Raw genomic sequence first — 72,089 nt, 5'->3', positions numbered from 1 at the left:
TGGATAAGACTAATGAATCAGATCCCCAGAAAGGATAATCTCCTTAAAGATTAAAAATCAGCTTTTAAGACTGATATTACTCAATCCTAGAGATTGACCTTAAAGATTGAGAATTCAAACTCATGGAATTCAATGATATCTAAACTCGAGCTTAAACGAGAAAATATTTTGATCAAAATTATAAACAGATTTGTTTTCTGAAAACCCATTTTCAATGCGTTCATTACCATTGAACGTAAAATCCTAGGAATTCACCTGGAATTCATTAGGTCACCTGAACTAAATCGGGTGTCAACCGTAAGAACGGTGGTTGCATAGTGGTCAAAGACAGGACCTTGTGCCATACCGAAAAATCATAAGGGTGAACTTTACTATTGCTCCTACCAAGGATAGTAATTGCGTCCGACACGTTATAGACCATAATTAAAAGCATGTCAGGGGACATTGCCTTAACAGTTGCTTGTTCAACGCTTTCCTTTACAACCGGACGGTAGTTTACCGAAAGGTAATATACGGGACAAGTAAACTGGACGTGTTGCTTTCCAAATACAAGGTTAGCAAGTGGGTGACACAAAACCGCAAGTTTTGAGCTAAAATTTTCAAATCTGAAACCCACCAAACCCACAAAATATTTTGCAAACACCGGTAAAGGGTTATCCCTGAAAACTTATCTAGGGTAAAAACTAGATTTAATTTTCAAAAGATCAAATGTTTTCATAAAGATCCAATTTCCTTAATGGATCTAAATTTTTATAGTCATGTGGGACTGTAAACCATATCGTTACTACCATTGTTTATACCGCCATATAGAAATCACTGATATACAAAGTGTGAAGAATAAAGAAGTGATTCTAGTATTTCAAGACGATATTGCTTGAGGACAAGCAACGCTCAAGTGTGGGAATATTTGATAATGCTAAAAACGAACATATATTTCATAGCATTATTCCTCAAGAAAGACAAGCTTTTAGTTGCAATTGTTCTATTTACAAGTTATATTCGTTTAAATAATAAAAGGTGAAGACAAAAGACAGATTCGACGAATTGAAGACGCAAACGACCAAAAAGCTCAAAAGTACAAAAGACAATCAAAGAGGTTCCAATTATTGATAAGAAACGTCTCGAAATTACAAGAGTACAAGATTCAAAACGCAAAGTACAAAATATAAAATTGTACGCAAGGACGTTCGAAAATCCGGAACCGGGACCAGAGTCAACTCTCAACGCTCGACGCAACGGACTAAAAATTACAAGTCAACTATGCACATAAATATAATATAATATTTAAATAATTCTTATAATTATTTATATATTATAATAAATAATAAAAACCGTCGGCAAGAAAGACTCCAAAGGGACTGAGCTGTAATTTCATTCTCCGCGACTCGCGGAGTTTGAAGGCAAAAATGCCGCGAGTCGCGGAGCCCCAAAAGTCGACTTTTCCTATAAAAGCAACCGAATTCTGATCGCAAATCATCATCTTTTTCTTCTTCTCCTCATACGTAAAATATATATATATTTATAATTTATATTTTAATTTTAATTATAATTCTAATAATAAGGGTATGTTAGCAAATGTTGTAAGGGTGTAAGTCGAAATTCTGTCCGTGTAACGCTACGCTATTTTTAATCATTGTAAGTTATGTTCAACCTTTTTATATTAATGTCTCGTAGCTAAGTTATTATTATGCTTATTTAAAACGAAGTAATCATGATGTTGGGCTAATTACTAAAATTGGGTAATTGGGCTTTGTACCATAATTGGGGTTTGGACAAAAGAACGACACTTGTGGAAATTAGACTTTGAGCTATTAATGGGCTTTATATTTGTTTAACTAAATGATAGTTTGTTAATGTTAATATAAAGATTTACAATTGGGCGTCCCTATAAATTACCATATACACTCAATCGGACACGATGGGCGGGGTATTTATATGTACGAATAATCGTTCATTTAACCGGACACGGGAATGGATTAATAGCCACTAGAATAATTAAAACAGGGGTGAAATTATGTACAAAGTACACTTGGTATAATTGATAACAAAATATTAAAACCTTGGGTTACACTCAGTCGACATCCTGGTGTAATTATTAAACAAAGTATTAAAATCTTGTTACAGTTTAAGTCCCCAATTAGTTGGAATATTTAACTTCGGGTATAAGGATAATTTGACGAGGACACTCGCACTTTATATTTATGACTGATGGACTGTTATGGACAAAAACCAGACGGACATATTAAATAATCCAGGACAAAGGTCAATTAACCCATGGGCATAAAACTAAAATCAACACGTCAAACATCATGATTACGGAAGTTTAAATAAGCATAATTCTTTTATTTCATATTTAATTTCCTTTATTTTATATTTAATTGCACTTTTAATTATCGCATTTTTATTGTTATTGTATTTAGTCGCACTTTTAATTATCGTACTTTTTAATTATCGCAAGTTTATTTTATCGCACTTTTATTATTCGCAATTTCATTTATCGTTATTTACTTCATGCTTTAATTTAAGTCTTGTATTTATTTTTAATATTTTACATTTGGTTTTAACTGCGACTAAAGTTTTAAAATCGACAAACCGGTCATTAAACGGTAAAAACCCCCCTTTATAATAATAATATTACTTATATATATATTTGTATTTTTATAAAAGTAAACTAATATAGCGTTGAGCTTTGTTTAAAAAAGATTCCCTGTGGAACGAACCGGACTTACTAAAAACTACACTACTGTACGATTAGGTACACTGCCTATAAGTGTTGTAGCAAGGTTTAAGTATATCCATTCTATAAATAAATAAATATCTTGTGTAAAATTGTATCGTATTTAATAGTGTTTCGTTGTAAAATTTAATAGTATTATATACCACTCCGCTACCACATCAGACGCGAATCCTAAAGATAGATCTATGGGCTTCGACACGCCCAGTCAGAGAATTTGAACTGCTTTAGTACTTCGATGTTTATATGTTTGGGGATATTTTAGATGCATCTTATTAATGTCGGTTACCAGGTGTTCAATCCATATGAATGAATTTTAAACACTTGCGAGTGTATGATTATTGAATAAATGAAATCTTGTGGTCTATTAAAATTATGGAAATGATTGATTACGATAAACTAATAAACTCACCAACCTTTTGGTTGACACTTTAAAGCATGTTTATTCTCAGGTATTAAAGAAATCTTCCGCTGTGCATTAGCTCATTTTAAGGATATTACTTGAAGTCATTCATGGCATATTTCGAAATACGTTGCATTCGAGTCGTTGAGTTCATCAAGATTATTATTAAGTCAATTATAGTTGGATGTATTATGAAATGGTATGCATGCTGTCAACTTACGATGTAAAGAAAAATTGTCTTTTAAAAATGAATGCAATGTTTGTAAAATGTATCATATAGAGGTCAAATACCTCGCGATGTAATCAACTATTGTGAATCATTTATAATGTATATGAACGGGGCATTTCAGTTGGTATCAGAGCGGTGGTCTTAGCGAACCAGGTCTGCATTAGTGTGTCTAACTGATAGTCATTAGGATGCATTAGTGAGTCTGGACTTCGACCGTGTTTGCATGTCAAAAGTTGTGCTTATCATTTTTGTCGGAAATTGCCTGCTTATCACTCTTAGTCTAGACACATCTTATTGCATTGATTGCATGAATAGTGTTTAGAAAAAAATCATATCTTAGAGTATCTGCTAATTCATATCTTAGCGTATCTGTTACTGTAAACTTTGGCTGACATATTCCGTAAATTCCTCCGTAATCTACGAAATCTTTTGCTATATATATATATATATATATATATATATATATATATATATATATATATATATATATATATATATCCTATGTAATTAGAATACCACCCGATAGCCGAAAAATTATTTCATATCGAAAAATCCTTTATTCAATCGTACGAAATGGAATTCGTCATTAGTTCAAGTCCCTCGAATTCCGAAATGGATTTCCACTCAAGCTCCGAAAGCAGTGTGACTGGAATGGATCAACCAATTAGCCATCATCTATTCTGGATGAATTGGGGATGGGTTCGTAGCCTCCTTAATCATTGGAGATAAGAATAAGGCGATCCTTTCCATCCACCACATTGTCCTCTTGGCGAAGAACCTAAAGCACTTACCGGCGAACCTGTCTGAAACACCATTTTCTCTCTCATTTCCAGAGTATCTCGTCATGATTATATACTACATCAAATTCTAGATTTTATTTATCCACTCGTCCGAACCGACAATCACCCCGGTGTAATAGAAGAAGTCAACGAGCTTCACGCTCGAGTAGTGGCTTTGGAAAATATGGTGCAAAGGTTACAAACACCAGCAGTAGCAGCACCAGCAGCATAACCAGTATCACCATCAGCAACACCAACAGTACCATCACCACCACCAACAGTAACATCCGCATCCCACACTTCAACATCACAACCTATATCCCATGAGCACCAATGTCATACGCTCTGTAGATACCAAGGAATACCAACAACAACAACAAACGATAAATTATTGATTCATAACTTCATTGGAGAAACACTCCGCAAGGATTATATAGTCTCTAAAGTCTTAGAGATTATCTATTCTAGCCCTAAACATAAATCAGATGAGTGAACCAAAAGGATAGAAGGAAGAATAGAAATTCTGACAAGAATGGTGCGTGATTTACAAGCTAGACTTGTTTTACCAACAGCATCAACAGTACCATTAGCATCACCAGCACGATCAGTGCCATCAGCATCGTCAGAATCAGCAGCACCTATAACATCACAAACTCCGCCAGTTCAAGAATCACCGTGGACATCATCACTAATCAACAACACGTATATTGTATCAACGAGTTATGAAGTATTAACCCATTCCTCTGAAGGATTTATATGCATATCTTATATATACAAATTTTGAAACCATAATAAATCTTTCCGTACTAAGCTATTATGTGTGAATCTTAACTACTCGGTTGATTCATATTATTAATATGCAATGATGTATGCCCTTCGTCCGCAACTTAACCATCGTTAACTACAATCTCTGTCTAAATTCAATAAATTCCAATTCATAATAAATCAAGTGTATTATTCAAATATATGTTTGATTTTACACTTTCATCAGCGATGTACTCGAAACTTTTCAAATAACATCATTCGTACCTTGCGAAGTTCATAAGAATTCCACGAACACCAACATCATTCACTGAGTAAATATCAATGAAAATGAATAATGAAGTATTGATTCATAATTTCATTTACGTTGAAGTGATAATCTACGAAGATTACGAAATTTCTAAAGTTTTTGGGATTATTCATTTCTAGTTCTAGCTGAAAATCAAATGAGCTTAATATGATATTAACTCATTAAATCTGTAATACATCTGAAGAAAATATACACATATTTTCATAAGGGCTGTAATAAAATTCTCTATACAAAACATTACTTGTGAATTTTTTTAACGGGTAGGTAATACCCGAGAAATATATAAGTTCACAAATAATATGATACATTCTTCGAATCTGATTCAGCAAATCATCCATTATACTCCCTACTTTTACAAAAATATACATTGTTTCATAAAAATCAAAACGACCATACTCATTCAACTTCAATTACATATTTTGATTTTGAAATCGCAGAATTCAATTCAAGATATAACCGGTATCATCACTCTTAGATTCCTATATCTTTCAAAGCTATACTTTGACTTCAAGACTGTGCTAGAACATCATATGTATATTAACGGCTTCAATCTGTGTTCAAACCCTCCGAAATTCCTGAAGACACTTCAAATAATGAACAATCGAGATGATGATCCAACCACATATTACCCACAGCTATGTATCTGAAAAATCCTCGAAACCAAAGTCATAGTTTAACACGTATCCGTGTCAGACCCTTTGGCATTTACTAGCTAAAATAACTTTTCAATTCCTCTCCAAAGTAGTCAGCTTTGTCACAGCTCCAGCAAGTCAACTTCGACTTTTCAGTTGAAACAGTTTTATTATAAACTCGATATATAGGTTGCCCTTTCGCCATTGTTACCAGGGAGCCGTTTATGTTCCACCACATTAGCAATAAACTTATTAACAACTTCACTAATCTTTGATTTTCCGAAAAATTATTTACTCATCTGCATCTTGTAACGAGAATTGCCATACGAATCATTGGAAATTAGCAATCAGTATTTTGAAATCTCGCAGCATGTCAACGCCAACAATTATACATATAACGTCTATCTCCTGGACTTACATACTGCGAATATGAAGTTTCTGAAAAACACCCTAAACTGCGAACTAGTCCTCGAAATTTAGAAAAATGCTGATGAAGCAGCAAAAACTGTAAACGACCTTAACAGTAAAAAGTTGATGATAAAGAATAGTGTATTGGCAAAGCTCAGAAAAAGAGAAGTTTTGGAACTGGAAAATGAATAGAGCAAAGTATGAAGGAGGCTGTGGACAAATCACAAAGGCTGAACCTGCCTTCAAAGAATCCAAATGATTCAGTATCTGCTGAAGTCATTAACGAATACCTTGCTCCTGACTTTAAACCCCTGTGAACAATATTCTTCATCATCCTCTGATATTAGAAATTCTAAGATATCATCGTATCTTTCATTATAAATATCCTCCATATTTCTGAAGATATTTTCATAATTATTCTATCTGAAATCATTTACCTCTTCGCGCTATCTGTATTACATCATAAAAGAAACAATTTTAGTTTTTAAATTCTGAAACCTTCGAGTTCAAAATAGGAATGTTTTTTGAAGAAGTGTTGGGAACTGAAGAATGAATTAGTATAATATAATGACACTTGATCAACGTGATTATATTACAGTAAGTCATTCTGACTTTCTAAATGGAACGTGATGATTCACAGATCATAACGTCATCATGTGCTATATTACACGACTCTTGTATTCTATTTAACCTCTAAAAATATCAAGAAAATATTTTCTTGATGATTCGGTTTTTTCCGAGGTATTCTGGTAATTTGACAAATCAAGATCGTGCCATTACAATTTTCTTCTTAGAACATTAGCCATGTTCATTCGAAACTCCATAACTACGAATTCTGGACCATTACTTGCTGTGTTTAATAAATAGAAGAGAAAATAGAGCATGAAGATCCAAAATAGAAATTGAAGTATAAATCGCAGCAAATAGAAGAGAGCATTAACTGGGGATGACAATGATTATAGAAGACAGAAGCAGGAACTTCGAAATATAAAGGAGGATATAAAGCACAACGACAACTCAGAAATTATAAACCATATATATCGATGCATATAGCAATATAAAGACACGGGAGAACTAAAAACACTATAAAACCAAGAGTATAGTAGAAGTAAATAGATTCTTCCGACGGTAAATGAAAAAGAAGAATGACAGATATGAAAGTAAGAAATATATCAAGAAGCAGAACTGGATGAAGCATATTGAAGAATGCTTTAAAGTATGAATTGAGAGAGAAAGAATAGAAGGTGTGAGTTGTGGAAATAAGGAAACAAAGGGGGTGGATATATAGTAAAATATCCGACAGAGCAATCAAAACAGATTATCGCATTTAATCAAAGCGGATCCTAATTTCCTTAATTACCGAAGAACCAAATCTTATTACGAAGATTTTTTTCTAAATTCCTTGAATTTCGGAAATCAACCGTGACTACGTCACCGGTTAAGTCAAACCTACATTTATTCATTTTCATTTTTTCTCGCGATAGCTTCACTCGTAATCTTCACATAAATGAATTGTTTATTCCATACTACTCACTGATGATAAAACTCTAATTTCCAACTCGTATGCGTCATGAAAACATACTTATTGTCATCCATGACCATTCCACTCAAATTTCAGGACGAAATTTCTTTAACGGGTAGGTACTGTGACAATCCTGAAATTTCCGACCAAATTTAAACTTAATCTTTATATTATTTCGACACGATAAGCAAAGTCTGTAATGTTGAGTCTCAAAAAGTTTTGGAACTATATTCATGTAATCAATTACCCTTTGACTGTGCTCGACGATTCACGAACATTTATGTGTATATAGATATGTATATATAATATATAGTTATATTAATTGAAAATGTTAACAAAGTATTAGATGTATAATACTTTACATGAACGTATTTGTTTCAATATATGTTTAATATATTTATCGATGGAATTAAAAGATAATATCAAATTATTGAATTATCAGATACATTGTGATATGATTACGGGTCTATGTTATGAGATCCACTGTGATTTAAGAAATCTATTCTTTTTGATAACATTCGGAAAATGGTAAAGTGATTTATAAGTAAGAACAAATATGTCAATTAACGGAAACTAGACAAGGGTTAGTAGAGATTCCTGTTTAATTTGTAATTCATGTTTTATAATATTTTCCTCGCGACTTTGATAAGATAACTATGTTAACTTTCATTTTATTTAATATGGAAGTAAGAACATTGAGTGTAAATAACTTAGATGTTGGATATCGATAAGTTAAGTAACTCGACATTTTTCATTAAGATGATTTCATACGTTTATTTAACCTTTGGACTTTATCTCATGCTTTACCAACAGACTATAATTTAAAAACTTGAAACCTATTATGAATATATATAATTCTACTTTTCTAAAACGTCTTATGATATAACGATTTCCATTATTTTAACCTTTTAACAAAATGATTCTTAAATATATTTAGTTTTGGAAAACAAAATTATCATATTTATTTTATTTTGTTTTAGACGTACAAAAACGTTTTCAGTTTAAAAAGAACTTATTTATTATTAAAACGTATATAACTTTTATACATATCTAGAACCACTTTTACAACTCATTACTTATCCAGTATGATAAAGATAACTATATTTATATTTTATTTTATTAAATATATATAACGAATTAAATTAATATTATATATATTTATACGCGTATTATACGTACATAGTTTTATACTTTTACTATACTTTAACTTTACCTTTACTTTACTTTTACTTTACTTTAACTTTAATAATTCACTTTAATAATTCATACTTTAATAATTCACTTTAATAATACTTTAATAATTCATTTTAATAATACTTTAATAATTCAATTTAATAATTCATACTTTAATAATTCAATTTAATAATTCATACTTTAATAATTCACTTTAATAATTTAAAAATCTATTATAAATAGAATTCAATAGGTTTCATTATATCATAGAAACTTGAAAATATATTTCTCTAAACTCTCTCAATTGATTTATATATATATATATATATATATATATATATATATATATATATATATATATATATATATATATATATATATATATATATATATATATATATTTATTTATTTACTCTGTATTATTTCAAGATATTATTAGTATAAATAAAATACTACGACGAGGTTCTGCTCGCATGTTTTCAAAATGGGTTTTGCGAGCGGGATAGGGCTAAGGAAATTATGGGTTATAGCTACGGAGGTTATGAATAATGTTCGGGAGTATGCTCATGAGGTCAAACTAGTGTTTATCATCTTCGTTGCGTCTACATACTTTCCTGCAATATTGAATCACAATATTGATACGTGAGCACTCATAACTTAACTTTTATATATTAGTAATGTATCCATGACTAGTGCTCAAGTATATATAATTTATGCATGCTTGTATGTTTAATTTCGTCATTAAATAGTTTATGATAGATCATGAGTTTAATACACATACTATTGAGATAAGGTATATGATATGCATGTCATTGGAAAGCTGGCGAAAAATCAATAACTTTTCATTTAGATATCGAATAGTTTCGATGAACGGATTAAAAGATGTAGTCAATTGAATTATCTATAATTCTAAGTATTATTATTAAAATAAATATTATTATTACTATCGTCGTTATTATCGTCGTTATTATTATTATCTAAATAATAATAATAATTATTATTATTATCATTATCATTATTAGTATAAATATTATCATTAAAAATTGTTATTGCTATTACTATCGTTATTATCATTAAAAGTTGTTGTTAATATTATTGATAATATTAATATTATTATTAGTATTATCATTAATATTTATTATTACTAGTATCATTATCAATTAAAACTAATATTAGTATCATCTAATTATTATGACTAATATTATTATCAATATTATGAATGCGATTTAAAAGAGGACTAAAAGCTATTAAACAAATCGATTAGGAAATAACGAGTATAAGTATCTTGATGAAATTAAAATATTGTATGATATTGATCTAAGAGAAAAATATCTTTTTTCATTATTTTTTTCATTATTATTATTATTATTAAAAGTATCAATTATATTAAAACTATCATTTTTATTAATATTATCATTTTTAATAGAAATGTCATTGTTATTATAAAATATCATTTTTATTATCATTTTAGTATATTAAAAATTATCATTTTGAATAGAATTATTACTATTATATAAGATATTATTATTATTACAGTTAATATTAAAAAGTATCGTTATAATTATCATGATTAGAATTATCATTTTATCATAATTAATATCATCATTTGTAAATATAAATATTGTTATTATTATTAGTAGAATAATAATAATAATAATAATAATTATTATTATTATTATTATTATTACAAAATAATACAACTGTTACTTATTATTATTATTATCAATATTATTTTATCAAACAAATATGTGATACAAAGATATTTTTACCACACGTAATATAATTACATTAATAATACATACCACCATGTTTTTATAATATTGAGTGAACTGTATAAATTTTATTACTTAAAATATATAAAAGTATATTTTTATATATAAATTTTAATATAAATTTTTATTTATTAATAAATGACTTGTATTGTTATTTACTCTAATAAAATTTGATAAATATATTTAAATATATATAACAACTATATTTAAGCTATATAATAAACACGTATGAATTTTTGGAAGTCATTTTGGGTCAAATTGATTTTTGTTGACTTTTGCATGATAATCTCGAGCATTAGGATTGTGATACACTACGACTTGACCTGAATTTGTTAGACAGATATTGACCAATATATAAATATATATACTTAATATAGGTTCGTGAATCCGAGGTCAACCTTGCACTTGTTCAATGACTTCATATGTATTTATACTACGAAATACAGTATAGTGAGTTTCATTTGCTCCTTTTTTAAATGCTCTTGCAATATACATTTTTGGGACTGAGAATACATGCACTTTTATAAATTTTTGACGAAATAGACACAAGTAATCGAAACTACATTCTATGGTTGAATTGTTATACCGCATAACCTAGATTTAGGTTCACCGAATACCTCATTGAGAGTCGAAAAATCATCTCCACGACTAGTGCCCACCTTTGATGACCCCTTCGGGATCCAGACAGCACCACCAGTATTACTGATGTGCGTAGAGGTGTATACAAAATAGTTATATTTTTACTACGAAAAACTATTAAATACGATACAATTTTACACAAGTTATTTATTTATTTATAGAGTGGATATACCTAAACCTTGCTACAACACTTATAGGCAGTGTACCTAATCGTACAGTAGTGTAGTTTTTAGTAAGTTCGGTTCGTTCCACAGGGAGACTTAGCCAAGTTTAACGCTATATAAAAAATACAAATATATATAAGTAGTATTATTATAATAAAAGGGGCTTTTTACCATTTAATGACAGGTTTGTCGATTTTAAAACTTAAGTCGCAGTTAAAACCTAAAGTAAAATATTAAAAATAAATATAACTTAATTTTAAGCGTAAAGTAAATAACAATAATGAAATTGCGATAAATAAAAGTGCGATAAATAAAATTGCGATAATTAAAAAGTACGATAATTAAAAGTGCAATTAAATAAAAGTGCGATAATTAAAAGTGCAATTAAATATGAAATAAAGGAATTATGCTTATTTAAACTTCCGTAATCATGATGTTCGACGCGTTGTTTTTAGTTTATTCCCATGGGTTAATTGTCCTTTGTCCTGGATTATTTGATATGTCCATACGGATTTGTCCATAATAGTCCATCAGTCATAATCATAAAGTGCGGAAGTCTTCGTCAAATTATTCTTATTCCCGAAGTCAAATATTCCAACTAATTGGGGATTCGAATTGTAACAAGGTCTTAATACTTTGTTTAATGAATACACCAGGTTATCGACTGCGTGTAAATCAAGGTTTTACTACTTTGTTAAAAATTACACCAATTACCCTTGAATGTAATCCACCCCTGTTTCAACAAGTCTATTAACTATTAATCCAGTTCCGTGTCCGGTAAAATGAACAATTATTGGTATTTATAGATATCCCGCCCACCGTACCCAGTCAAGCGTATGTGGTTATATATAAATACGTCACATTATAAGTCTATATATTAAATTAACGAGGTATCATTTAGTAAATATAAAGCCCATTAATAGCCCATAGTCTAATTTCCACAAGTATCGTTCTTTTATTCAAACCCCAATTATGGTCCAAAGCCCAATTACCCAATTTTAATATTTAGCCCAACATCACAATTACTTCGGCATTAAATAAGCATAATAATAACTTAGCTACGAGACATTAATTTAAAAAGGTTGAACATAACTTACAATGATTAAAAATAGCGTAGCGTTACACGGACAGAATTTCGACTTACACCCTTACAACATTCGCTAACATACCCTTATTATTAGAATTTAAAATTAAAATTAAAATATATAATATATATATATATATATATATATATATATATATATATATATATATATATATATACGAGTGAGATAAATGGAAAAGATATGTAAAAATTCGTCCAAAACTCGCGAACTTTATAGGACCTGACCTGTCACTGTTCACTATGCGATCGCATGGAGTTATAGCCTCCAGGCCATGCGATCGCATGGCCCCTTTTTCCAGCTCACAAGAGTTTGTTTGCATTCTGCCGACGGTTTATATAAATATATATAATATATAAATAATTTTAAGAATTATTTAAATATTATATTTTATTTATGTGCATAGTTGACTTGTAATTTTTAGTCCGTTGCGTCGAGCGCTGAGAGTTGACTTTGGTCCCGGTTCCGGATTTTCGAACGTCCTTGAGTACAATTTAATATCTTGTATTTTGCGTTTTGCGACTTGTACTCTTGTAATTTTGAGGCGTTTCTCACCAATAATTTGAACCACTTTGATTGTACTTTGTACTTTTGAGCTTTTTGGTCATTTGCGTCTTCAATTCGACGAATCTATCTTTTGTCTTCACCTTTTATTGTTTAAACGAATATCACTTGTAAATAGAACAACTGCAACTAAAAGCTTGTCTTTCTTGAGGAATAATGCTATGAAATATATGTTCGTTTTTAGCATTATCAAATATTCCCACACTTGAGCGTTGCTTGTCCTCAAGCAATATAGTCTTGAAATAAAAATACTAGAATCACTTCTTTATTCTTCACACTTTGTACATCAATGATTTCTATACGGCGGTATGAACAATGATAGTAACTTTGTGGTTTACAGTCCCACATGACTATAAAAATTTAGATCCTTAAGGAAATTGGATCTTTATGAAAACATTTGATCTTTTGAAAATTCAATCTAGCTTTTACCCTAGATAAGTTTTCCGAAATAACCCTTCACCGGTGTTTGCAAAATGTTTTTGTGGGTTTGGTGGGTTTCAGATTTGAAAATTTTAGCTCAAAACTTATGGTTTTGTGTCACCCACTTGCTAACCTTGTATTGGGAAAGCAACACGTCCAGTATACTTGCTCCGTATATTACCTTTCGATAAACTACCGTCCGGTTGTAAAGGAAAGCGTTGAACAAGCAACTGTTAAGGCAATGTCCCCTGACATGCTTTTAATTATGGTCTATAACGTGTCGGATGCAATTACTATCCTTTGTAGGAGCAATAGTAAAGCTCACCCTATAGTTTTTCGGTCTGGCACAAGGTCCTGTCTTCGACCATGCTATGAAACCACCGTTCTTACGGTTGACACCCGATTTGGTTCAGGTGACCTAATGAATTCCAGGTGAATTCCTAGGATTTTACGTTCAATGGTAATGAACGCATTTAAAATAGGGTTTTCAGAAAACAAATCGGTTTGTAATTTTGATCAAAATATTTTCTCGTTCAAGCTCGAGTTTAGATATTATTGAATTCTATGAGTTTGAATTCTCAATCTTTAAGGTCAATCTCAAGGATTGAGTAATATCAGTCTTAAAAGCTGATTTTTGATCTTTAAAGGAGATTATCCTTTCTGGGGGTCTGATTCATTAGTCTTATCAAGCTAATTTGCACGGCGCCCTCCCCATTTTACGAGACAGATCCTCTCATGGTTAGGATAAGTCTGACCACTTGGCGACCCTGTTTGATGCTGAGGTCCGTGGATTTCCTGCTGATTTTAGTGATGAATTTTCTAGATTTTTCGTCAACCTACAGCTTGTCTGGACGACAACTTCCTGACCTAAATCAAGAAGCGCGTGTCTTTTTCGGAAGACTTTACTTCCTTTTAATGATGGAATTGATTCATCGTGTAGATCCATCTTTCTTTCAAATATATTACAGTTTTCCGGGTAAAACAGTTAATTTTGTCCAAAACAAAAGTATCTTCAATTATTTGTACAAAAATATGTGATATATGTTCAAAATAACTTGATAAATTTTTCCCACACTTGGCTTTTATTTTCCTTTCTTTGCCTTTTTATTGTCCTCTATTCCATTTCAAATGAATTCTAACATTTTAGGTTGTTTCTCAATTTATGTCCTTTCCGAGGTAACAATAATTTCGGTGTTAACACCTAGTTTTACCGTTCATAAATATGTATAAACATGATTTTGAATTCATTTATTTAAAAATTTTGAAAAATTTTACTAGAATTGGGTAGTCAGTATATAAGACTAGGGCTGTTCTTTATTATCAGAGAGCACTAGATTCTAATACAACTACTGCGTTACTAGTATTTTTAATGGTAACCAAGTGTATAAGTTAAAATTTTAAAAATTCGAAAGAATTTAATCCCTTCCCACACTTAAGATCTTGCAATGCCCTCATTTGTAAGAAATCAGTAACAATTTAAATTATTGAGGGTAATTAGCGTAGAAAAATGATTAAATTTTACCAAAGTTTCCAAACATATTGGCGTTTGTTTGCTGAATGATAAATGGTGCACATCATTTGTTCATTTCGTCTTGTTGTTACATCACATTTATTTTTTGTTTTGTCGTCAAAATTAGTAGCTTTTGCTGAACTTAATGCCAGTCTTTGAAAATGCGCTGTTTTACCCTGTTGTGTACATAAGATAAACTACAAACATACATAATATTTTTATTATTATTATTTTTTATAAAATCTTTATTTATTAAAACAATTTAAATGAATAACTTTTTAAAATTTTGTTTCCTTTTACTTTAGGTAGTTTCGGTATGTTTACCTAGTCCGTCCCTCGACAAAATTTAAATTTTGTCGTTTTTAAAGCGATTGTTTTAAAAGCAAAGATTTTTGAGGTTTTTTTTTTAAATGTTTTTGGCATACTTTAAATCAAATAAGATTAAAAATAATGATAATAAAATTTCTCGTCCCGCCCTTGGGTAAAGCAATTTCGATTCAACGACCTAGTTTTCAACTCACGATAAATTTTTAGAAATCACATTTTTAACTTAATGAAATAAAGTGCATTTTTGTTTTTAAATTCACACCAAAATGCATAAAATTAAAAATTCATATAATTAAAATTAAAAATTCACACCAAATTTATATTATATTTTTGTTTTTATACATACAAACTTATATTAAAAATATTAATTTTTCAAATATTTACAAACTTAAATATATTGATTTTAAAAAGTTTACAATATTAATTTAATATTTATATATTAAATTTAAAAACATGGTAAATAAAATTAAAAAACTTTTTGGTCTTTTATCCCACTTTAATCAATCAAATATTATCAAAAATATATGCCCCTCTTTTCGGTAAAGTAATTTCGGTTCCATAACCTAGTTTTACTTCTGACGAATTTTTGAAATATTTTGGTCTGATTGATTAAAGATATTTATACCTTAAGAATAAACGACAAATTTCGCAGTGATGTAATAAATTTTTTTATGATATCAATAATTTCGGTTACGTATACCTAATTTTATTGAATACCAATTTAATACTTTATAGCAAACGATTCAGCGTTTATTATCAAAAGGTTAAAAGAAATAAAATAAAAATAAAAACTGTACATACTTACCTGTGAGAAAGAATTCTCAGAGACCCACTTTAGCTCACTCATAAGATAGTCGGACTAATTGGTTATCCATAGCTACATAGGCATAACCTCGAGCATTCAACGATTTTTCTTCGAAACATATGAACGGTCCTTCTCTGCATAAAGTAACGAACTCGGTATTGGAATATGTCTGATTCGTTGAGCATTTTCCTTCGTGTGACCATTTTCCGCATTTGTGACATCTTTCAAGGTGTCGTGCTCTTCTTTTCGCTACGGATTTTGATTTTCCTTTACCAAAATGTAACTTATTATGATCGTTCCTGAGTTCTTTTCTTACTCCGTCCAATTTGGCTCTTATTACTGATACCAGGTCACTCGGGAGTGTGTCATTATTACATTTAGTGATCAAAGCGTGTAGCATTAGACCATGGTTCAGATCAAAGGAATTCTTCATCTCGTAAAACCTAAAAAAATAAAAATTCAGAATGGGGGGAGAAAACTAGTTCTTTAGGGTCTGATAGGGAAAGACCATACGGATTCCATTCTCGAGAACTACACGAAAACAGAATATCTAACTCTAACAGAAATATATATTACCCTAAAAATATTCTCCCCACACTTAGTTAGCTGTGGTGTCGAAATTGTGATTAACTTCGTTGTCAACTTCCATCGGACTATCTATGTAATGTTTAACTCTGTGACCATTAACCTTAAATTCAATTCCATTTGAATTTATTAACTCTATTGTTCCGTACGGAAAAACTCTTTTGACTATAAATGGTCCAGACCATCTTGATTTCAATTTTCCAGAAAATAGCTTGAATCGTGAATTGAAAAGAAGAACTCTGTCTCCTTCTTTAAATTCTTTTGAACTTCTGATTCTTTTATCATGCCATTTCTTCGTTCTTTCTTTATAGATTAATGAATTTTCGTATGCTTCATGTCTTAATTCTTCTAATTCGTTTAGTTGACTTATTCGTAGACGTCCGGATTCATGTAAATCAAGATTACATGTCTTCAAAGCCCAAAATGCTTTGTGTTCAATTTCTACTGGAAGATGACATGCTTTTCTGTAAACGAGTGTGAAAAGGTGTGGTTCCAATTGGAGTTTTATAGGCTGTTCTAAAAGCCCAGAGTGCATCCTCCAATTTCATGGACCATTCCTTCGGATTTGATCCTACAGTTTTCTCTAGAATACGTTTTAATGCTCGGTTGGTATTTTCAACTTGTCCACTTGTTTGTGGATGATAAGCGGTGGAGATTTTATGAGTTACTCCATATCTTTTGAGAACTTTCTCAAGTTGATTGTTACAAAAATGAGTACCCCGATTACTTATTAAAGCTTTCGGTGTTCCAAACCTTGCAAAAAGATGTTTTAAAAAGTTGACTACAACTCGTGCATCGTTAGTCAGGAGAGCTTGTGCTTCCGCCCATTTAGATACATAATCAATGGCAACGAGAATGTAGAGATTATTATGAGATTTTGGAAATGGACCCATAAAGTCAATACCCCAAATGTCAAATACTTCACATACTTGAATGACATTTTGTGGCATTTCATCACGTTGACTTATTTTTCCGGCCCTTTGACAAGCATCACAGGATTTGCAAAGAAGGTGTGCGTCTTTGAAAATTGTAGGCCAATAGAATCTAGCATCGTAAACTTTTCTTGCTATAAGTTGAGGCCCATAATGCCCTCCTGTTGGTCCTGTGTGATAATGGTTTAAGATTTGACTGGCTTCATCTCCGGATACACATCAGCGTATTATTCTATCGGGACAACTTTTAAACAAGTGTGGATCTTCCCAGAAATAGTGTTTTATATCACTAAAGAATTTCTTTCGTTTTTGGTACGACAATCCTTTTTCAAGGAATCCACATACTAAGTAGTTTGCATAATCTGCAAACCATGGAATTTCATTATAATCTATCTTCAATAGATATTCATCAGGAAAGTTGTCTTGTATGGCCTATTCATTTAGAACTTCTAATTCAAGATTTTCAAGACGAGAAAGATGATCAGCTGCGAGATTTTCTGCTCCCTTTTTATCTCGGATTTCAATATCGAACTCTTTTAAGAGTAAGATCCAACGGATTAATCTTGGTTTGGCATCTTGTTTCGAAAATAGGTATCTAAGAGCAGAATGGTCGGTATAGACCACCGTTTTTGCTAGAACGAGATATGAACGAAATTCGTCAAAAGCAAAGACAATATCAAGGAGTTCTTTTTCAGTAGTTTTGTAATTCGTTTGTGCTCCTTGTAACGTCTTACTAGCGTAATAAATAGGTTGAAATCGTTTTTCAATCCTTTATCCTAAAACGGCTCCCATTGCAAAATCACTTGCATCGCACATAAGTTCAAACGGTAGATTCCAATTTGGAGTTATCATAATCGGCGCATTAGTGAGTTTTTCTTCAAGAATATTAAAAGATTTGATGCATTCATCTGAAAAGATGAATGGATCATCCTTTTCTAGGAGTTTATTCATAGGAGTGGCAATTTTAGAAAAATATTTTATGAAACGTCGGTAAAAACCGGCATGCCCTAGAAAACTCCTAACTCCTCTAACATTGGTGGGATGTGAAAGTTTAGCAATTACATCTACTTTAGCTCTGTCCACTTCAATTCCTTCCTTTGAAATTTTATGACCAAGAACGATGCCTTCTTTAACTATGAAATGACATTTCTCCCAATTAAGAACTAGATTTGATTGTTCGAATCTAACAAACATTCATTCAAGATTAACTAGACATGATTCAAATGTATCACCGAAGACTGAAAAGTCATCCATGAAAACTTCCATGCATTCTTCTATCATGTCGTGAAAAATCGCCATCATGCACCTTTGAAAGGTTGCAGGGGCGTTGCAAAGTCCAAATGGCATGCGTTTATAAGCAAAAGTACCATAAGGGCACGTGAATGTGGTTTTCTCTTGGTCCTCGGGTGCTATTGGAATTTGAAAATATCCGAAAAAACCATCAAGAAAACAATAGTAATTATTTCCGGCTAATCTTTCCAACATTTGATCAATGAAAGGTAAGGGAAAGTGATCTTTTCTGGTGGCGTCATTTAATTTTCTATAATCAATACAAACACGCCATCCTGTTACAGTCCTAGTAGGAATAAGCTCATTTTTCTCATTTGTGATGACAGTAATGCCACCCTTCTTAGGTACACATTGAACTGGGCTTACCCATGAACTATCAGAGATTGGATAAATTAAACATGCATCAAGCAGTTTAATAATTTCTTTCTTAACAACATCTTGCATATTAGGATTTAGTCTTCTTTGGCATTGCACATATGTTTTATGACCTTCTTCCATAAGAATTTTATGTGTGCAATACGAAGGACTTATACCTTTAATGTCACGAATCTTCCATGCAATAGCTGGTTTATGAGCTTTTAGCACATAAATGAGTTGAGATTTTTCATTTTCAGTAAGAGAAGACGATATTATTACAGGTAATTCAGATTCACCATGTAGATAAGCGTATTCCAAATGGTTTGGAAGTGGCTTTAACTCTAATATCGGTGGTTCTTCTATCGATGATTTATATCGATATCTGTCTTCTTCTTTTAGCATTTGAATTTCTTCTGTTGTTGGTTCATATCCATTAGCCATAAGTGTAGCTAATATTTCAGTTTCATCAATTGGTTCAGTTCCTTCTCCTAAAGAACATTCTCCTGTTCCTTGTAATTCTGGAAATTCTTCTAACAATTCTGCATGTGAATCTATAGTTTGAATATAATAACATGTATCATCTTCAGATTGCAGTTGTTGCATGGCTCTATCCACAGAAAAGGTAATACTCTCGTCCTCTATACTTAGGGTCAGTTTCTTACCGAACACGTCTATTATTGCTTTGGCCGTGTTTAAGAATGGTCTTCCTAATATGAGAGGAACTCGAGAATCTTCTTCCATATCCAGAATAACAAAATCTACTGGAAATACTAAAGTACCAACTTTAACTAGCATGTTTTCCATTATCCCTCTAGGATATTTTACTGATCTATCTGCCAGTTGTATGCTTATTCGTGTTGGTTTCAATTCTCCAAGGTCTAGTTTAGTGTATAGTGAATACGGCATTAAATTTATACTAGCACCTAAGTCTGCCAATGCTTCTATTGAACTAAGACTACCCAGAAAACATGGAATTGTGAAACTTCCTGGATCTGATAATTTTTCTGGTATCTTATTCAATAGCACTGCAGAACAATTAGCATTCATAGTAACAGCCGAGAGTTCTTCCATTTTCTTTCTATTTGTGATTAAATCTTTCAAGAATTTAGCATATCTTGGCATTCCTGAAATCACATCAATGAAAGGAAGATTGACATTTATTTGTTTAAACATATCCAAGAATTTGGATTGCTCGGCTTCAAGTCTCTCTTTTCTCATTTTACTAGGGTAAAGAAGTGGTGGTTGGCATGGTTTAACATAAGGTTTAGCTTTAACTGTGTTATCTTCATTAACCTTTTCAACTACCGGTTCTGTTTCCTTATCTCGCTCAGGTTGTGGTTCTTGTGGAGTAGGAATAGCTTCATCAGAAATTATAGGTATTTTCGGTGGTTTAAGTGTAATACCACTTCTTGTGGTAATGGCTTTAGCTGTTTCATTCCGGGGGTTAGCATTTGTATCACTAGGTAAACTTCCCGATTTTCTTTCACCTATCAACCTTGCTAGGTTGCTTACTTCTTGTTCCAGATTTTGAATAGAAGCTTGTTGATTTCTAAATGCTTGAGCATTTTGTTCATTGGTTTGTTTCTGAGATGTGAAAAACTGAGTTGGAGATTCAACTAGCTTCGACATCATATCTTCTAAATTTGGCTTTTTATCATCGGTTTGTGGTGGTTTGTTTTGAAAAATAGGTCTTTGCTGATTGTAAATATTATTGGATACTTGTTGATTGCTAGGACCTTGTTGGTTGTTGTATGAAACATTTCGATTATAATTCTGGTTTTGATTGTAGATCGGTCTTGGAGGTTGATAATTATGCTGATAATTATTTCCAGGCCTTTGGTTCATGTATGAAACATTCTCTCTTTGTTAAATTGTTAGTTCAATACTAAGACAATCTTTTGTCAAATGTGGTCCTCCGCACCGCTCATAACTAATTCGTATTGAGTGGATATCTTTAGTCATCTTTTCCATTCGTCTCTCGACAGCATCTATCTTTGCAGAAATGGAATCAAAGTCATGGCTAGAATTGGCTCTAGCTGCGTTAGATGATCTAACGATATCTTTTTCTTGATGCCACTCATGTGAGTGGGAAGCAGTGTTATCAATAATTTTATAAGAGTCAGTTGCGGTTTTCTTCACAATGGAACCACCAGCTGCTATATCTATATCTTTTCTTGTAGTGATGTCGCATCCTTGGTAGAATATTTGTACTATTTGACAAGTGTCTAAACCATGTTGCGGACATCCCCTCAATAACTTTCCAAATCTTGTCCACACCTCATATAGAGTTTCATTTAGTTTTTGTGTGAACGTAACAATTTCTCCTTGAAGTCTCACGGCTTTAGATGCCGGAAAGAATTGTTTAAGAAAATTTTCAACTAAAACGTCCCATGTATCAATCGCCCCTTCAGGTAACGATTCCAACCAATCTTTGGCTTCTCCCTTTAAAGTCCAGGAAAATAACATGAGCTATATCTGTTCATCCTCCACTTCTCGGATTTTAAATAGTGTATAGATCCTATTAAAAGTACGAAGATGTTCGTTTGGATCTTCCTTCGGCGCACCACTAAATTGGCATTGATTGGTTACCATGTGTAGGATTTGTCCTTTGATTTCATAATCTGGGGCATTAATGTCTGGTTGAGTAATTGCGTGATCTTGGCCAGTGCATTTAGCTCGCATTCGGTCTTCCATACTTAGAGGTTCCAGATTCTCCATGATTGAATTTGTTGAATCTGAATCACTAAAGGATTCTAATTTAATGGGTTGTTCTTCGATAATCTCCGTTTGAATGATTGGTGGTTCCGGAGGAAAGATTAATGGTTCAGGATCTCTGAATTGTCCCTGAATATCCTCCGGATTCTCAATTGTGAGGTCGGGTTCAAAAAATGGATTATCGGAAAGTTGAATTGGAGAACTTGGTTGACTGGATGACGATTCTAAAGGAAAATCAACGACGAAAATATTGGCTAGATGTCTTGATCGAGTTACAGGTGGTGAACGTACAAAAGGTGGTAAACGTTTTGCTCGGTGCATTCACTGAATATCCTATTAGGTATAAAAGATAAAAATTATATAAGTTATCAAATTAATAGACTTTTCTGCTTTTGCCCACGTTTCAAATAGCCAATAGATGTAGCAGGGAGCCAGAACCCTTTAAATCGGAAGCTCACAACTCAGCCACTAACAAATCCAACTATTACTACGAAACAGAAAATTTGGATGTCTATCAATTTAACCGCTTAAAATAATTTTTCGTTGAAATTTAAAGAAATTTAGAGAAGAAATAGAACATTCTATGTCCTAAAAATTAGAATGGCGAAAAATAAGAAAGAAAAAGAGCGCGTCGAAAAACGTCGAAAAATAAAAGGTAGAAAAATAATAAAAAGAATGTAGCGCGTCAAAACTCAAAAAGGAACTAAAAACTAAGAATTAAAAGTTGCGTCTAAAGATATTAAAGCTTAAAAGAAATACTATATCCAAAACGGTAATTACTTAAAAAGGTACAAAAATATTAAAACGGCGTCGCAAAATTCTAAAGCACCTAAATCTTAGTCTAAAGAAAAAGTACTTAAGGGATTTTACGGCAAAACCTAAGAATCTAGAAATAAAAATAAAACTACGGCAAAAACTATGACTTAAAACTAAATACGAGCGAAAATTACAAATATTACGCTAAAACAAATAAAAAGATACAAAATATAAAAATAAGCTTAAAGTTGTAAAAAGTACAATTTTTATAAAAATATTATTTTTATATTATTTATTTATAAAAGTATTAATTTTTATATATTTATAAAACTAAATAAACATAAAATACAAATTAATTAAAAACTAAAATTAAATAATTAAAAACACTAACCCTAATTAGGGTTTTAATTAAATAATAATAATAATAATTACCCCGTAATTAATGCTGAACTAGGTCAACTTCGGCGTGTCAGACAGCTTCGTGCGATCGCATGAGTTCTACGCCTCTGGGCCATGCGATCGCATGGCTCTTGGATCCGGGCCAGAAGACTGGGCTGCAACAGTGTCAGGCCCGAATGTTTTACTTTTTTTTTTCTTTTTCTGTTTTATATATTTATATAAAAATATTTATATAAAACTTATATTTTTACAAACTAAAAATAGAAATAAAGAAACTTTATAAAACTTATATATTTAACAATCTCTTAAAAATATATAAATTTTATTTTTCTTTTTATATTTTTTGTATTTTTAATATTTAAAACGTATATTTTTTTATAAAAAGAACTTAATAAAAAAATCTTTTTTTTTTTCATATAGCGTTTCGCTTCCGGCGTTTTAGTGTCCCCGGCAGCGGCGCCAAAAATACTTGATGTGCGTAGAGGTGTATACAAAATAGTTATATTTTTACTACGAAAAACTATTAAATACGATACAATTTTACACAAGTTATTTATTTATTTATAGAGTGGATATACCTAAACCTTGCTACAACACTTATAGGCAGTGTACATAATCGTACAGTAGTAAAGCTTTTAGTAAATCCGGTTCGTTCCACAGGGAGACTTAGCCAAGTTTAACGCTATATAAAAAATACAAATATATATATAAGTAGTATTATTATAATAAAAGGGGATTTTTACCATTTAATGACCGGTTTGTCGATTTTAAAACTTAAGTCGCAGTTAAAACCTAATGTAAAATATTAAAAATAAATATAGCTTAATTTTAAGCGTAAAGTAAATAACGATAATGAAATTGCGATAAATAAAAGTGCGATAAATAAAATTGCGATAATTAAAAAGTACGATAATTAAAAGTGCAATCAAATAAAATGACAGTAAATAAAAGTGCGATAATTAAAAGTGCAATTAAATATGAAATAAAGGAATTATGCTTATACAAACTTCCGGAATCATGATGTTCGACGCGTTGTTTTTAGTTTATTCCCATGGGTTAATTGTCCTTTGTCCTGGATTATTTGATATGTCCATACGGATTTGTCCATAATAGTCCATCAGTCATAATCATAAAGTGCGGAAGTCTTCGTCAAATTATTCTTATTCCCGAAGTCAAATATTCCAACTAATTGGGGATTCGAATTGTAACAAGGTCTTAATACTTTGTTTAATGAATAAACCAGGTTATCGACTGCGTGTAAACCAAGGTTTTACTACTTTGTTAACAATTACACCAATTACCCTTGAATGTAATCCACCCCTGTTTCAACAAGTCTATTAACTATTAATCCAGTTCCGTGTCCGGTAAAATAAACAATTATTGGTATTTATAGATATCCCGCCCACCGTATCCAGTCAAGCGTATGTGGTTATATATAAATACGTCACATTATAAGTCTATATATTAAATTAACGAGGTATCATTTAGTTAATATAAAGCCCATTAATAGCCCATAGTCTAATTTCCACAAGTATCGTTCTTTTATTCAAACCCCAATTATGGTCCAAAGCCCAATTACCAAATTTTAATATTTAGCCCAACATCACGATTACTTCGGCATTAAATAAGCATAATAACAACTTAGCTACGAGACATTAATTTAAAAAGGTTGAACATAACTTACAATGATTAAAAATAGCGTAGCGTTACACGAACAGAATTTCGACTTACACCCTTACAACATTCGCTAACATACCCTTATTATTAGAATTTAAAATTAAAATTAAAATTAATATATATATATATATATATATATATATATATATATATATATATATATATATATATATATATATATATACGAGTGAGATAAATGGAAAAGATATGTAAAAATTCGTCCAAAACTCGCGAACTTTATAGGACCTGACCTGTCACTGTTCACCATGCGATCGCATGGAGTTATAGCCTCCAGGCCATGCGATCGCATGGCCCTTTTTTCCAGCTCACAAGAGTTTGTTTGCATTCTGCCGACGGTTTATATAAATATATATAATATATAAATAATTTTAAGAATTATTTAAATATTATATTATATTTATGTGCATAGTTGACTTGTAATTTTTAGTCCGTTGTGTCGAGCGTTGAGAGTTGACTTTGGTCCCGGTTCCGGATTTTCGAACGTCCTTGCGTACAATTTAATATCTTGTATTTTGCGTTTTGCGACTTGTACTCTTGTAATTTTGAGACGTTTCTCACCAATAATTTGAACCACTTTGATTGTACTTTGTACTTTTGAGCTTTTTGGTCGTTTGCTTCTTCAATTCGTCGAATCTGTCTTTTGTCTCCACCTTTTATTATTTAAACGAATATCACTTGTAAATAGAACAATTGCAACTAAAAGCTTGTCTTTCTTGAGGGATAATGCTATGAAATATATGTTCGTTTTTAGCATTATCAATTACCTTTTGTTCCATTGCCTTGAAAAACAGGCCTGGTATTGAAACGATTTGAGTTAGAGTTTTGCGAACGGTTGACGGCTCGAAAAACCCTAATTGGTCTTGAATCAAACTTTATGCTTTCTAGTCGACGAAGAAGCTGTGCCTCATCTCCAACACCATGGAACCTAGCAAAAGCGAACTTGAGTCCATTTCTTAGTCGTTTGCCTGCCAAGTAGATGTCCCTAAGATCGCCGAATTGCTTGAAGACCCGCCAAAGATCAGAAATAGCCCAATGATCACTGAAATTAAAGAACATAAATGAAGTCAAACGATGCCCGAAAAACTTTGTTGTCGTCGGAATCTGCCCCGTCGTACTAAACCTGTGTGCATGACTCTCTCTCCTCTCACTCTCTCTCCTCTCTCTCTCTCTCACACACATGACTTTGTTCATAACACAGTACATGAGGAGAACCGTTGGCTATGCCCGCAAGTTCTAATTATCTTCATTATTATCTTTTCTATTTTCATTATTCTAAAAATTACATTAGATTTATCATACAAAGAAGAAAAAGATAATAATAATAAATAATAAAAATAAATATAATTATTTTAAAACTGAACATAAGAGATAACTTGTATAAAAAATAAACAGAGTTAACGATTGTCATTTTATACTTCTAGCACTCGACCTTTTGTTAAATGTATGTTAAAGTCTAGGGGTTATTTATAAAACTGCATGCAAACTTAAGGGTTAATATTAAGCTATCAACAAATTCTAGAATAGTTTGTGTAAAAAGTTAAAAAGCATTTCGTCTTCTTTAGTAATCTTCACAGATTCCATTACCATGAAACCACCATGAAACTTGGGTTCTATAATTTGAGATTTTCTAATACCAATATCTATTTAAAACATAATTAATTAAACAGTACATGTTCTTTTATCTAGTATAAGTTAGTATGGATCGATATTTGGTGCCCCGCGATTTTCACTTCTTGACACCTTCCAACTTTAATTCTATGGTGGCACCACTACAATTCGTGAAAAATTTACAATACTAGGACCAAATTGACTGGTGGCCCGTGCCACCAGTACTTAGTGAGTCGCTCCGCCACCGGATATATTAACGAATTAGCTATAATCGAGTTAACAACAAACGTCGATTTATTGGCGACTTAACTGTCGCTTAGTGTCTAAATTGAATTTCATTCAGGATTTAAAACTCATTAAAATTTGATTCTATCATTTTCATGGCGTCTAATTTTTTTATTTTTATTTTTTAAATTTTTCATACTTATAGGCCGAAGATAATTTTGGAAGCAATCTTTCTATCCATAGAACATTGAGAATGATGACTTTCTATACTATTGGGAGTGTTTTACTCCGGGTGAAAAAATTACTTGTTTTTATTCTAGAATATATGAAGTATTATATACATCTCGCCTCCCTCATACCTTGCATATGCGAGCTTGAGTTTTGCTATTATTGTTGTTAATGAGTTATTTTAATTTTAATTAAAGGGAGTTATTATAAAGAGTAATTAAGAAATTAGTTATCATATCGGCATATCGCCTAGTACATGCTCAATAATAAAAAGACATTATCGTAACTTTTGTGATTTTTTATTATCATTCAAGTAAGAGGTTATATTTTATAGAAAGTTTTCACATCAACTAATGCAAATCTTTTTTCCGTTTTTTTGAATGGCTTGAGAGACATCGAATGTTATCATTTGGACCCACGCATGTTAAGTAGGAAACTTCAAGGATTGAAACCGGGTTGCATGGCAACGAATTGCGGGTCTCGGATTGTTTGACAACTAATCGTGGGTCCTGAATTGCTTGACAACTAAACGCGAAAATCCTGAAGAAAACCTCCTGGAAACTAATCGCAGCCCGCCCTAATAAGTCTCGATACCACTCAGTTTGAAGGCCGGTGGTTGATGCAAATCTACTTAATCACCCGGATCAGCACTTGTTTATAACAATTAACGTAAAAGATAGTCAAAATTTTAAATTGTACTCCGTAATATCTTTAAAAATCTACATTACAAATTTTAAACTTAATATTTTCAATCACGACATAAACAATTACCGTCCACTTTTTGTATTATAAAACTACATACATTAAATTTTAAATTTAATTATAAATTACAAAATAAAAATAAAACATAGAATATTAGGGAGGGAGGTTCGGGCCGGGCCGTCCCACCTTGGACCACACTCATGGTCGAAAATTAAGTTTTTTCCCTGATCCCTATGTTGTCCACTTCTTATTGGGACACGTAACCCTTAATACCAAACATCTTTCCACATACCCCTAATAAATCATTATTAATAAAAACTTATAGTTATTAATCAACGGCCCTGATTAATCTCGTGTCACGTATCTACGTTACACCAACTCTATGCCTTGCCCGGGTCGGTGCCGGTCAGCTGCCCGTCCCCACTACTCATCAACTTAATATCTTTACTTCTTTCTACTCATAAAAACTTTCATTTTCGTTAACTAGTTCGTTCGCAACACAATTTCTTATTTAAATTCTCTGCTATCATATAATTAGCATTTTAACTTTAATTTCATCCAAGGATTATGGCCGGTACCTGTTGCGGTGAGATCGAGACTCCATCGACGGTTGAGCCTAGCCTTAGACGTCGCCGGAGGGATATTCATCAGCTTAAATTCATTTCTCCGGTAGTCTCCGACGTGTTGTCGGAGAGCAGTAAAAAACGACAAAAAGTGGCTAACATTCAACCGATTGAAACTGAAGTTTTAACTATTTGCGAAAGTGTTTGCAATGAGAATGAATCTAAATTCGGCTTGACTACGGTGTGTGGTAGACGAAGAGATATGGAAGATGCAGTTGCCGTAAAACCGTCGTTCTGTAACGGTTCGCACTTTTACGGTGTTTACGATGGCCACGGTTGCTCCCATGTAAACTAATTGTTCAATATAATTTATTCCTAAATATTATTTTTATAAATAATAAATAATATATTTAATTATATGTGAAATTGTAAGGAACGAATGCACGAAATAATGAAAAACGAGGTTGAAAAAAGCGGAGAATCGTTGGAATGGAATGAGGCGATGGTCACGTGCTTCTCACGCATGGATAAGGAGGTGACGGAATGGAGCGAAGGTGATTCACGATCGAATTGTCGTTGCGAGCTGAAAACTCCTCAATGCGACGCCGTTGGATCGACTGCTGTTATCGCTGTTGTTACTCCGGAAAAAATTGTAGTCTCCAATTGCGGTGATTCGCGTGCTGTTCTTTGCAGAAACGGCGTTGCAATTCCTTTATCTTTCGATCATAAGGTATTTGATTATTGAATTTTCGGATCCGGATCCGGATCTGGATTAATTGTAGTACTAATTATACGATTTCATTTTATTATAGCCTGATCGACCTGATGAACTCGCTAGGATTGAAAAAGCTGGTGGACGAGTGATATATTGGGATGGCGCTCGTGTTCTTGGAGTTCTAGCCATGTCGAGAGCAATTGGTATACAGTTTACGTTACGATTATTTGTGGATTTATATTAATTAATAATTAATTATAATTAAGGGATGTTTGTTGATTATGTTTAGGGGATAATTATTTGAAGCCGTACGTGATACCGGAACCGGAAGTAACCGTAACGGAACGGACGGTTGAAGATGAGTGTCTAATTTTAGCCAGTGATGGATTATGGGACGTTGTATCGAACGATGTGGCATGTAATGTTGCGCGTATGTGTCTGGCCTCTCGTAAGCCTCCGTCGCCTTTACGGTCGCCAGGAAGCAATGTGAAGGTTGACGGCGGTGAGAGTTCAGATCAGGCGTGTTTGGACGCTTCGATATTGTTAACGAAACTTGCGTTGGCGCGACACAGCTCGGATAACGTGAGCGTCGTTGTGGTTGATCTAAGAAGGAATTTGTGACACATCAAGGATGTTTATTTGACACTTGAAATTGTGTTTGATTTTTAGTTGAATCGAATCAATTAATTGTTTAAATCAGTAGTTTATCATCCATTGAAATTGAAGATCCATTGAAATTGAAGATGAGGATCTGATTCTGATGTATAGTTTGATTTGATCTGGTTTTATTATTAATTAGTAAATTAAATTATTAATTGGTATAATGAAATGCTACAGTTGGTAAATGAAAGTGAAGGTATGAATTGATAAATGAAAATATCAGGTGGAGAGTGGGATCCATAAGGGATTACTCGATTTATAAAAAGGGCAGAAGTCAGCAGCAGGTGAAGCCACGTCTACAATGGCGTCAATATCAATGTGCTGGATTCCACTTTAATTTAAGGAAATGAATTTAAATAATAACGTCAATGGGATATTTCACGTTTTCATAATAACAAATAGCTAATACGTAGTACTAGTAATACATTTAACAAAACATAATGATTTTAATAATTGAATGATCTAAAGATTATGATTGAATTTGATTTTAGCGATAAGTCCATATTAATTTCGTCACTCCACCAATACTGGGTTTTTTATTTCATGTTATGACTGAATTGGTTTCGAACGTAATTTTGATATTGAGATATTTTAATTTCATGTTAACCAAGTTCAACTGTTATATCATATCGTATAAACGATCATTCCATATCAAGAAAACATAACATAAAACATAACAAAACATTAGTTTAATATAAATATAACTTCAATCAAATATATGTCTTGAAATAACCACATATCTAAGTGAATATCCATTAATGGAGTTAACAACCTGTGAAATAGGGAACTGCTTTAGCAACTAATGGTGTTAATTTACTTATTGTATAATACTCCGTAGTCCGTAGTAGAGGATTTTGGAAAGCACAAAATGTGAAATGGAGAAGTCTCAAGTACCCAAAATCATCACACGTTTGTAGTTAGGCCCATATTTTCTTTGTTTCAGTATGTCCATTAAGCCCGTTTATTAATGACCCATCAAATAATTGTCATATTAATAATGTGATCAAATCAGCTCATGGACTTATAAAAACGGCAGTATGGAATAAAAACTTGTAAATGTAAATGTAATTTGTGCAATTCATCATTTTCAATTGAATCAAACTAGTCGATTTTTTTACTTATATAAACATTTGGAGAACTAGTTAGTTTTGAATAACCATACTATCGCTTTATAATTCAATGATTTAATTAGACGTAAAGGCATCCATAAATTCTGAATACAAATAAAGCGTCTAAACCTCTAGCTACTTAAAAATTTAAAATAACATGATATATGGTAAAATGGTAGCCAAATCTATTTATTTATTATAGAGTTAAAAATACTCTTAACGCGTGACTCCATAACTTTATTCATAGAGATTGCATCTAGTAGTTGTTAATCAAACTTTCTTCTTTCTCAAAAATGACCAAACAGCAGGGGAACCAAAACAATTCTTTCCATTAAGGCGGTACCGTTGTGCTGCCAGCTCATCATGGTAGTTAGTAGGCATTGGTGGCGGTTGTTGTGGTGGCCAATGAAAGGCCCCCATTGCATACTCCCTTTTAGACTCAAGATCACGATGGCCACTAGCCGATAGACCATATTGAGCAAGTAATCGGTCAAGCATCCACTCGGGCAGTTGTTTGTACTCTTCTTTTGTGTACCTCGGGTAGTGAAGTGGCATTTGGAAACTAGAACCACCGTTGCCGGAGTTACTATTAATGGAAACACTCTTTCTTCTGTTGTCCATTGTTATTCGTTACCGATGTGTGATTTGGGTGTGTTGGTTTTATATGTGTGTTTCATGAAAATCAAGTGCTTTACCTTCTCATGCACTAGTTAAAGGTTCTTGTAACGTGAGTTTTATATTAGCCTTATTGGAGACATGAAATTGTTATAGCATGTTACATACTATCCAAAAGTGCAACATTTGGTTACAAATTTAAATGCAACTTATAACAAGAAATTATGGTTATTGTTTATTTGAAATGATTATGATTATAAGATAGAGATTTTTTTTATTTTATTTTTTCAAAAGAGAATTCAGGTCGTAGTTAACAAGCATAAAATAATTATACGATAAAGTAATCTTTAGAGCATTAGGAGTCGTTCGGTGTTATATATCGGTGTTAAATTTAACACTGAGGTCAAAACAGGGGAAATTGTTCGGTGTTAAATCTATAAATATTATAAAACCATAAAATAAAAACTAAAATCCATTACATTAATTTAAATACAATACAATAAAAAAACTAAATTAGAACTTATTGAAATAAAAAAAACAAACAACTAGATTATCCGTCGTCTACTCCGATTCGGTGCCTGCGTCGTCATTCGCACCCGATCCCGATTGTAAATCCCTACGGGCATCGCGTCGAATTTGCTTCTTAAGGTCATTAATTAGTTCCATGTCAGCTTCGGTGGGAGCAATGTTTAAAATCCTTAATCGCATTTCAAGTTGCTTATCTTGATAATACTTCTTTTTAAGGACGACCGTTTTTTCAAAATTTTCCTTAACCGATACACATAAAGACTCACGAGATGAATGGGATGAAGGGTTGGAATCGGACGACTTTTTCCTCGATTTTCTTGGCTTTCCCTTTGGACGTTTCAATTGTTCGGGACCATACATTCCCGCATTCGGATTTTCATCAACACTTGCACTTGCAACATCTTCGTTCAAATTAATTACGGGCTCACCAATATCTTCAATAACTACGGTCTCACGTCGTTTGTTTCTCGTACCGATAACAACGGGATCAGGATTTAGCCACTTTGACTTGTCCTTCAAAAAATTCCACGCTTGATAACTACAAAACTTCTTTCCACCGTTCTCGTCGATATATTGTTAATCACACCGCACACGAAAATCAAGGTCGTTATCCTCGCTTCGCTAATCTTTCTTCAAACGACTAACAACCCCATTATACTTTTGACATTCGCCATTCATTTTCGTCCACTTAGACGACAACACATCCTTAGATCGAGCACATGACGGATTTCGTCAGTTGTAGTCGTCCGTAACAAAAAACCAAAACGACGCACCTACAAAATTATATAAACGAATTATAATATGATTATATATATATATATATATATATATATATATATATATATATATATATATATATATATATGTTAACTGTATGTATATATTTATATATAAAGTATAAATATAACTTATATATAAAGTATAAATATAATATATATAATATCTATTTATATATAAATATTTAACTCACAAAAATATAAAATAAATATATATATATACCGGTTTGGTCGTTGCCTTTGAGTGAATCTTCGGAAGTATGAACCCAAGCTTTCGCCAAACGTAACTCATCTAGCTCGGACCACGGGTTCATCACGACTCCAGTACGTCTTGCCCTCGTTTTTTTGCTCGGTTCTTCCTCAACCATCTTTTCCTTTCCTTTACCGCGAACACGTTGAGACGTTGGTGTTGGGACTTCGTCTTGAACCGAATGCGTGTTCGATTCGCTAAGTTGTTGACTAGACTTCCAAGCCATAAATTGTTCCATATCTTCGGGACTCATCAATGGGGTTTGTGGGACTTGAGTTTGTGGAATTTGTGTTTGATGAGCGTAATTTTGAAACGCGTTTGGTACGTTGTGAAAGGGTGTAAACGGATTCCATTGACTCGAGTATGGGTTTAAGGGATCGTGTAAATTGTTTGGATGGTTTGGATGGTTTGCGAGATAATTCGGACCACCTCGGTTGGAAAAGTTCGGATTAATTTGGTTGGGGAAGTTGGAATTTCCTTGATTGCTAGACATTTTTTTTTTGATTAAATTTTTTATGTATAGAAATGTAGAGAAAAAGAGTGAAAGATGTGTGAAAAAATGATGAGAAATGGAGAGTATTTATAGGATATAAAATAAATTAAATAAAAAATAAAAACAAATGCGACCGTTGAACGGGTCAAATTTCTCCAACGGGTCAATTTTACACCGTTGGCCAAGAAACGGTGGCCACCGTTAAAGGCCTTTAACGCCGATTTAACGGCGGGGTGGAGTGGTGTTTGCCACCGTCCCCATCGTTAAATCATGGTAACGCCGGTTTTTTTGGTCGACTCCTGGTGCTCTTACTTCAATCATTAACTACAGAGTATTAGCTATGTACATTTAACTTAAACGAATTAACGACAACCCTGAAGATTATCGTTAAAAAAATCCATAAATTTTGAAATACCGAGTTGCTACTCTAGGATGTGTATTTGGCAAAGCAAGCTTTAATAAGCTTAATATGAAAGTTAAGACTTATTTTTATTTTTTAAATTTTTTTTAAAAGCTTTAACTTTTAGCATTGTTTGATAAACAAAATTTAAGATCTTATTGAAAAAATAAGTTTTGTGAAAAACTTGTTGAAGTATCATTTGAAAACAAGATATAAAATTATGTATCATATGTTTGCTTGTCATTTCATATCAATTTACATGTTTAAACTCCAACTTCAGCTAGTTTATGTGAAATGATAGTATAAAAAAGTAAGTAATAACTTTCAGCCTTTTAAGTATAAACTAGAACCATCAAACACAACTTGCTAACTTAACACTAGCATTCAAACTTAAGTTGTTCAAACCAATATTTCAAGTTCAATGACATGTTAGAAAAAAAATACAGACTACAATTCTTATAGCAAATATTATGATTATGATTACTACCATTATGATTCTTTGTGGGGAATTTTATTTTATTTTAGTTGACTCTTGGTGTAGCCCATTCTACTCGAAGAATGAGATTGTCATACCCGTAACCATTTAGCTTCATAATGGCCCTTTCAGCATCACCCTTATTCACAAAGTTGACAAACCCAAACCCACGGCTCACGCCTGTCTTCTGGTCAATGGCTACATAAACACGGCTCACTGGTCCAAAAGTTCTAAACAGTTCAAGTAAATCAGGCTCACGAGTGTCTTCAGATAAATTAGTGACCCGAACAGAGTTCTCTTCGTTCCTACGCTTCATATCTGAACCAGCAGGCCTCTCTGCACCCGCTCGCATGCTAGGTGGCACATATGCACCCTTCGTTGAACCTGGGTTTACAACAGGGTCTGAGCCTGGTGGTTTATCAACAAATGAGTCGGCTGATGGGGCTAAGTCCTTGTACGGACACCTTGAGGTCCAATGGTCCCCTTTTTTGCCACATGTTCTGCATACCATAAGAACCGCACCTCCTTTTCCTAGCTGACCTAATGCATCTCCTGAACCTTTTTCTTCCTGTTTCGAACCTGCCAAAAGAAATAAAGATATGATTACTGATCCAACTTTTTATACAATTGACGCATAAAACGAAAGCAGAGCGGATCGAATAGTGCATTGTCCTGGATCCTAATCTCCTTAAACTAATAACATTTGCAAAGATCAATATCATTTAGTAGTTACTACATTAATTAAACCATCACAATACATCTCAGGTTCAAACCTCACTATAGTTCAACTATGGGCGGGCCCACATAGTCATGTTGATCACCCGACGATGAAACTTTCTACGTACTTATATGTCGGGTTGTTTTTGTAATTTTTTTGTCCACGTTGAAATATATTCCTAGGCCACTGCACTACATATAGTGAACCGATAATGTTATAGTAAAATCCATAACACAATTTGTGTACGTACACTTGTAATGAATATTGTAAATGCACAATGCCATAACCAAATGGTCATTGACCTAGAGGTATCATTTCAATCCTGAGGTCGAGGGTTCAAGTCATATTGTGAACATATTCATGAATTATTCTATTCATTCGTGTAATGAGTGAGTGAGTGAGTTTGCCCTTGAAAAAAATGCACAATGCCATTACTGTAGTATTGGATGGCATTTAATCACATGGTTGTTCCTAAAAAGTGTGGTACATATTAACCAAATGGTACAAATATATTCGATATCATAAAAACCAAATTTCAATTATTCCATTGATCATCACATACAAATTACGGAGTAAAACTAATCACAAAAACAAACAAAATTTATAATTCATCATCGGTGTAAGATTTAATACAAATACATATACAAATCGATCTAATAAAAGAGATGGAAACAAACCAGGCGGTCTGGGGCGTTCAAGCAAGATCTCTTCAGTAGAAACCATAGTAAGCCTAGAACCAACGTCCTCATGAACAGCATCACCAAACTTAGCCCACCCACGACGTTCAATGGCCCGTTTACTAAACCGGGCCTTAGCCAGTTTCCGTACACGGGTTGTTGTTATGATCTTCACTTTATGACCATCATCATTAAATTTATACTCAATTACTTTCTTGATCCCATTACTATCAGGACCGATCACCTGACGAGGAGGGAGTAAGAATTCCAAACCTTCACCATCATCGTCATCGAGTTCGCTCCATCGGAGTTTGTGTGGTTGATTCTGGATCGACCCCGGTTTCTCAAGCGCCATGATCCGGTTATTATGATTATGGAATGAAAGCGGTTTTTGTTAAAATGTTGTGGAAGTGTCCTGAAACGAAATACATAGATGCCTTGATATAAAGTGTGTGTACGATGTCGTTTTGTGGTTAGTGAGTTATTGTCGTTATTATCTTCGAATGTACTCCATGAGTCCATGTAATTGATAGTTTCTTTGGGTTTTAAGATGTCGTTGATACTAGCCCTTAATGTTTAAAAAGTTGTACACTTGACAATCAGAAATTTTATACATTACGATATTGGCATTGTTAAGCCAAACAATACTTTTTTTTTCAACCAGCGGCGGTTATGAGTCACTAACGAAGGTTCGACACGAGGTCAGAACTACTCACTTGATTATTTTGAACGAACCATTACAGTCATACCGCTCATATGGAGAAAACCCCTATGACAAATCCATACGGACATCCTGTGTGGTAAAACCCATTAGGAGAGGCTCGATACGCATACACGTCCGAGAACTTCGAGGCTTATGAAATGGGCAAGTAACCACGAGAAAAATATATTTTGCAACTCATGGGAGTCGAACCCTTTGACCTCCCTTATATGAAGTCAGGTCACCATCATACTTAGATATAATTACCAGTCTCCAAATTTTTATTTGGATTGTTTTTTAACAATGACAATATTATAAAATGAAGGAACTATCAAGACGTTAGACCCTTAAAGAATTTTAAATGGCAAATAAGTCATGAATTCCAAGACCATATGCTACGATTTTTAAAATTAATCCAAGTATTCGAACTTGAGCTAATAAAATCAAACATACAAGAACGATTTAAAACATTCAAATTAGAAAGAAGCTCGTTGCGATGTCTCCAAATAGACCATTAGGCAACAGCTGTAATCACGTACACATTATCTCGAAAATTCGAAGAACAACTCTAAGCATTAAACAAAAATTTTCAATCTTCCCATGACTCACCAGGATTTGATGCGCCACACCATTATAGCTTGAAAGGGAAACAGTGTGCCGCACACTTATATGGTGCGCCACACCACACTGCATAATCTACAGGAAAGTTGCAACCTTTCATATTTAAGTTGCAATGTTTCACAAATGGCTGTCTCTTTTGCCAGGATGTATTGGGACATGTTTAACTGATTCATTAGGGTATAATTGCACTCTTTCAATAGTGTCCACTGTCAAGGGTGGTGTCTTTTGATCATAACTATCTTTGAAAGGCTGCATCACTTCAATGCACCTTTTGACCCATTATAAATATAATACTCCATTAAAAATTGCCGTTAAAAAAAAAAATATAATACTCCACTCCATGGAGAAAGGTTTCAGAATTTTGAGATACTAAACACACTTTCAACATCAAAACATTCAGAAAATACTCTCTACAATTGTTAGGATTATCATCTTTTTGCCAAGAAAATAATTCATTCATTGTCTTATCCCAATCTTGATTTCGTGTAACCCGTAACTTATTGGGTCGAAAGGATTGTGACTACACGATTCAAGGATCAATTCGGCTATCATATTCTCTGCCACAAACCCATTTTTATAACAGAAAGTAGTATGAATATTTAATGATGATGTAGTTCTAGTTCGGTGTTAAGGGTTTCGGTTTTGTTAGTTTTAAGTTGAAGTATGTTAGTCTGCGCTTGAGTTAGAGGTAGTGTTGATTAAGCTTAATGATACATTCAGTTTGTTTCAATTTTAAGTTTAGGGTTGGGTTGACATGTCACTACAAAATAATGTTTCATTTTTGACACTTTCAAAATTTTTAACACTTTGAAGTGTCAATAACTTGACATGTTTTTAACACCTATAAACGTCACAAAGTTTTTGACATTGAAAAACGTCAAAAAAGAAAACCCAATGACACTTACAAGTGTCAAAAAGTTAATAACACTAAAAATTTCTGACACCATATTTTTTGACGCTTCAAAGTTTTTGACACCATATTTTTTCACTCTTTCGACTTATATTGATATTTTTAAGTGTCAAAAACTCATTTAAAAAGTGTTAAAAACTACAACATTATTTGTAGTGTGTCTTTTGATATGGTGGTACACTGATAGCGACGTAGAACCATTGCTGATAGTTTCATCTTCTTCTCTATGGGGTCTAATTCCAAATTAAAACATTGAGATTTGTAAGCTACAATAATTATCATGAAACTCTTATGGTTGAACTATCTTTAGAAAGTTTTTTTTCTTTGGTTTGTAGGCAGAGGTGAAACTAGGATTTTTTTCACCGGGGACAATTTTTTTTTTTTAAAACGTAGCAATTTTTTGGACAAAATTTGAAGATTTTTGAGCAAAATTTGAAGATTTTGGGTCAAAAGTTGGAGAATTTGGGGCAAAATTTGAATTTTTGGGCAAAAGTTGAAGAATTTAGGGCAAAATTTGAAGGTTTTTGGGGCAAAATATGTAGGTTTGGGGGCAAAAAAAAATTCACGGGGGCAAAGTCGAAAAACTCAAAATTTTTACACTGACAAAAATTCCACTGGGGGCGGCCACCCCTGCCCCCACACACTTTCGCCCCTGTTTGTAGGTGCTTTAGTGTTTACTGTCTAGTGTCTCAATACGTTGTATTCCCTCCGTCCCAAATCTATTATCCTCAGACAAAAAACACACAAATTAAGTCTCTAACTTTTTGATGAAAAGTCATCTTATTTATATATTTAGTTTATTCTAGGCTAAAATATCCATAATTTACTTTTGAGATTATATACCAGGAGGTCACCTAAGATTATCGTTTTGTGTTTTTAGGCCACTCTTATTGAAAAATGATTTTGTAGGTCACTCAGGTTTATCTTTACGTATTTATAGGTCATTCGTATTTGAAAATGATTTTGTGGGATATCCAAGTTCGTGTGTTGTTAATACATATCTAATATGGCTAAAATCTCTTTAGGAAAATTATAAAAAAAATAACACAAGTAACCAACCTTTTGTTAATTAATATCATTTATATAATAATTAACTAGCTTAAGACCCGCGAATTCGCGGGGTTTTTATAGAAACGAATCAAAAATTGAATTTTCAAAATAATTAAATTTTATAGAGTATCTGTTAGGTTGTTAAAAAACCAAAATAATTTCAATAGTGATGTAATTACTAATAATAAAGCAAGCATGAAACAAGTGGATTGTAATGCTTCAACCACCTAAATATGTAACCAGTGAATGTCATTCTAAATCTTAGAACGTAAAAAGTGGCCAAAGTAATTTATATTTCAGGTAAATTAAGAATATTCTTTCTTTACATACATGAAAGAAATAACAAAACACTTCCATTTTAAAGAATAAGCATACCGGATTAGCAAATAAGTCAAAGTCACTCGATAACAATCTAAAAGACATGTTTGTCTTTGTACAGTTGATAAGATAATCCTTTTTAATCTTGTCAACCTAAAAATATATATACTAACAACACATAAATATAATATAAATGTAAAATAAAAATTAAGTAGTTTCTGATATGTTGATATAACAACGCATAAATATATAATAACACATTACCTTAGCAGTCAGCTTCTCTTCAATATATTTGCATCCTTCTATCATTGCAAGCTGTCAACATAAAAAAATAAATAAATTATCTATGAGTACATAAATGTTCGCAATCATTTGGTCGTAAATGGTTTATACATTTGATATAAGTATCCACTTATTATAGATGTTGGGTGAGTCTTATTCTTGACAAGATCATTTGCTCTATGCAGAATTATAGTAAAAACGGGTCAATATGCATTTTTTAGCAAGACTCAAATTCGTATATTGTAACCTCTCCGCCCATTATGACCCGTTCCAACATCCATGAGTGCCCAGTATGACCCATTTCAGAACATAGAGCTCTCCAAAGTAACCCAGACTAACACATTCTTATATAAACTTGAAGTAATTTTACTCCCCTAACGATTTAGCATACAACTTACAGTTCAAGTTCTTTATGGAATATCAGGCATAAACAATTTTGACGTAAAACTATTTTGGATCAACACAATAAAGCATGTAGAAGATAACCATCTTGACTGGAACCCATATTGTAACAACCCTCACTTTTCGACTTCTAAATTTACTGAATTAACTCTAGGGTTATATGTCTGACTATATGTATTAAGGGTTGTTATATACAATTAAATATTGACCGAATAGTAATTTTTAGTCAACAATGTACGCTTAAATAAATAATATATTATTAATTTATATAATTTGACATAATTTAACTAAGTATATAAACTTTGTATCACTTTTATTATTTAGTTAATGTATTATATATTTAACTATATAATAAATCTAATTATATATAAATGTAATAATATTTACAAACTTACTAAAGCTATAGTTTAATAATTAAAATCATAATTATTATTAAAAATACAAAATACCGAATTATTTATTATTTTTATGCAAAATTTGTATTTATTAATTAAATAAAAAAAATAAAAATAAAATAAAATATTATTGACAAATATTCTTGGAAAAGCATTAAATCAATTTGTTTATTTATATAAAAAAATCCTTAAAATAAATGAAAAATAAATAAATAAATAAATAAATAAATTACTTTTTAATTAAAAATTTTAATGGAAAAACTACTTTTATTATTTTATTTTGTGCATTATCCCATGACCTAACATTTAATACTTTTTAATTTTAAAATCCCATTAAGAATTAAAATATTTCTTTTTCTTTTAATTATTTTATTCTTTTTACCTAATTTTTTCAAGTATAAATACCCCTCATTTCTCATTCAAACTCACACCAAAATTTCTCTCATTCTCTCTTTGAAGAATTACTACTAGTAAGTACTCTTTTCTTACTTTTTATTTTTTTTACTTTTTACTTTTTACTTTTTACTTCGGTTATTATTTTTACCGAAACATGTAAATAATGTTATAAATTATATGCAATTAAAAATAAAATAAATAACATGTATACACTATTACTATTACTAGCACCTATAACCTACTACTTATATTGTAACATAAAAATATTTTGGGATATGTATTAGAGATGTATAGATCTTCGAACTTTCTTGACGAATGGTTTCTATGAGATTCTAGGCAGAGGGTTTGGATTTCCGATTTAAAGGGTCCTATGGCTCAAGCTCCTAGATCTAAATTAGCCATTTGAAGGGAAAGGGGTGATTGGAAGCTTATCTAATACGGCAAGTATCCTAAAATGGAAACCACTGATAAAAGTAGAAACTCTCTAGTCATAAAAACTTAGTAAAATAAGAAACTTTCTAAAAATGGAAACTTTATAAAAATAGTAACTTACTAGGAATAGAAACTTAGTAAAACAAACACATACTTAAACTTAAACATGGGCAAAACACTTAACTACTCTTAAATGTCAATATGTTGACTTTCCTGCTCACTCGTTCAACTCTTTATTCCGAGGAATAACTCTATCTCTACTTACTAAGGTGAATTCATAGCCCCTCTTTATTGCTAGCAAACTTACTTACTTTACTTGGGGTGAGACACATGCTGTTTTTATTTTTTATACTTTAGACACAAGTACCAAACTGTTAAACTATGCTATACCCGGCTATGTCCGACTAAGTCCCTACAGTGATATTTTTAATTGCTGCGGCATGCTTAATTATTGGGGGTAGGCCTATCGGGAGTAACGTCCCCGATACATTTGACCAAGTCATTGTATTACTTAATAATGAAATTAAACCGACAAGGATAGACACAACTTGTCATGGGGCAAAACTTGAACGTTTAGTCTAAATATCACGCATTGGCATAACTTTTTGATCCTGCGGGAGATCAACTTTACAAACTAAATCTTGTGGTCTAAAACAACGACAAACTTTTTGTTAAACCTATGAACTTCACTCAACCTTTTTGGTTGACACCTTAGCATGTTTTGTCTCAGGTGCTGTTTGATTCAAGCTCTTATACTTACCGCTTATGTGATGCTACTTGGACATAGGATCAAGAGATATCGCATTTATTACTTCTGCATGTGAACATTTACGATATTGTTATTCCTGTCATTGTAAGGACATTTCATTTTTCGCTGCGTACTCATTAAAGTTAAATTCTTCATTTAGTATTGTTCTCGTTTATTATAATATGTTGGTATGTTTTGATATTAGTGACGTTCCTTCCAGACCCTATTGGGAGGACGTTACAGATTGGTATCAGAGCATAACCAGGCTGTTATAGAGAACCAGAATTGCATTTTTATGTGTGCATTACTTGTTAGCTAGGGTGCCTTAGCAATCTAGGAAACTATAACCTTTCCTGCCTTAGAATTAAAGCACTTAGGATTGCCCCATAATCTTAACGATTATGCTTTAATAAACTTGACTTAAAGATTCTAATCAAAATATCCTTCCTAATGTTAGGATGTCTAATTATCATCAAACGACCAAAATGAATCTTTTCAAGCCAACCGAAAAAGATCCTGAAAGGTCTTCCACAGAAAGACCAGTCCAAAGTCCACCTTATGGTTTTAGTGGTCCTCCCTCACCAAATTATAGCCCAAATACTACTCTAAAGTTACATGGGTCTCCTGAATACTATCCAACCCCGAGGAATAAAGACAAGAGGAAATGTCTTGAAGAAACTGGGCCGTCAAAGAAAAGATCCCGATCTCCTTTCTACGATGAAGTTGATGCCAAGTACGAGCTCATGAATCTGCGAAAAACTACCGATGACCTAATTCGCCATATTGCAAGGATCGATTTTCAAATGAAGGAAAAAGACCTAGCGATCAAGAAGCTCATGGAGGAAAATGCTGAACTAAAGAAAGAGATAAAGTTGGTGAAGTATGAAGGTGATAGAAATACCCGATGGGGGAAGCAATCTCTCTCCTACCTAAGAGAAGATGTTGACCTTAGATTGAAGATGGAGGAAAACCGCATGAATAATCAACTTTCTATAAGGGACCACAAGTACCATGTAATCAACAATGAAGTTTCTAACCTTTATGATAATCTCGAGTTCCTGCATGAGAAACAAAAGGCGAAGAATGAGAAAGTTGAGAAGTTTATGAAGAAGGTTGAGGACGAGAAGAAGGAATATGAATCTTAATATTCTTTAGTTATCTTTCTATTTTCCATCTATGTAAAGGCTATGCCTTAAAACTATTTCTATTTCCGAATCATATATTAAAAGGCTTATTTAATGCCTAATTCCTTAATAAAATAAAGTGTTTTATTTATATCATGTGATATTAATACTTTATCTTATTCCTACTTGTAATTGCTCAAATTTGTTAACTTATCCGACTTATGTTCACTTTTATGTAGTGACATCATGGTTCGTTCAGCTGCACCTACCGTTAACAATGTTGTGTTAACTACTGAGCAATTCCAATAGTTACTCGCTGTCGCCCAAGGCAACGCCCAAGCTAACCATGCTAATCCACAACCGAAACCTTGTTCCTACAAGGATTTTTCAAACTGTCATCCTCCTGCATTTAAGGGGACTGAAGAAGCTGTCGAACTAGTCCGTTGGTTCGAGAAGATGGAATCTATTTTCCATATTTGCAACTGTGGTGATAACGATCGAGTAAAGTATGCCACTAGCTCATTGGGTGGCAATGCTTTAACTTGGTGGACTGCTCATGCCAAGTCCGTAGGAATTGATAATGCTAATGCAATTCCATGAGATGAACTCAAAAGCATGATGGTCAACAAATTCTGTCCTCGAAGTCAAGTTCAGAAACTTGAAGCTGAGTTCTGGAAACTCAAGGTCAAGGGTACTGACATTGAGAACTATACCAATCGTTATCTGGAGCTTTCTACTCTATGTCCTGAAATGTTTCCTACTGAAGCTAGAAGAATTGAGCGGTATATTGAAGGTCTTCCCGAGGATGTTCAAGGGAATGTTATTGCTGCTGAGAAGGTTACTTTGGATGCTGTGATTCTCATTGCACAAAATCTCATGTTGGCCAAGAGAATAAGGGCGTCGACCAATAAGCAAGTTGAAACCAAGGGTAATGATGGTAAGAGGAAGTTTGAGCCATCTCAAGGTTCGGCTCAGAATGATAATAAGAAGCCTGCGGATGGTACAAGGTCGAATTATAAGGGTACTTATCCTTTCTGTATTCGTTGTGAGAGGCATCACCCGGGGAAGTGTACTGCGGTTTGTGTGTTGTGTAAGAAAGTGGGACACGTTGCTAAGACGTGTAAGACTCCTCCGAAGGATAAGGCTATTGTTTCGGCCAAAGCTCCTCCTACATGTTATACTTGTGGAGAGAAGGGACACATTAGTCCGAATTGTCCTAAGAAGAAAGATAATCCCGCTACTGGAGCTAATGCTACTGCTGCGAAGGGTCGTGCGTTTGTTATTACTGCTGCTGAAGCCCGAGATGAAGATGAAGTTATCACGGGTACGTATCTTGTCAATAATTTCTATGCAACTATTTTATTCGATACTGGTGCCGACAGAAGTTACGTGTCTAGTGATTTTTGTACCCTATTTGCTGAAAAGCCTCAACCCTTAGAAACTAAAAGATTAGTAGAAGTAGCCAATGGAAAGGTCATGCAAGTCGATAAAATCTATAAAAACTGCAACCTAATCTTAGCCGATAAAGAATTTAAGATAGACCTTTTGCCGGTCAAACTCGGAAGTTTTGACGTCGTAGTTGGTATGGATTGGTTACGTCCATTACATGCTGCTATCATGTGTTACGATAAAACTGTTAATGTTCCATTGGGGAATGGAGATACTCTCATCATCCAAGGTGAAAAGAGTGGTTCCAATCTCAATATCATCTCCTATATCAAAACCCGCAAATACCTTATGAAAGGTTACCCAGCCATTCTAGCCCACGTTAAGCTGATCGAATCAGAAGAGAAGCGTATTGAAGATGTACCAGTGGTTAGAGACTATCCCGATGTGTTTCCCGAAGATCTTCCTGGTCTTCCACCTCCTCGACAAGTTGAATTTCAAATTGATTTAGCTCCCGGTGCTGCTCCTATTGCTAAAGCACCATACCGTTTAGCACCTTCCGAAATGAAGGAACTTTCCAACCAGCTCCAAGAACTATTGGATAAAAGTTTCATTCATCCAAGCTCGTCCCCATGGGGAGCTCCTATTCTATTTGTTAAAAAGAAGGATGGTACATTAAGGATGTGCATTGATTACCGCGAACTTAACAAGCTTACTATCAAGAACCGTTATCCGTTGCCACGTATTGATGATCTATTCGACCAACTTCAAGGGTCAAGTGTTTATTCAAAGATTGATTTGAGGTCCGGATATCACCAACTTAGAGTTAAGGAATCTGATATTCCTAAGACTGCTTTTCGCACTCGTTATGGGCACTATGAGTTCTGTGTCATGCCTTTTGGTTTGACCAATGCTCCTGCCGTTTTCATGGATCTCATGAACCATGTCTGCAAACCTTATCTCGATAAATTCGTCATTGTTTTCATTGATGACATTTTGATCTACTCCAAGAGTGAGAAGGAACATGAGCAACATCTGCGCGTGATTCTTGAACTCTTACGAAAGGAACAACTCTACGCTAAGTTTTCTAAGTGCGAGTTTTGGCTCAAAACCGTACAATTCCTCGGACACGTTGTTGATAGTAATGGAATACATGTCGATCCAGCTAAGATTACCGCTATCCAGAACTGGGAGATACCAAAGACTGCGAAGCATATTCATCAATTTTTGGGAATTGCCGGTTATTATCGGAGATTCATAAAGGATTTTTCCTTTCTTTCCAAACCTCTTACGAAGCTAACTCAAAAAGGGAAGAAGTTTGAGTGGTCTGAAGAACAGGAATCTGCTTTCAAGATTCTGAAAGAGAAGTTGACCGCAGCCCCGATTCTATCTTTACCTGAAGGTACTGACGATTTTGTTGTTTACTGCGATGCCTCAAAGCAAGGCTTTGGTTGTGTTTTAATGCAACGTGAAAAGGTTATTGCCTACGCATCTAGACAGTTGAAGAAACACGAGGAGAACTATACCACACACGACCTTGAGTTAGGTGCCGTGGTATTTTCATTAAAGATATGGAGACATTATCTATATGGTACCCAGTTTACGGTGTACACTGACCATAAAAGTCTTCGACACATCTTTGATCAAAAACAGCTGAATATGAGGCAAAGCCGATGGCTCGAGTTATTGAACGATTATGACTGTAAGATGGAATATCATCCTGGCAAGGCAAACGTAGTTGCTGATGCCCTTAGTCGAAAAGACGATGTTAAACGTGTTCGTGCCTTAAACCTAAAAATCAAATCAAATCTTATATCACGAATCTGCGAAGCTCAACTGGAAGCTATTAAACCAACACTTATCAAAGGTGAAGGACTTATCGGTTTCGAGAACCAACTCCAAGTGAAAGCTAATGGTACACGGTACTTTGGCAACAGAATTTGGGTTCCTCGCTTCGGTAATCTCCGTGAACTAGTCTTGGATGAAGCGCATAAGACTAGGTATTCTATTCATCAGGGTTCCAGTAAGATGTACCACGATGTGAAGGAATTCTACTGGTGGCCTAATATGAAAGCCGACATTGCTACTTATGTTAGTAAGTGTCTCACTTGTTTGAAAGTCAAGGCTGAACATCGAAAGCCTTCTGGTCTGTTGACACAACCCGATATTCCGCAGTGGAAGTGGGAATGTATCGCTATGAACTTTATTACTAAATTGCCCAAGACTTCTAGTGGCAATGATACTATATGGGTCATAGTAGATCGTCTTACTAAATCTGCTCATTTCTTACCGATCAAGGAGACCGAAAAGATGGAGAGATTGTCACAACTGTATATCAAAGAAATTGTCTCTCGTCATGGTGTTCCTATATCAATCATATCCGATCGCGACAGTAGATTCACTTCCAGATTCTGGAAATCCTTACAAACTGCTCTTGGAACTCAACTCGACATGAGTACTGCTTATCATCCGCAAACCGATGGTCAAAGTGAACGAACCATTCAAACATTGGAAGATATGCTTCGCGCTTGTGTTATCGACTTCGACAAAGGCTGGGATAGACATTTGCCTTTGGTTGAATTCTCTTACAATAATAGTTACCACTCAAGTATTAAGGCTGCACCTTTTGAGGCCTTATACGGACGAAAATGTAGATCCCCACTGTGCTGGGATGAATTAGAGGACAGACAGTTAACTGGTCCTGAAATCATACACGAGACAACTGAAAAGATAGTTCAGATTAAGAAACGAATAGAAACTGCCCGCAGCCGACAGAAGAGCTATGCTAATAATGGTCGGAAAGATTTGGAATTCCAAGTTGGTGACAAAGTCATGTTGAAAGTATCCCCTTGGAAAGGCGTCGTTCGTTTTGGTAAACGAAGCAAACTAAGTCCGCGTTTTGTTGGACCCTTCAAGATTACTGAAAGGATCGGACCCGTGGCTTACCGATTAGAATTACCTGCTGAACTTAGCAGTGTACACAACGTATTTCATGTCTCGAATCTTAAAAAGTGTCTCGCTGATGACACTCTCGTTATTCCTTTGGATGACATTCGCATTAATGATAAAATGCACTTCATAGAGGAACCCGTAGAAGTCATGGACCGATCTGCTAAATGCTTAAAACAAAGCACCATACCTATTGTTAAGATTCGTTAGAATTCACGACGTGGCCCCGAGTATACCTGGGAACGTGAAGACCAAATGAAACAGAAATATCCCCATCTCTTCTCAACCGCTGATGCATCCGAGAAGTCTACCTAAAACTTCGGGACGAAGTTTTTATTAACGGGGAGGTACTGTAACAACCCTCACTTTTCGACTTCTAAATTTACTGAATTAACCCTAGGGTTATATGTCTGACTATATGTATTAAGGGTTGTTATATACAATTAAATATTGACCGAATAGTAATTTTTAGTCAACAATGTACGCTTAAATAAATAATATATTATTAATTTATATAATTTGACATAATTTAACTAAGTATATAAACTTTGTATCACTTTTATTATTTAGTTAATGTATTATATATTTAACTATATAATAAATCTAATTATATATAAATGTAATAATATTTACAAACTTACTAAAGCTATAGTTTAATAATTAAAATCATAATTATTATTAAAAATACAAAATACCGAATTATTTATTATTTTTATGCAAAATTTGTATTTATTAATTAAATAAAAAAAATAAAAATAAAAATAAAATAAAATATTATTGACAAATATTCTTGGAAAAGCATTAAATCAATTTGTTTATTTATATAAAAAATCCTTAAAATAAATGAAAAAAAAATAATTAAATAAATAAATAAATAAATAAATTACTTTTTAATTAAAAATTTTAATGGAAAAACTACTTTTATTATTTTATTTTGTGCATTATCCCATGACCTAACATTTAATACTTTTTAATTTTAAAATCCCATTAAGAATTAAAATATTTCTTTTTCTTTTAATTATTTTATTCTTTTTACCTAATTTTTTCAAGTATAAATACCCCCCATTTCTCATTCAAAGTCACACCAAAATTTCTCTCATTCTCTCTTTGAAGAATTACTACTAGTAAGTATTATTTTCTTACTTTTTATTTTTTTTACTTTTTACTTTTTACTTTTTACTTCGGTTATTATTTTTACCGAAACATGTAAATAATGTTATAAATTATATGCAATTAAAAATAAAATAAATAACATGTATACACTATTACTATTACTAGCACCTATAACCTACTACTTATATTGTAACATAAAAACATTTTGGGATATGTATTAGAGATGTATAGATCTTCGAACTTTCTTGACAAATGGTTTCTATGAGATTCTAGGCAGAGAGTTTGGATTTCCGATTTAAAGGGTCCTATGGCTCAAGCCCCTAGATCTAAATTAACCATTCGAAGGGAAATGGGTGATTGGAAGCTTATCTAATACGGCAAGTATCCTAAAATGGAAAACACTGATAAAAGTAGAAACTCTCTAGTCATAAAAACTTAGTAAAATAAGAAACTTTCTAAAAATGGAAACTTTATAAAAATAGTAACTTACTAGGAATAGAAACTTAGTAAAACAAACACATACTTAAACTTAAACATGGGCAAAACACTTAACTACTCTTAAATGTCAATAGGTTGACTTTCCTGCTCACTCGTTCAACTCTTTATTCCGAGGAATAACTCTCTCTCTACTTACTAAGGTGAATTCATAGCCCCTCTTTATTGCTAGCAAACTTACTTACTTTACTTGGGGTGAGACACATGCTGTTTTTACTTTTTATACTTTAGACACAAGTACCAAACTGTTAAACTATGCTATACCCGGCTATGTCCGACTAAGTCCCTACAGTGATATTTTTAATTGCTGCGGCATGCTTAATTATTGGGGGTAGGCCTATCGGAAGTAACGTCCCCGATACATTTGACCAAGTCATTGTATTACTTAATAATGAAATTAAACCGACAAGGACAGAAACAACTTGTCATGGGACAAAACTTGAACGTTTAGTCTAAATATCACGCATTGGCATAACTTTTTGATCCTGCGGGAGATCAACTTTACAAACTAAATCTTGTGGTCTAAAACAACGACAAACTTTTTGTTAAACCTATGAACTTCACTCAACCTTTTTGGTTGACACTTTAGCATGTTTTGTCTCAGGTGCTGTTTGATTCAAGCTCTTATACTTACCGCTTATGTGATGCTACTTGGACATAGGATCAAGAGATATCGCATTTATTACTTCTGCATGTGAACATTTATGATATTGTTATTCCTGTCATTGTAACGACATTTCATTTTCCGCTGCGTACTCATTAAAGTTAAATTCATCATTTAGTATTGTTCTCGTTTATTATAATATGTTGGTATGTTTTGATATTAGTGACGTTCCTTCCAGACCCTATTGGGAGGACGTTACACATATCGACCCATTACCCAAATTGTTCACCACTTGTACCCTATGTCATACTAATAATAATACCAGTAAGTAACATGCCTTGGAGACTGGATACCAACATCAATAAAAGCCATCGAAGTAAACAAGTTCACGATTGTCTCAACAAATTGTTTATCACCTACTACAAATTTAAGGAATCATGTTAGAATATAATCTATTAGCAAAATGGTTAAATGGCAAGTGGTTATAAACACAACACGTTAATAAATTATACTTACCATGCAAACAACCATGGATGGGTGTCTGACATAATGGTCTTTGGTGCCACACTCTCCCACGACACCAAAACCGATTGAAAAATGTGTAGATAGTTACAAATATCAAGAATAATACACAGTAATCAAATTAGATTACAACACACTGCACTCATTGCACAGTGTGAAACCTTAAGAGCTGAATAATTCTTAAGGTCGGGCTCATAAAGAGCATATACACGATTGAAAGTTTATATTATGAGAAAATTTAACTACGTAAGAAAAAGACGTCTTTATCAGCAGTATATGAAAGAAAAAGAGTTGCATGTTCTTCTTACGGAGTTAGATGAGATGTCTTTATGGCTTGCAGTTTAGGAACTCATAGATTTATATCCCGTGCAGATTAATTTCAAGGGACAAACCTCCTAATAACTACAAATTAATAATGACACATCATCAGAAAGGCACACCAAGAAAGCCTATCAAATTCAAATACATACATTATTGCATTATTATAAAATATAGTATAAAAGAGGACATATAAGCAGTGAACACAAATAAGAAATAACTACCTGTGACTCACTTATCAAGTTTCCTTTTTAACTAACTGTTCTCATTTTACTCTTATGACCCATCTGAGAAAAGAGAGAAGATATAAACCAAATCAATTGATTCATAAGTAAATGAGTCTACTTTGACACCTAAAGTGTAACCTTTTTAAACAATTTTTTCTATCTCCAATTGACATGGTTAGTTATTATTTTCTCACATATATAGTATATAAGTACATTATTTATCTAAAATTGTTATTGTTATCAGAGGATACACTTTGAATTTAGGATTTTTAGGGATCAATGACCTAATTTTCTCTCATCCATGAACTCCATATGTCAGAACGGAAAGTTCATTCACCATCCTTTTACCATGAACTCCATAATGTTTCTATAAAAAACAAACCATTACAAAAGTATATGCAATACGCATGTCACAAACGTTAAACATCGAACACTTGACCCGCCAAAATGTAACTCACTGCAAATAGGGCAGCTTCTTGTCAAATTAGTTTTGATATCATTACCTAAACCTCCTTCCTCTATTATATAAGAATCAAATTATGGCACTACTATTCACATCAGAGAATATAACATATCGACGTAATAAGTAACAGCAGAGTGATACGACATCTTCATATGTTTTAATGAACATCTATAAATTTAAATTACATATAAAATTAAAATAGATTGGATATATGTATATGTAGGTATGCATACGGGTATACCTGCCCGCCGATGCCTGCAACGGAAGGAAGAGCGTTCCAAAGAGAAGCAAAAGTGGAATCACCGAGAGCAGTACAAGCTCTTTGTATAGGATTAACTAAACCGATCAAGCTCTACATGGTTTTCGTCATAATAAATCGTAATCATAAATCGTACATTCATAATCGTAAATCGTAAATCGTAAATCGTAAATCGTAAATCGTAAATATACATAAAAGTAGAAGTAATAAACCCTGGAATATGAGATCGGATCTTTGGTATACGAATGTGGATTTCGAGACAATCATATTCATTAATAGACTTACAGTGATTTCGATTAAACTCGATGATTTGGGAGAGATGTCGGGTTTCTCTTCGTTTTGAATGTCGTAAGTGATTGGTACTCCCCGAAACCCTATTTTGATTAATCTCTCCCGTGTTTTTTCTAGGTTAAGGGTATTTTAGTCTTATTATTATTAATTTTGAAGATTATGAGGTCATAATCATTATATGACATTTTTAATGGCTGAGATTTATTAGTAATTTATCAATGAATGGCTGGGATTAAAACTTAGAAATTTAGATGACCTATTTTTGTTTTTGTTATAATATATATAAAGATAAAGATAAAGATAAAGATTGTTATCAAATACATGCGTATTTGCATTTTTTAAAATTTTCTGTGAATTTTAATGAATTTGATATTCAATGAATTGTTCAACGAATTTGGCCATGAATCTTATAACAGTTGATAATTTGTATTGTGTATAAAGGTGTGATTTATAGTGTATAATGCAATTTATACATTAGTTTATGTTCATTACTTCATTTGTTGTCTAAATTGTTGCTTTGTGCAAGTTGTCATAAATTCAAATAACATATGAACTTAATTGCCTACAAAATTAGTTTTAGATATGAGTGGCTTACAAACCCGAAATGATAAACTTAAGTGACCTATAAAATTATTTTAAAATATGAGTGAACTACAAACACAAAATAATAAATTTTTATGACCTCAAATATATAATCTCTTTACTTTTATTCACATAATAAGTTATATTTTTTATTCACAAAATAATTTATAGTGAATTAAATTAATGAGTATTGTACTCCGTATACAAATATTAGTAAAATTTTAGAAAATTAAAGCGAATGTGTTCAAGGTTGCAAAAGACGTGAGACGGAGTTGAGACGACCGGGTCTTAAAAAGGTCGAGACGTTCGAGACGGGGTCGAGACGGACGTTGACCAAAGTTGACTTTTAAATATATAAGTATATAAATGTATATATGTATACATATTTAAAGCCAAAAAATTTAATTGATTAATTTGTACCCATAATCGCTATCACCGTTAATTTAATACAAAAAATTCAAACTAAAATACGACAACTTTGACCGATTTTACCGATTTTTGAATTTTGACCGAGTTTGACCTGATTTTTTTTCAAATTTGACTGAATTTTAACCTTTGACTGTCATATTAGATGATTTTTTTCGAGATGAAACGGACTAGTCACAAAACCGTCGCAAAAGCTTGAGACGGGGTGTTTTGCAACAGTTATGTGTTAGTTCAAAACCTAATTATAAATTAATTATTAAAGTAATTTAGACTCAATTCAAATTCAAATTATTATTTTATTGATTATAATAAATCAATTGTCTAAATCAAATCAAATCATCTTAAAGGATACTTTGTTGATTCCAATCGATACGATGCTGTCCTTGTTGATTACAATTCAATTCAATTCAGTGAAGAATAAAAGTGATAAAGCGTAACCTCAATCGCAAGTTTGATGGTGAGTGAACAACATGCAATTCGTTCTTATATTTTAATAATTGATTAAACCTCCTTTCTTCTTCGTTACATAAATATGCGAATGCATATATATATATATATATATATATATATATATATATATATATATATATATATATATATATATTGGTAGGATCAAGAGGGAATTAACCATTCGGGAAAGCAGGGGAAGCAAAAACTTTTTTTTTTTCGTTTTTTGAAAAAACTTTGTTCACGAACATTATAGATGAGATGAAAATATGAACATTTAGTAGAGACACTTTGTGATAAATATTTTTATTTTGGCGGGAAAACGCTCGAAGAAGTAATGTATAACAATTATCGTGTTTTTCGAGTGTATTTTGAGGTTTTAGCTATTGGGGTTTAGATATTAGGGTTTAGATATTAGGGTTTATAGGGTTTAGATATTAGGGTTTAGAAATTTAGGGTTTAGGGTTTAGATTTAGGATTTAGATTGAGTTTTTAACACGAACGGTTTAGAGTTTAGGGTTTAGGGTTTTGGGTTTGGTGTTTTGGGTTTATGGAATAAACCCAAAACACCAAACCCTAAACCCTAAACTCTAAATTGGGCTAAATTTTACTTCACAAAACATGAAAAAAAAAACGTTCATATTCTTCACGAACAATATTATCTTGAATGTTATTTTTGTCGATCGTTTTCCCGCCTAAATAATAACATTCATCACGAAGTGTCTCTTCTAAATGTTCATATTTTCGTGTGATCTTGATGCCGGAAAAAAAAATAAAAAAAAAAAACGGGAAAAAAAAAATTTGCTTCCTCCGCTTCCCCCCGATTGGTTACTTCCCCATTAATCCTGCCTATATATATATATATATATATATATATATATATATATATATATATATATAATTGTGTATATTCTCCCTCTTCATCTCTGTACCAATTTTACATTACTCACTGAAGCTCTGCTGTTGCTGTTAAGGTAATTCGACTTCTTAATTTCTGCCCTCTGTTGTGTGCCGATTAAATAGTTTTTTTGCTGTAAATCTTTTCTGTCACTCTCAATTTTGTTAATTCGAGTTGGACTTCATATATTTTTATATCTGTTTGTGTTAGTTATATTTTGGTTAGAAGGAAAAATGGAGTTTTGTCCCACATTGGTAGAAGAGTGAAGTTGGAGGTGAACTCCTTGGCTATAAAAGGAGGCCATGTGATTACTTTCAAATTGCACCAATCAATACACTTTAAGTATTTGATTATTTCTTTCTTTCTTACCCTTGTTTGAGAGTTGTATTAGTTAAATATTTTGGAGAGTGTAGTTGGCTTAAGAGAGTCGTGTAGTTGGCTTAAGAGAGTCGTCTATATCATTGTAACAATTTGTGATATAGTGTATTTCTCTCTTTGGGGGCCGGTGGTTTTTCTCATGTTTTGGAGTTTCCACGTTAAATCTTGTGTTGTGTATTGTTCTTATTTCTTTACTATTATTGTTGGGCTGGGTGGTGGGAATTAGTGAGGCCGTAATTTCCCAACAACTGGTATCAGGGCGTCAGGTTTGACGGGGGTCTCGGTTATAGGAGTCGGAGTATGCTCTGTGGTTGCCACGGGAGTGGATCGTCCACATCAGAAACGAGTTCTATTGATCGTATAGAGTATCTGGTTAGACAATATTTTTCTGATTCGTAGTAATAGTTGGATTTGTTAGTGGCGAGTTGTGGATTTCCGATTTAAAGGGTCCTGGCTACCTGCTACATCTTTTGGCTATTCGAAACGTGAGCAAAATCAGAGAAAGTGTTGTCTATAGGATACGGATACGATGTCGAAGTTCAGTCCAATGAGGTTTGATGTAGAGAAACTTGATGGGATGATCAATTTTGGCTTATAGCAGGTTCAAGTCAAGGATGTGTTGATTCAGTCCGGTTTACACAAGGCTTTGAAGGGTAAACCCACCCTTGTTCCTGGCAGTGATTCTAGCAGTAAGTTCGATGAAGAAGAATGGGATGATATGGATTTGAGGGAAGCAAGTGCGATTCGTTTGTGTCTTGCAAAGAACGTGCTTGCAAATGTGCACGGGTTATCAACGGCAAAGGAGCTTTGGGTTAAACTAGAGCAGTTGTACCAGGGCAAGGGCATCTCAAATCGGTTGTGTCTTAAAGAACAATTTCATACTCTGCGTATGGATGGGGGTTCAAAGATTTCAGATCATCTAAGTATTCTTAACGGTATTGTTTCAGAACTGGAGGCTATTGGAGTTAAAACGGATGATGAAGATAAAGCTTTGAGGTTGATATTATATTTATCATCGTCTTATGAACACATGAAACCTATTTTGATGTATGGGAAGAAAACTCTGAAGTTTGAAGACGTTACTAGCAAGCTCCTATCCGAGGAGAAAAGACTGGAAGGTAACGGGGTCTCGTCATCAGGAGATACGATAGTGTTGTGTTCGGATAGGCAGAAGAGAAACTCTAGAAAGAATCTGACATGCTGGAAGTGCGGGAAGACTGGGCATGTAAGGGTTAATTGTCCAGGTGGAGCTAATCCGGCAAATGGCTCCAAAGACGCTATCATTGTCTCTGTTGTTACGGAGAGTGACGAATTTCTCTGAAGTCACACCATCCTCATGGTGTGTCCGCGCCACCATGGAAAGGGATGTTCGTTAGCGGTTCCACAATTGCACATGGGCATTGGTTTGGCATTGATGCAGGTTGTGTGGTGGAAACTGATGTTGTAGCTGATGGGACTTTCGGAAAAGCCAAACAGGGAAGTTGCACCATAAAGTTTCAGCTGGTTGTTCAACAACATGTGCCGAGGTGAAATGCTTGGAATGTGATATTCTAAGTGCTATACTCTTAATGGTGGAGTATGATAATTTTTGTTAAGAGTTATGATTGTCTGTGATGACAATGATTGTCGATTTAGACAATGTTCGGTAAAGATGCAAGTTTTGTCTCTTGGGAGATAATGTCAACGGCATGAAGATGAGGATCTTGAAGTTGTCGTCGAGGAAGCGTCTACATCGGTTATCTTTGCAATGTGGAAGCATGATTGTTTTCTTCTATCCAAAAGGTGGAGATTTGTTAGTTATATTTTGGTTAGAAGGAAAAATGGAGTTTTGTCCCACATTAGTAGAAGAGTGAAGTTGGAGGTGAACTCCTTGGCTATAAAAGGAGGCCATGTGATTACTTCCAAATTGCACCAATCAATACACTTTAAGTATTTGATTATTTCTTTCTTTCTTACCCTTGTTTGAGAGTTGTATTAGTTAAATATTTTGGAGAGTGTAGTTGGCTTAAGAGAGTCGTGTAGTTGGCTTAAGAGAGTCGTCTATATCATTGTAACAATTTGTGATATAGTGTATTTCTCTCTTTGGGGGCCGGTGGTTTTTCTCCTGTTTTGGAGTTTCCACGTTAAATCTTGTGTTGTGTATTGTTCTTATTTCTTTACTATTATTGTTGGGCTGGGTGGTGGGAATTAGTGAGGCCGTAATTTCCCAACAGTTTGATCAACACATCTTAACAAAATCATATATTAATTTTATCCATTTTGATGTTGGAAAATTAAGGATATAGCAAACTGCAGGGTTTGTTACCTCATTACCTGTATTTTGAAATGTTTAAGGACTAAGCAAGTAAATTCTAATTTATCAAGTCTTTATAACTGAAAATTGTACAATGCACTAACTCCATTGTGTTTTCTTGATTGAATTAGAAAAAAGATAAGGCAGACTTTTTTTTTTTTGAAAAGCAAGAAGGACTTATATTAAACAATCACGAATAGTACATGGTTGACTGGGCAACCTTAACAACACAATACATCACGAAAGAAATAGAGAAAACAAATTACACCGCCCTAAGCTAATTGCAAAGATTGCAACTAACAAAAGAGAGAAACTAAGGTTGTGAGAACCATTGAAGCCAATCCATAATATGACCCTTGCAACGTCGTGAAATCCAATCGTATGAAAGAACTTGAACCTCGCTAAATAAAGATGGGACCGTCTCGAGCTTATTCTTGAACACCTTTGCATTTCGATTCTTCCATATAATGTAACAAACCACCCAACAAACCGCTTGCCATTGGTTCCTTTTGTGATCATGTGCTACGTAGCCGAAGGTACCATTAAAAATATCCTCATACCCGAATAAAGCCGAATTATACCCCCACCATTTAAGGACTTTCGCCCATATGTCTTTGGCCATTTGACAAGAAAAAAGTATATGTTCCACCGTCTCAATGTCACCATCACAAATCGGACATCTCACGCTGTTCAAATCGATGCCACGTTTATCTAACTCGAACCTTACCGGTATACGACCTAATCTCGCCCGCCAAATGAACACCTCTACTTTTTTTGGAACCAAACCATTTCGCAACGACTCAATTGAATTAACCGCACGTGGTAGGATGACTTTGTCCACTAGAACCGAACAGTCCTTGACCATATATGTACCCTTCGAATTGAGATTCCAGCTCCAACAGTCTTTTTTATCTTCGATCAGCTGCAAGTTCCGAACAGTATCTCGCAATTCAGTTAGTTCACTATTCGTTCGTCCCATAGGTGGATAGGCCCAATTGCCGAGCCCATCTCCCTTAAATTCTTCGGTTTTGTTACTGATGTTGATATCTTTGTCAATCTCGAGCCTGTATAATCTTTTGAATTTGTCTTTGAGGCTTGCGTTCCCCACCCAAATGTCATTCCAAAACGAGGTGCTTTTCCCGTCCCCGAGCAAGCGTATGAAAGACTTAGAGAAAGGAATCCCTAACCCGTCCACATGTTTTCCTGCAACACAAATAGAATTCCAAAGGCTAGCGTTTGGTTTTCGGACAAGCCCGTTTCCAAGCACAAGACCTCCATTAGAACCATAAATGCTACGAATTACGGCGACCCACAAAGTGTTAGTTTCGGTTTTAAACCTCCACCACCACTTACAAAGAAGAGCTAAATTTTTACTTTTTAAGGACATGATATTTAAACCTCCTTCTTCGTGAGGAAGAAGGATTTTTTCCCACTTAACCCATGACATTTTAGAATTAGAACCCGTCCCGCCCCAAAAAAATTTCCGTCTCACACTCTCGAGAGAATTTAGCACACAAGTAGGGGCACGAAAGAGCGAGAAGTAATAGAGAGGTAGGCTAGAGAGAACCGACTTAACTAAAGTTAACCGTCCACCGAATGAAATCATTTTTGCTCTCCAGTCCGCTAACCTCTTGTTAAATTTCTCGATCACCGGGGACCAATCATTCAATTTCTTCATCTTATTACCCACGGGAATACCCAAATACATGAAAGGCAACCGACCTGCAAGACATGAACACCAAGACGCAAGAGCTTCCACGTTATCATTACTAATGCCTATCCCAAATAATTGACTTTTATTATAATTAACCTTCAACCCCGAAGCCCGTTCAAAACATTCCAACAAGTACATTAAATTTCGCGCATTACGTCTACTCCATTCGCCAAAAAAAATCGTATCATCCGCATATTGCAAATGAGAAATGACGACTTTATCTTTACCCACCTCCACCCCTTTATACATCCCTCTCTCAACCGCCTTTTTCGTTAGGATATTAAGTCCCTCCGCTGCAATAATAAAAAGGAAAGGTGATAAGGGATCACCTTGGCGAACGCCCCTTTTAAGATTAAACTCACTTGTCGGAGACCCGTTTATGAGAATGGAGATTGTAGCCGATTTAAGACACGAGGAAATCCACTTACACCATTTGGTACCGAACCCCATACATTTCATCACTTCAAGAAGATAATCCCAATTAAGCGAATCAAAGGCTTTCTCGAAGTCTACCTTAAAAATTAGGCCGTGCTTTTTGTTTCGTTTAAGATCTTCGACCACTTCATTTGCAACTAACGCACCGTCTAGAATATATCTACCCCCAAGAAACGCACTCTGTTCCTTCCCTACAAGACTAGGTACCACTTTACAAATTCTCAAAGACAACATCTTCGCGATAATTTTATAATAACTGCAAATAAGACTAATCGGGCGATAATCACTAAAACTCAGCGGGTCCGATTTCTTCGGAATAAGGGAAACAAAAGAGGCATTGCAACCCTTTGAAAACTCGCCAGAAACCCAAAACCAGTTGATAGCACCTACCAAATCATCTTTGATTATGGACCAAAACTTTTTGAAAAAACCAAAGTTGAACCCATCCGGTCCCGGGGCCTTCGAACTACCACAACATTTGACCGATTCCCAAATTTCCCCTTCCGTGAAAGGAGCTTCTAAGAGCTCGTTGTCCGCTGATGTAATCAATTCAGAAAAAAGCCCTTCAAGGCTTGGTCCATCCGAATTATGTACCTCGAATATGCTCTTAAAATGGTTGAAAACAACTTCTTTGATTGTATTAGGATTTTCACACCAAGACCCATTAACATTAATCCCCCGGATGTTGTTTTTATTATATTTCCTCTTTAAGGAATTATGAAAATATTTTGAGTTTTCGTCTCCATCGATCATCCAACGAACACGAGCTTTCTGTTTTAGCATCCCTGTCTTGATTTTTTCCTTTTCCATCCATGTTTTTCTTGAGTTTAGCCATTTAGTCCGCTCTTCGTCGTTTAAACTACCTACTTATGCTTTCATTTCAAGATCCGTTACCACCTTTTTAACCGACTCAATCTCACAATCAAGCTTGCCAAAGTGAACTTTACTCCATTCTTTAAGGTCTCCTTTTAATCTTTTTAACTTGTTACGAAAAACGCAATCCTTCCGGTTACCCCCCATTGGACCAGACCAAGAATCGGCAATAACCTTGTCAATACCCTCAACCACGAACCAATCATCAAAGATTTTAAACGGTTTAGGCCCAAAATCCACTTTACCATCCGACATCATAATAGGACAATGATCCGATACAGTTCTATCTAAAGCCACCACTTTTAGATCGGTCCAAAAGCTAAGAAAGTCGTCCGAAACCAAGAATCTATCTAGTTTACTCATTTTCAACCCATCATCACTAACCCTAGTAAATTTCCTCCCACCCAAAGGAATGTCCACTAAACTATTTCTATCAATAAACTCGTTAAACCTCCTAGCCCGGTTATAAAAAAATTCACAATTCAATCTTTCCGACTTATCTCTAACCTCATTAAAGTCCCCACAAATGACCCACGACACACCATCAATACACAAGATCTTGTCAAGCGAATCCCAAAACTTACATTTATTGGCGTCATCATGCGGACCGTACACATTGACAATAATCGATTCATTTCCCGACTGTTTCCATTTCCCCCGTATAGCAATAAAAAAGTCACCAATTAGCTCACTATAAACCTCGAAGATGTTTTTATCCCAAATTATTAATTGTCCCCCCGACTTACCAATCATTTCTTTTTGAACATACCCACAATCATTAGAACCCCAAAGCCCGAATATCCAATTGTCGACAAGGTTATGACATTTAGTTTCTTGAAATGCTAGAATAGAGGGCCTTTCGACCAAACATAAGCTTTTAACATCACCAAACTTACTTTCTTTCCCGGACCCGAACCCACGAATGTTTAAGGAAATAATCTTCATAAATAAAAAGAAGATACAAACAGAGAAAGAAGACACTTACATATCTTTCTTGGTCCATTTTAGACCAAGATTGGTGCCGAATTCCTCAACTCCAATACTGTTTTCCGATATCAATTGGCTCACCTCCTTCTTCTTGCTATTCCTAGACGACGATGGCTTCTTACTCAGTTTCGATCTTCTACTACCACATGTCACGCAATTAATCCCACTTGGATCCTCAACGCCTTTCCCTTTCCTAGTCGATTTTTTCGCATGTAAAATTTTCGATGAAGCTTTCCAGTTGCCGATGGAATTCCAGCAGCAATTGGACGAATCAGAAGCATAAACAACCCCTTTACTTGCTTTTTTAGGCAAATAGTTGTTAGCGGTATCCATAACATTCAACGAGGATGTATCACCGGAAATCTTAGCCTTCTCCACCCCGTCACCACCGTAGTTCTTAACTGGACTTTTACATTCTTCTTCATCCGATGAGCAATCGGTATCACCGAGATCCTCTATCACCACATTATCTCTTGGATCGGCCGTCCTAATGATATTAAACTTATTTTGATTAATAGGCCCATCAACACTAAGCACCTTTGCTGGATTATCACGAGATACTGGGCCAGATTTATCAACATGAAAGTTGGGCCCATTTAAGTTGAAGTGAGCTGACCCAACACTAGTACCCGAATAACAGCCCTCAGGATTTACTTTTTTATTCGAGACATCAGACCTCACCTTGGTATCCGGAGTCTTGGACTTGGAGATATTTGCATCTATAGGTGATTCTTGCACATTGGACAAAAAAGCATCATCATTATTATCTTTATCAAAAGGTTGCTTAATTCCCATGCAGGAAGATCCATCATCTTCCACCTGCAATGGTAAGCTGCCATGACCGCCACCATTCACCTGACCTTTTTCCGATCGAATCTCCCCATCTTCAAGTTCATCGGAAGCGTCATCACCGGACAAAGAATCCGGAATTTCTTCCTCATCTTCCGAGCTGTCCCAATCCGACTGTGGAATATTTTCCAAATCAAGTTCTATTTTATCATCACATTCTGAAATACCAACATGTTTGCACCAGATGCCTGCGACCAATTTTACTATTCCATTGATGCGTTCGTCATTCTTAGTATGAATCAAGACTTTACCCGAAATTAGATTTTGATTACCACGAATAATATTGCAATTCTTGAAATCCAGGGATGGCCCCCACCACTCCGCAATTGATTTAAAGGTACTACAAGACCAATATTTAAACGGAACCCCTATGATCTCGACCCACGTTAATCTACCCGAATTGACTGAACGGCCATCCCACAATTTTAACTCATTAAAGCACTTTTTCACCGGCGAATTAGCATCACATACAATATTTTTGGCCGTAACACTGTTGGCACATATCAATAACACATGTAGTCCACCAATGTACTTAATATGTATACCATCGTATCCGTTAGCCAGCCCTATCGTGGTAATAAGGTTAAGTGCACCAATGTTTTTCAGTTCACCAACAATAATACAATCTTCCATCCCCACCAATGGAGAGTTATCTTCAACCTCCACCGTACGAAACCTTTCAGCTTCTTCCGATTTCCAGGCCTTTCTCGATCTAGATTTGATCAGCAGTGTTCTTAAATCCTCCTGAGGTTTAGGTTCACCGAATAACCTAGATTTAGGTTCACCGAATACCTCATTGAGAGCCGGAAAATCATCTCCACGACTAGTGCCCACCTTTGATGACCCCTTTGGTATCCAGACAGCACCACCAGTATTACCTTTTGGTCCGTTGCCTTGAAAAACAGGCCTGGTATTGAAACGATTTGAGTCAGGGTTTTGCGAACGGTTGACGGCTCTAAAAACCCTAATTGGTCTTGAATCAAACGTTATGCTTTCTAGTCGACGAAGAAACTGTGCTTCATCTCCAACACCATGGAACCTAGCAAAAGCGAACTTGAGTCCATTTCTTAGTCGTTTGCCTGCCAAGTAGATGTCCCTAAGATCGCCGAATTGCTTGAAGACCCGCCAAAGATCAGAAATAGCCCAATGATCACCGAAATTAAAGAACATAAATGATGTCAAACGATGCCCGAAAAACTTTGTTGTCGTCGGAACCCTAGGCTTTCCCTCTCCGCGATCTCTCTGCCCCGTCGTACTAAACCTGTGTGCATGACTCTCTCTCCTCTCACTCTCTCCCCTCTCACTCTCTCTCACACACTCCATTTTTACACTTTGGTGGTGGATGTTGGGTGGATTAGGGTGGTTTTACGGTGGTGGGAATTTGGTGAGAAGAAATTGGAAATGGGGATGAAAGTTAGCAGAAGATGAAATGGAAATTGTGTGAACTTAATTTCATTTGTATTTTAATAATACGAATTTTACAGGAATTGAAATGAACTAATCAGAGAAAAAGGAATCAGATCTGGATCTGTACAAACATCCAGATTCCAGATTGATGATTAAATAACAGGAAATACGAACAACGGTGCCATTATTATGGTCTCTTGATTAATTAATTCCCTATACTTGTAGGATTCGCACATCGATCGGAAATAGAGATATATTTTAATCAATTTAATAACAGTCGTGCAAATCAATAAATTAGGGATCTAGGAAGATGTATGTGATAAAGGATGAATCAATTGTTGTTGATTAATTAAGATTTAAGATCTGATAATAAAAGATGAATCGATTAATGAAATTAAGATTGAATACTTACAGTAGCGGGAGAGATTGATCGGAAAGATACTTAATAATAATTAAAATAAAGCATAATCGCAGCACAAAAACGAGATAAGGCAGACTTTGATATATTCGAACCCTATAACTATAACTTTATAAGGGTTACAAGTTCAATCCATGGGCTGCTACTTTGGGTCTTGCTTAAAAAAATAATATGATATATTTGATGATAAAGCAAGGACTAGAAGCTTAAAAAACCACCACTAATTGTATAGTACATACTATAAGTAAGTAAAGTTAGCATATTTGTTATAAGGATCTTGAATGCAACATGCTATCTTCTTCATTTACCTATCTTAGACCTTATTTATTTCTACCCTTTTTTGTCGTGTGGGTCCCATCATGCGGTTTGATTTTGGAGTCACTGATTCGACATGAAAATTCTTGTGCCATCTTCATTTCTATACAATTTCATACTCCCCGTATTGTTTAATTTCTTTTGTTTATCTGCTGATTTACTTAGTGTTAGTAATGACTTGTTAAACATAGAAAATTTTTTAAACCGATTGTTGAACAAGTTTTATTTTTTTAAATTACATGTCAAAATGTTATGAATTTTCACATAGTTTATAATGATACTTAAGTATAAAAATCTTGAGAGTACAAAAAATAAGAATTGAGAATTTTTCTAGATCACAATTATCGTTGGTAATTATTCAATTTGACACTCCGTTACTACTATACAATTGCATTTAATGGTTATTTCGACTCCCATTGCCCATCTTGTAGTTCTATAAGGTCACCAAATAGAAGTGGAAGTTTTCTAGTTTATTCAGAATTAAGAATCGGAAAAAAAAAAAAAAAAACAAAAACAAATACAAAAAGATAATTAGATGAAGGTGTAAACTGTAAACAAATACACTCCGTTACTATTAAAATTCAATGATTATGTCATACCCAGGTGCAAGCTCCAGGCTGCAGCAAGCTGTATATTTATCCCTTTTCAATTGCTTTCGTCATGTTTCTCGTCAGGTCCAGTTTTAAGTATTCTTCTTTACTATGACCATCAACAATAGTGTTCATCTTGTATATGAATCTTGATTTAGAAAGTTATTCTTTAAACGAGATTGATATTTCTCCGAGTCTTAAACTTTCTAAAAATGAAAGGTTATTCTTGACGGTTAAAACGACAATTTGTATATCTTTTCCTTCTATCCGAGTTTGTTCTCATAGTAAATGGTTTTTGAATGTAATAATTAGATGTTAGTGCTTAGGAGTTACTCATTGTTTTAGAAACTGATGAAATAAATGACCAAATGAGGACATTATTTAGTTAAGAATATAAATCTTTCAAGTTAGGCAGTAAATAGGTAATGATGTCTTAATCGGAGCAAATCAGAACATGGCTAATATTAATCCTATTTATGATTGTCGATGTTGGTAAATTGTCATAATACGCATGTACATTGTCCTCGATTTCTTTTTATAATTATGATTATTATTATGATTATTATTGATTATTGATCTTCACATATCATCTATGAACCTGTTATCTAAATCTGGCATGTCTATTATTGGCAAACACTATCGACTTTTGTTCAGTTTTAGGTGACATTGATTGCGTTTGTGATCATTTATAGCAGGCAAAATTTCACTAAAAGAGTTCCCTATATACTCATCTTTCTTACTTCGTTACAAACATAAATAGGACGTATGGAATATATTTCAACAACTGTGTACTAAATCACATCCTCCTTTCAAGTTCTTAATAATTTTCCATTTTCTAGACCGTACAACAATGAAAGCACTTATTCTTGTTGGAGGTTTTGGAACTCGATTGAGGCCGTTGACCCTTAGCTTCCCAAAGCCACTTGTTGACTTTGCCAACAAACCTATGATCCTGCACCAGGTATTTGACTTTTTATTTTAGTCAAGATTATCTTATAGCTTATAGTTATGCTTCATTAAGTTGTACCTTAATTGTTATTTTGTACTAGATTGAAGCTCTCAAGGCCATAGGAGTCACTGAAGTAATTCTGGCTATCAATTACCAACCAGAGGTAAATTTAAATTTTTTTTTTATTGGGACTAAGACTGCTTTTATTTACCTCTTAATTGAGTGTTTGTTTTTGACATCTGAATGAATGACAAATGATGCTAAATCGTTCAGCAATCTGTGCTGAACCATTCAGAGTTGAATTACTTTCTTAACCATTCACGGCTTTGATTCTTCCTTAAATCATATTTAGAACACTTATCAAACAATTATATTCCTTTATTTATTTCATTTAAAAGGTTAATACATTAATTTTACATCGAGTTAATTCAAATTGATTATCAAACAGCTTATTGTCGTTCAGAACCAAGTTCAATTAGAACCTTTGAATCTTTCAGATTTTGAACTGTTCAGCGTTTTGTTCTCTCAAACGCACCCTTAAGCTTGTCGGTAACTTTGACTAAGTTGACTTTTTCTTGGCATGGTCCTGAAAAGATACTTGGATACCCTGTTATGCAGTTTGCCTTTTTTCGTGATATAAAACTGATTCTTATGTTATCTGCACGCAGGTTATGCTTAATTTCTTGAAGGATTTTGAAAGTAAGCTCGGGATAAAGATCACTTGTTCACAAGAGACTGAGCCACTAGGAACCGCAGGGCCCTTAGCTCTAGCTAGAGACAAGCTAGCGGATGAATCTGGTGAGCCGTTTTTCGTCCTCAATAGTGATGTCATCAGTGACTATCCCCTCAAAGAAATGATAGCGTTCCATAAGTCTCATGGTGGTGAAGCTTCATTAATGGTGACCAAGGTATAAATCACTTAAAGCTTTGACCTTTTTTGTTTTTTTTACATGTGTTAAATTGGGTAGGTCTGGTAACGCCTGTAAACAGGTCTAGTGACCTGTAACACTTTTTGAATTATTTTAAATACTTGTGTTTGTTAACATAATATCTGAAATTTCTAACATAAGTGATGTAGTTAGTTATATGCATCAAGAATTTTATGACTTTATTGGTTAATTTGTGTTAACGGATATTAGACGTAGACAATATCTTATGTAATATCTAGCATTAAATGTAGGCATATCTATCCATATCTCATATTAAATGTAGGATCCCTAAAATCAAGGGATATGAGATCAGATCATGTACTATACATTTGGCCTCTTTGATCAATAAGAATTATGGGTGAATTATAACATTCTAACATGGTATCAGAGGGTTTGATCCAAAACTTAGTCGGCCGAATGTGTGCCGCTTCTGCTCTACCACCCATCAAATCTTCCAATCAACCACCGAACCTATAATTCGCTCTTCTATCTATCTTTCTTCTGTTTCTTGCAAAACTCACGGTTGAAATATACACCGTTGCAAATCTTCCTATCCACCATCAACACCGAACCTCTTCGGTCTTCTATCTATATATGTCTTCTGTTTCCTGCAAAACTTAACGAGAAAAAAATCACGGTTGAAATATACACCGTTACAATCACCACCTCAAATCACTCACCGGAGCAGCAAATCACGGTTGAAATATACACCGTTTCAGCTCTCGTCTTTATCCTTTTCTTTTGTTTTTCCATTTCTTGCAAAAAACATCCAATTACGGTTGAAATATACACCGTCATATCACCACCGGAGCAGCAAATCACGGTTGACACATACGCCGTTTCAGCTCCCGTATTCTATTTGTCTTTCTTCTTTTTTTCTTCACCCTAATAGAGTGATTTCTTCTAAGTCTCAGTTAGTCACCACCGATCCTAAACCCCCTTTCTCTCTGTGTGTTTTTATTTGTTAGGCTTTGTTTAATTTGTGATCGAAGAATTGGCTGATTTGTAGAAAAATTCCAGAGACAAATTGGGATGTAATACCCCACACTTTAATCTTTCTTTATCTTTGCTTGCACCTTTATTTTCCCTTTAATCTTCTCTCTCCCACGAAACCTCAATCACATACCTATACTATCAATTTTTATTTTGTCCTCACTTATCAATAATCAATATTTGGTCCCTACATATCATTTTATATATATTTATTTTATAATCGGCGTGAGGATGAGCCGCCTAGCTAAACTAGGTTCCAAACCTCGAAAAATAATAATAATAAGAATAATAATCTCTTCCGATAAAGACCGGTTATCGTCGACAAAGTTCAATGCCCAAGTCCTGCTCAATCCTTAGGCAAAGCAAGCTACGACGTAAAAAAAAAAAAAAAAAAAAACCTTACGGAAAAGGAAACGCAGTCAAGCAATACGCAACCACATCAACGAATATCAGTCTGCTCGGAAAGAAGAATGTTATTTAGTTTTTAGCGTTTTAATCCAGTTTGACCGTTCATTCCTCTCCCGCTCAAACTGCGGGGGGATGTTAACGGATATTAGACGTAGACAATATCTTATGTAATATCTAGCATTAAATGTAGGCATATCTATCCATATCTCATATTAAATGTAGGATCCCTAAAATCAAGGGATATGAGATCAGATAATGTACTATATATTTGGCCTCTTTGATCAATAAGAATTATGGGTGAATTATAACATTCTAACAATTTGAACCATTATATATAAAAGTGTAACCCGAACCAACCATTAATAAGCAGACGCCTCAAAGTTGTTACCTTTATATTTTTTCAGGTTAATTTGTTTTTAATGATATTATGTAGGTTGACGAGCCTTCAAAATATGGCGTGGTTGTTATGGAAGAATCAACCGGGAAAGTTGAAAAATTTGTTGAAAAACCAAAAATATTTGTTGGTAACAAGATTAATGCTGGAATTTACCTACTTAATCAAACTATTCTTGATCGAATCGAGCTCAAGCCCACGTCAATCGAGAAAGAAATATTTCCAATAGTTGCATCCGAAAATCTGCTATTCGCGATGGTTTTACCCGGGTTTTGGATGGACATTGGGCAGCCAAAAGATTACATCACCGGATTAAGACTATACCTAGACTCATTAAGAAAGAAATCATCATCGAAATTGGCTAAGGGAGCCCACATCATAGGTAATGTTTTGGTAGACGATAGTGCCAAGATTGGTGAAGGGTGTTTAATTGGGCCAGATGTTGCAATTGGGCCCGGGTGTGTGATTGAGTCCGGGGTCAGACTTTCTCGGTGCACCTTAATGCGTGGTGTCAAGATCAAGAAACACGCGTGCATTTCAAGCAGTATTATAGGGTGGCACTCGACTGTTGGTCAGTGGGCCCGAGTCGAAAATATGACTATTCTTGGAGAAGATGTTCATGTGTGTGATGAAGTGTACAGTAATGGTGGTGTGGTTCTGCCACATAAGGAGATCAAGGCTAGCATCTTGAAGCCAGCGATAGTCATGTGAAAATGTTATTTATTTGTCTTGTGTCTATATAGTCATGTCTCTCTTTTTTTTACATTTTTTTTGGGTAATGGGTGTTTTGTGTTCTTTAAAGTGTGTTATGTTCTTATCGTTTAAGGGTAAGTGATGTTGAAATGTTATATTTTGTGACGTAATTAGAATGAATATCTGCTGAGTTATGTAGCACTTTCTTGCATAATCATCATGGGAAAAAAAATGTAAAACAGGGGTAGGGGTGTAAACGAGCTGATGTGAATCCGAGCTTGACTAACCTCGAGCTCTCGAGCTCATATCGTTTAAGCAAATAGCTCGAAAGTGCTCGGCTTGTTTCGAGGTTAATATATTAATCCTCGGGGCGACTTGTTTATTTTATAAGCTAGAGCTCGGGTCGAGTTAGATTCGAGCTAAATCATTTTTACAAGCTCGACTGAAGATAAACGAGTTTTAAAAAAATGTTCAGGGTTGGGCTCGAACTTGTTTAAGTTCGGCTGCATCAATTTTTATGAGTCGAATTCAAATAGGTCACAATTAGCTTACTATGTAAATAGGGGTGTTAATCAGATCAAATTCCGGTTTGCTCAGTTTAGTTTTTCTTTTCTTTTTTCCTTTTTTTTTTCTTTCTAAAAGTAAACCGTAATCAAATCGGAAATTGAATTCAAATGTTAAAATCGAATCGATTTCAAATTCGGTTTTGAGTTTCATTCAAAACCAAAAAAACAAACAACATTACGATTTAATCAAAAAAAACCATTTAACATTCGAAGTTATAAGATATTCATTATTGTATAATACAAACTACGTAAATATCATGCCGGTTAGATGTCAGCCATGAAATCCATCACTATACCGAGCAAATCATGGGCATTCACATCGCGGTCAAATGACAGTCCCATTCCATTTTTGTTTTATCTCTTTAAGTTGGACAAAGTAAACAGTAAACATCAATACGAAATTTTGAAATAAAAAATCTTTCCATTTCTGCCTTTTTCTTCACCTACCGGGCTAGGGAATTGTTGACCGACGGACTACGTGAAAAATACGAGATCTAGGTCAGAGCAGCCCCACCGGGGCAATCATGTTACCCGAATTTTCAACCATTAAGCATACTAGATTCTTTACGAATAAAAAATAAAAAATGTGAGTCGGTCTTTGCTTCACTCGACCCAAGCAATGCCCGATCCTCGTAAATCATCGAATTCAAACTCTTTATCGGATGAAAGGGAGCATACGAATTCTTTCCTTGATGACATCTTTTACTATTAATAAGTATTACTTCTTCATAGAGTTTAATTCCACATATAATGAAAATATCAATCAATGTACGTAAGTTTCAAAGTTCAAACTAAAGTTTTATATTTCACAATCACGTAAACCTAACCTTTTTTATTTTTTAAAACGCTAAGCTATTTTAAAATTTCAAACGAATTCGAAAAATCACATATATATATATATATATATATATATATAATAACTTATCGTTAAAATTATTAATTAATAAGTTGAATTCAGTTTAACCGAATTAAAAAATTTTGAAGGGAAAATTGTTTGAAAATGCACTGAACTTTCACTAAATTCCTATTGTATGCATCAAACTTTCAGATCTTCTATTGTATGCATTTAACTATTTAAATTGTTCTATTGTATGTATTAAATAACTTGTAGAGAAGGTAGCAGGTTAATATCTAGAAAAAATTCGTGATTGGTCCCTAGACTTAACGTCCGTTAAATTTTTTCGTTAAATCTTATCTCATCCTACCATTCCCTCATTCTTATGGCACCTTCTAAATTGCCTTCCTCAATATAGTTATATAACCATGCATCAAGTGTGGAATAAGTCTTCTAATCGGATACTAATCCATGGCTAGGCATCTCTTCCATAAACAATATCGCAAGCCTCATTTGATGAGCTTTACAAAGAGCCTTTATCAAGATGTTAAAAGTCGCAACATCTCGTTTAATTCCTTTACTAGTCATTAACGAGTGTGCATCATCGACTAACTTTAACTTTCTTCAACATGAACGTTTAACAAGAAATTATAAGTATTTATGTCCCGAGCTTCACTCCAAACTCTTATTCCATTATAAATAAACGACAAATCGCCTCTTCATATAAACCAACCTTGGCGAAACTTTCAATCAAAATAAAGTATCTTCAACAACCTTACACGAAGTACGCTTCATATCATCTAATACTCCTCTAATCGAATCAATTGAACCTACTTGAGTAAGCTTTATAAGCATCTCCTCATAAACATACAAAGAGGATTCAAAACTTGGTTGTTTTAAAGCCCATTTCAAGAAGAAAAAGCCATTTCAAGCAACCAAACTCAGCAAAACAACTTACAAAGTATAATATCAACTCATTCAGGCATTTTACACCTGGTGGGCAGTTACAAGATTTTATACTTTTACACAGATAAGTAAAATCCCACTCTGAAAATTTCAACAAGCAGTTAACTTACGTTATTCATAGCATGAGGTTGTGTACATCTGCTTGAAATGAATGTCAAAGTAATAGTAAAAGGTATGAAGAAACTTAACCTGGGTATATCATAAGTTATTGATAATTGCAAGAAGATATGATCTTTGAGTTAATTCAGTGAAGGGGGAATGAAGGTTTCAGACACAAAAAATTGTGTGCCAAAAAAAATAACTTTTTTTTAGAAATACTCATGCCCGACAATGGTTTTTTTCCCCTCATTTCGAGAGGTGTGATAAACAATTACAGTACAAAAAAGTGGATTCATGTTGCCTAAACTATCAGCTGACAATTTGCAATTCATGGGATGAAGCCATCTGTATAATTATAACAATTGATTTCTAAAGAGTACAAATATGAGGGACTAATGACATCAAAAATTAACATAAATAACTAGCTTGCAATAAGTGACAAATATGAGGGACCAATAATGTAATTTTGTCTATCAGTAACCTGAAGTTTACCTCTTATAATAGGTTAACTACGTAAAATAGAACAATTTAAATAGCTGAATACATACAATAGGAGATCTGAAAGTTGAATGCATACAATAGTAATTTAGAGAAAATTCAATGCATTTTCAAACAATTTTCCCAATTTTAAAAGTGAACGCCAAACTAAAATTTGAATATTAAATTTGATTTCAATTTTAATCGATCTAAAAATCATATTTTAATTTCAGTTCGATATTAATTAATTTGAATTCGGTTCAATATTCAAATTAACGGTTTAAAACAACGTATGAAACACCCACAAGGTTTAAAACCACATATGAAGACCCAAAATTACATTACACTCTTGAAAAATAATTTTTCAACCTACCATTCTAGAGTCAAGGCATATGTTTTTCACTATTTCTCTCTTCATGCCATGAATCTGAGT

At 33.8% G+C, this 72,089-nt stretch overlaps 4 protein-coding genes and 1 pseudogene across 6 annotated transcripts; 2 read left to right on the top strand and 3 right to left on the bottom strand.

The window, feature by feature from the left end:
- The first annotated feature begins 28,237 nt into the window (after positions 1 to 28,237).
- LOC139866308 (protein phosphatase 2C 37-like) lies at positions 28,238 to 29,728 on the top strand (annotated as a pseudogene).
- Positions 29,729 to 34,196: 4,468 nt separating this feature from the next.
- LOC139866724 (uncharacterized) lies at positions 34,197 to 36,211 on the bottom strand. Its single transcript, XM_071855015.1, has 2 exons — positions 35,731 to 36,211; positions 34,197 to 34,914 (listed from the first exon to the last, which is right to left on the bottom strand). Exons 1-2 carry the CDS (start codon positions 36,083 to 36,085, stop codon positions 34,382 to 34,384), a joined length of 888 nt encoding a protein of 295 aa, XP_071711116.1. The 5' UTR covers positions 36,086 to 36,211; the 3' UTR covers positions 34,197 to 34,381.
- A 16,879-nt stretch (positions 36,212 to 53,090) lies between these two features.
- Positions 53,091 to 68,914, top strand: LOC139866180 (mannose-1-phosphate guanylyltransferase 1-like). Of its 3 annotated transcripts, none has more exons than XM_071854334.1 (5): positions 53,091 to 53,200; positions 65,187 to 65,308; positions 65,397 to 65,459; positions 65,965 to 66,204; positions 68,060 to 68,914. In XM_071854334.1, the coding sequence occupies exons 2-5, from the start codon at positions 65,198 to 65,200 to the stop codon at positions 68,729 to 68,731; spliced, it is 1,086 nt and encodes a 361-aa protein (XP_071710435.1). In that variant the 5' UTR covers positions 53,091 to 53,200; positions 65,187 to 65,197; the 3' UTR covers positions 68,732 to 68,914. The 3 variants fall into 3 exon arrangements, with proteins under 3 accessions (XP_071710435.1, XP_071710432.1, XP_071710434.1); XM_071854331.1 differs by lacking the exon at positions 53,091 to 53,200 and adding an exon at positions 54,117 to 54,164; XM_071854333.1 differs by lacking the exon at positions 53,091 to 53,200 and adding an exon at positions 54,143 to 54,164 and having other exon boundaries at positions 65,040 to 65,308.
- LOC139869197 (uncharacterized) lies at positions 57,073 to 59,718 on the bottom strand. Its single transcript, XM_071857518.1, has 3 exons — positions 58,902 to 59,718; positions 58,388 to 58,481; positions 57,073 to 58,096 (listed from the first exon to the last, which is right to left on the bottom strand). The coding sequence occupies exons 1-3, from the start codon at positions 59,716 to 59,718 to the stop codon at positions 57,073 to 57,075; spliced, it is 1,935 nt and encodes a 644-aa protein (XP_071713619.1).
- Positions 59,776 to 60,726, bottom strand: LOC139869196 (uncharacterized). The gene has a single exon (XM_071857517.1). It carries the CDS (start codon positions 60,724 to 60,726, stop codon positions 59,776 to 59,778), a length of 951 nt encoding a protein of 316 aa, XP_071713618.1.
- Positions 68,915 to 72,089: the final 3,175 nt, after the last annotated feature.

This window comes from Rutidosis leptorrhynchoides, chromosome 9, assembly GCF_046630445.1.
Source record: "Rutidosis leptorrhynchoides isolate AG116_Rl617_1_P2 chromosome 9, CSIRO_AGI_Rlap_v1, whole genome shotgun sequence".
Taxonomy (NCBI): Eukaryota; Viridiplantae; Streptophyta; class Magnoliopsida; order Asterales; family Asteraceae; genus Rutidosis; species Rutidosis leptorrhynchoides.
The sequence above is the reverse complement of the archived record's forward strand: the minus strand, read 5'-3'. Positions and strand labels throughout refer to the sequence as shown.

Coding starts and splice junctions, on each gene's coding strand:
- LOC139866724 (XM_071855015.1), bottom strand. CDS start 36,085: ATGGCGCTTGAGAAACCGGGGTCGATCCAGAATCAACCACACAAACTC. Junction 34,915..35,730: donor TGAACGCCCCAGACCGCCTG/GTTTGTTTCCAT, acceptor TTCTTTTGGCAG/GTTCGAAACAGGAAGAAAAA.
- LOC139869196 (XM_071857517.1), bottom strand. CDS start 60,726: ATGAAGATTATTTCCTTAAACATTCGTGGGTTCGGGTCCGGGAAAGAA.
- LOC139866180 (XM_071854334.1), top strand. CDS start 65,198: ATGAAAGCACTTATTCTTGTTGGAGGTTTTGGAACTCGATTGAGGCCG. Junction 65,309..65,396: donor AACCTATGATCCTGCACCAG/GTATTTGACTTT, acceptor ATTTTGTACTAG/ATTGAAGCTCTCAAGGCCAT. Junction 65,460..65,964: donor CTATCAATTACCAACCAGAG/GTAAATTTAAAT, acceptor ATCTGCACGCAG/GTTATGCTTAATTTCTTGAA.
- LOC139869197 (XM_071857518.1), bottom strand. CDS start 59,718: ATGGAAAAGGAAAAAATCAAGACAGGGATGCTAAAACAGAAAGCTCGT. Junction 58,482..58,901: donor GGGGTTCGGTACCAAATGGT/GTAAGTGGATTT, acceptor CATGTCTTGCAG/GTCGGTTGCCTTTCATGTAT. Junction 58,097..58,387: donor ATCGAGAAATTTAACAAGAG/GTTAGCGGACTG, acceptor GTGGTGGTGGAG/GTTTAAAACCGAAACTAACA.